Below are 72,089 nucleotides of genomic sequence, written 5' to 3'. Positions count from 1 at the left end.
AATGTCCAAAACCCCCTCAGTATTAGGCCCCACTACTAAAGGAACAGTATTGATGGTAGTAGGGCAATCTACCAAGGTGAACTGGATAGTACTAATGTAGTGGGAAGTGAATTAACTGTGGCCGGAGTGGCCACCATATTGGGAATAGAGGTCACAGAAACTGCAGGGTCAGCAAGATTCCCAGTCCCCTTGGAAACAAGTGAAGGGGTTGTAGAAGCTAAAGTGTTTGCCAGAAAAAGATTTTTAAAAAATGATTAGTATATGAATTGATTTTTTTCAAATTCTTCTGATTTTTAGTTTTCTTCATTTGCTGAATGTTTTTTTTTTCCTTCCTATACAAGGAAAACCTTTTTGAAGTATCATTTCTTTAGTGAGGTGATGTGTTCTCTACAGTCGGAATGGATACAGGGACCGCAGAAGAGGCGACGTGGACTCCCTTAGGTGGCTCGGCCGGTTCTACAGTCCTCCCTACACGGGGAAGAACTTGAACAATAGAACTAAGAGGATAGCCCGAGGACTCCACTTGGACTTTCTCCTCCATTAATTTCGTAATGACTTTGGTTTGAGGGGTAGGGAGTTTTACCTCCATACCAGAAACCTCTCGCACACCCTCAGATGTCATTGGAGGGATCATCGGAGGATGATCACAGATAACCTGATCCGAGCATCGGGGAACAATGATACCCAAACCCATATCTGAAGCTATCCCTTGTGTAGTCAACGTGTTCCCAATGAGCCCTTGATTTACCATTTGGGCATCAACAGTTAACTGGTTAGAGAGGAGGGGCTCAGAGCCATGTGTAGGCATTACAAAGTGGTCTTCCTTAATAATTTTAACTAACTCTTCAAATCTATCAAGGCCCTCTAAACTGGAATAAATTTCAGAGAGAAAAAGGGAATGTGATCTAACCTCTGACCAGATGTTGTCATACAGGCTCACAAAGGAGCTCAGAACCATGTTCAGAGCCGAAAGGGTAGGTTGAGAAAGTTTGATTCTGTCATCCGCCTCTTTAAGAGTATGATGCAGAATGGACTCGCTGCCATGATCCTTTTTAGAGTCAGGGAGTAGACCCCTTTTGTTTTTCTGTATACTCATCAATAAAATTGTTGAGATCAGAGGGAGAGCCCACATAGGAATCGTCACAAATTTGCTGGGTGACATTGTTTGTATTATTAGAGTTGAGACCCAGATGGCTATCAGCGATTGCCCTATCTGCACATTCCATTATGCTAATATAATCAATATCCTGAGCTTGAGGGCCTTCAATCACTAGTTTCTTAGCTACATCGACTAGATGAGAATGTTCCAATGTGGCCACTATAGGAAATGAGTGTAGAGATTTGACCAAGGTACTAGTTGCAGTCCTCTTTCCAAAAAAGTTAGAGATTTTTTTCCCTTGGATAGTTTTCCCTTGGGTACCCAAATTAGATTTTGTTTTAGGGGTGAGATTATGGGATTTGTTAAGTGGAGTTTTAAACACAATGGGTTTCACTGTAGGAGTATTGGGAGTTCCAGCTAGATTGGCAGAAAGATTAACATGAATAGAGGAGGTATGATTTACACCCCTAACAGAGGAATAAACCTCCGGCAAAAGTTTAGTGGAGGGAATAGCATCGTTCCCATTGACCACTGGAGGGGAAAGGCGGTCAATAGCCTCTTTTGTCACCACCGATGAGTCTGTAGCGTTAGCTACAGAGTCATCCACCATACCAGGCAGTGTAGGCGTCCTAGGATATAATTGAGCTGGGGTTGAAAGCACACTATTTACCATGTTGTTGTTAGAATGATCCATATGGCCCCTAGCCCTTGGTAAACTAAGGCCTTCCTCAAGATTAGAGGCTATAGTGGCTGCTAGGCGCTCTTCCTGTGTGTCCATGGAAATGTCTTGCTTCCCAATAAAAATGCAACTGTTATAGGCTGTTGTGCGTGGAATAATACCCATAGCATTAAATACCTCAGACCTATCCCTGGCATGACTTTGGACCTGAGCCAGGGTTTTTAGGGGAGAGGAGTCAGGGGGAACAACTACTGGTACATGATGTGAATTATCCAAAGCAGCAGGGATGGAAACATCTGAAGCAATAGTGACTGGCAAAGCAGAAAGGAGATTTTCTGTAGGCAAAGGAGTAGAGACAAAAGAAGCCTCCAAAGCTGTCTGACTTCGAAGTCCCTTACGTGTCATTCAGGCAAAACCAGAACCCACGGGTAAATAGGGGGAGTAGAGGGATGACAATAAGGAATTTAAACTATAAACTAGGTTTCAGTATATAACAGATCGAATAGAGATAATCAAAAAATAGCATATAAAGCAGTCAATAGAATAGTAAACACTAATATGTGGAATATTGCACTAAAACCAGAAGCAACATGAAACAAGTCTAAAACTGCCCCGAAACCACTCTTAAAATTAGAGATTGCAAATAGAAATGGATCTATGCGTGTCAAATAGAAAATTATTAATACAAATATAGTTTAAAATGTATTAGAGTTAAGAATGTCCTTTTATCAGAACAAGATCAAGTTAAATAATTTAGAAATAACTTCATTCAGCCATAGAAGCCGGTGAGACACACAGTCTCAGGGTAGGGAACGCCCGACAGCTTATGGAGCTGCCAGAGTCCGACTCTCCACCCCTAAGCCTGAAGACTGGAGAAGCTGGTATAAATGTGTTTACAGCTCTTGAGCCCGGACCAATTTACTCACAGGTCACAGCCAAACAGCACAACAGCAGCTCCAGCCCTTACTGCTTCCAGGGCTTAACGCCGCAAGGGTGGTTGGGCCGGCAATTTGTGGCACAGATCAGTTACCTGAAGCGTCACGTGTCCGTAGATGGCCCCGCCTCCTCCAGGAAGCAGGGGAAGCAGCAAGAGCTTGGCTCGCAGTGCTGCTCGGAGCGAAGTTATTGCAGGCAAGTTGGAACGTTAAGACGTTCAAAGCACCAAGCACAATGCGCTCTCACACAGGAATCAAAAGACACTGGCCCTCATTACGACCCTGGCGGAAATCGAAAAACGATGGCGGAAATGCAATACCGCCATCGAATAGCGCTCGGTGCGATTATGACCCGTCACCGTAAAGTACGATGCCATTAGCGACACCGTAGTGAACGCCAACGCTAACTGCACCAAGTACGCGCACGCGCGCCATGCCAAACCGTAATTACCACCATGGCGCAACGGTACGCGAATTCTGACCCTAGCGGACATGCACCTAACGCCATTAAGCACGGCGGAAAGTGCCATTCCGCCATGGTGAGAAGTACGGCATCGCGAATCAACCGTAAACGGCCCTACTGAGTGCCTGCACACCACTCCCTGGCCACATTGCACAACTCCTCGTAGGTGCAATGAAGTCACACAATGCAACCAGTGAAATGTACATCTCACCCATGCCTGCCAACGAACAAATGAACCTCAAGAGGGGCCAACGGGAGCTGCAGGGCACAGATGGCACGAATACAGAAGCTACACAAATGGACATGACCTCAGTCTCCCTCCAAGAAACGCACGCAAACACAGGCACCTGTGACCAGCCATATTCTGATAATCACATCATTCCACCAATCCACCTGGCTGACCGGCATCTGTCACACAAAAGCTAATCCCCCGCCCCTGAGCATGACATCATTAAAACAGTCATAATGGCAGCCCTAATCCCTGACCTCACTGGGCTCCGTAGGCAAACGCGCCCAGCACAGTACCACGCAACTATACTCCGAAGCTGGAACCCAATGCAGATCTCCTCACAATACATCGCTCCCCAAATAGGAATATGCCACATCACTTGCAAAGAAGAACGCTACACGGTTCATATCAGAATAGAAATTTAATGCACAACAAATTCACCAAGACCATACAGCCATTAGGCCATGAACCCCAAAATATAATTCACCATTGTGGGCTGCATCCGCAATAAATGACCAGCTACTTCTTGTGTGACGCCCTGTTCCCTCATGGTACACAGGGCCTACATTCTCGTACGAAAAGGCAACATGGAAGCGCCTCGAACCGCACTAGGGAGGCTCTAGTCCAGCTGAAAGGCCGAAATGTTGCTCCTAGCCACTAGTACTGCGTAAGGGCATGTGGCCCATTGGCGATCGTCCCATAAGATCGTAATGGTGCTCCACTGATTAACACGAAGCAGCAGGTGTCGGGAGTAAAATCCATCTGCAGGAGTGGCATACAGATGGCAGTGGCAAAAGGGGAGGAGATACCTGTCACCCAAATGAAATGAAAAAGAATAGTATGGGCATCAGAACTGCATTTGAATTACTCACTTCAATGATCACACAAAATCCACAGCCATATGCATGCTAGCCCACTCCAAGGGATCATCACCACCCAAAAACCACTTGCGAATCATAACTACCTATATCGAGGTGAAAACACTATTACAAACGAGTGTTACTGTGCATGCGTCTGTCAAAACAGAATCCATCAGATGGGATTAGTAACGTGCATAGACACAAGTGACTGAAGGCGCGTCGAGACAGGGAGGGTTCAACAAGGCCAGATAGACGATGGTCCCACTATGGCAGCCCTGCATCACATAGCGCAGGGGAGGTGGATAGATTCCAAGAAGCCCCGTACATAGGAAACTCTGTATGAAATCATCTGTCCATGCATCCATACATCATTCCCTCATCCCGTAATGAAAACGCCTGATTTCATACTCACATAACATGTGAAATTTCCATTGAGTCTGTGCGTTATGCAGCCTGCAAAATCCACTGTGCTCCAGCCCGTAATTCCAGTGTTGTGAAGTAACATGTATTTGGGAACGTCCGGCCTCATCGTCCACTACGTTATTGCGCATCCCATACTATTCATATCAATCATTGCATTCTCGCCATGGCCCCTGTCCCAAGGACATTGAACAATAGAACGTTATATTTGCAGCTAGACCTGTGGGCGTCTCCTCGCCGCTAGCTGAAAACCGAAAGCGCTGTCCTTCGAATTCCTCATTTGCAACATCACGTCGAAAAGGCATCTGTGGCCGCTTGAAATCACAAATTAATCCATCTAGTGCGGCTGTGTGTGAAAATGGCAACTGGCTTCACTCACAAATGGGACGCCCCGCCCGTCGGTGAACCTCGGTACAGTGCTGCATGAGGGTCCACCGTAACTCGAGTACTACGTTCCACTGACCCTTCACAAGTCTGTTCGCGACTGCAAAGATAGTATGTAAACCAATGGGACCATAGCAGAATGAACATATCAACCAATATTACACTGCCATCGGGAACAAATACATGATTGTAATAGCAGGATGCCATTCGTCGAATTGCAGCGTTGTGTGCGGGACGTGCTCGCCCAAAGGGGATTGCAGCTTGCACAGGTGGAATGAATCACCACAGGTGGAGGCTATACAGCCTGAAAACACATAAATTGCACACCCAACCCCCTCACACAACCACACCCACTCCGAAATGCTACCGGCAGGACTAGCGATGTTGGCCCTGGGGGACCTGATAGCACTGCAAGTACTCCAACTTCAAGAAGAAGACGAACCCCAACTACTACAACAACCGGCCGCACGGAGGAGACGCAGGAGGAGGAGGAGGGCAAGGCAGGGCCAGCAAGGGCCGCCAGCACAGCCACTACCACCACGCAGGCAGCCCGCAATCCCACGCCTCCGAGCACATCCGTTCGACCTCACTGATGAGCAGATCCACACCCTCTACCGTTTGGACTGGGACACCATAACCGCCATTGTGGACATGACACAGGCTGACCTTGCCAGCATGATAGATAGCCCAACCGCCATTCCACCCCTACTGAAGGTGGTGTCTGTACTCCACTTCCTGGCCACAGGCACCTACCAGCACACAGTCGGACAGTTGCATGGCATTTCACAGCCACTGTTCTCACGGACACTATTGCAAGTGCTCGATGCCCTCCTGAAGCACGCAGACGACTACATCTCTCTACCGCGCTCGGAGCAGGAAATTACGAACACAAAAGTGGGATTCCATGCACTTGGCGGCATACCGGGTTGCATTGGTGCCATCGACTGCACCCATGTGGAATTGGTCGTCCCACATGCCATGGAGGCCCAGTACCGCAACCGAAAACAATTTCATTCTCTGAATGTACAAATGGTGTGTGACTCCAACAGGATCATTACACATTGTTGTGCCCGATTCCCTGGATCAACCCATGATTCTATGGTCTTGAGGAACTCTACAATACCACGCTACATGGAGCGACACGCAGGGAACAGATCCTGGCTACTCGGTGAGTCTCATTTCAAGCATGATAATGTGGTGTATGTGATGCGCCAATGACCTAGCAGGAAGGGGGGGGGTGCGTACGTAGCAATGGCATTCCTCAAACATCCTTTATTGTCCACATACAGGTGATGCCGGGTATCCACTGAGGAGATGGCTCCTTACACCACTCCGGAACCCACGGGACCAGCATGAGGAGGACTACAACCATGCCCACTCACGTACCCGTGTAGTCATAGAACAGGCATTCGGCCTACTGAAGACTCGTTTCCGCTGCCTCAGCAGGTCTGGCGGGGCACTCCTGTACCGCCATGAGAAGGTTGCAAAGATGGTCATGGCATGTGTCATGCTACACAACATGTGCGTACGTAGAAATGTGCCCATGCCCCCTAACGCAGAACTGCAAGCACCTGAAGATGGCCATGATGAGGGTGGGGATGTGGCAGCACCTCAAGGAGTCTGCGAGGCACAGGAGGGCCGTGACATTCGTCAGCATATCATAGATGCATGCTTCTAGCACTCACGCCTGGTGGCTGATACATGGACACGGGACTTGTGGCACTGTGTGTGTCCGGAACATGCACAATATGGACCATACGCCTATAATGGCCTCGTACACAAAGATCAATGTCCACACATCTCATTGGATAATCGTGCATTGTTTATGGCATATGTGAAATCATGTTACACACCCCATCGACCCGCCACCCAAGTGAGCCCAACACACCCCCTCCACCCTCCTACCTCCCTCCCGAACACCAGTGTCCAGAGATGCTCATTGTCAGTGGCCAGTCGCTATTGCAAGCCCCCTCTCCGGGTATCAGGGGCACCCCTGCCTGTGGAGTGCAGGTTCCTCCCTGATCTACGTTGGGGGCTGCCCTGGACGGAACTTGCAACGGATGATGTCTCTGCCTGCTCACGTCCATGCATGTCCCTAAGGGTTTGTGAGAGCTCAGTGAGCACACGGCGCACAGCGGCAAGTTCGGCACATACGTCTTTGGACGTCGCATGCAGTTCCCCCCTCAGGCTCTCGGTGCTTCTCTCCATTTGTACTCTCAGGCTCTCGGTGCTTCTCTCCATTTCTACTCTCAGGCTCTCGGTGCTACTCTCCATTTGTGCCCTTAGTGTCTCTGTACTTCGCTCCATTTCTGCCCTAAGTGTGTCAGTTGATGTTGGCTGCCTTAGTGCCCCCACATTCATCGGCATGGTCCTTGAGGAGCGTGGCCAGTTGTTGCTGTTGCACGATTACCTGGTCGAGGGACTGTTGCCTCTGCTGTGCCATGGCCATTTGCGGTGGTGTCACAGAGGGGCTGGTCACCTCATGTTGCCTTGCCACAGGGCTTGTGGGGGATGGCCAGTCGTCGTCTTGTGGGTGCCCCTGCGTGGTATCCTCATGGTGTACGGGATGGAACAGACAGGGGGATTGAGACAGGTCATGGATGGATCTGACTTCGACATCCCCGTTTTCTGTGTCGGAGCATGCTGCCATTAATGCAGTGTCACCTATGGTGCTGCTGCCACCAGAAGCAGTGCCTACTGTGGCATCCATTGGGGGGACCTGTGGTGGTGCTGTTGTGGGCATGCTGGGTGCTGGGGTGCCTGTTGGAGTTCCCTCCTGTGTGCTGCCACTTGATTTGTCCTGCTGCCGTGTCTTGATGCGTGCAGCTGAGGTGGAGGGTCTTTGGCCGTTGGTCTTGGCCCTCTTTGCAGGTGTGCTGGTAGGGGTGTCCTGGAGCTCGTCGTTTGAATCGGACCCTGTGGTGGAGTAGAAGAGGGCGAGCGTTATTGATGGGTCTGTGGGAATTGGAATGGCAATGTATCACATGCATTGGGGTGGTACCTGAGGGTGATTTGGGTTGGGGCCTTGGAGGTGGTTTCTTTTTTGTGTGGAGTGAGGGTGCAGTTGTTTTGCAGCCTGCAGTTAGGGTGTGCCTGCTGCAGGTGTAGAGGGTGTTTTTAGGATTTTTAATTATTTATGTATTTAATGTGAGTTTTAAAGTGTGCTATCGGGCCTATGTATGTGGACGTTCTCCTGGACATGTGTTACTGTTGCACTATGTGGACACGTGGTACTTCACATGATTGGACATTGTGGTTTTAGCATTGTTTTATTTGGGACACCTACCTGATTCTTCGGATGTCTGCACTCCTTTCTCCATCCCTCCGACTCCCTCTATGCTCTCCATTCCAATGGTGGAGGCACAGATTTCTTCCCAGGGGGTCAGCTTGATGGGTGATTCCGATCCTCCCCCAGTAGCTGTGGCAATGTTGCGGTTGGCAGAAAGTATGCTACGGACGCGGATCCGCAGGTCGTCCCATCGCTTTCTGCATTGCTGTGGGTTGCGGGGTGCGGTCCCCACCGCACTTACCCGCTGTGCCACCAGGGCCCATATGGCCTTCTTGTTCGCAAGTGCCGTCCTGGTCATTTGCGTGGAGAAGACGACGGCAGCATTCTCCTGGAGGGTCTCTGTGAGCACGGTGAGTTCCTCACGGGAGAAGTGGACCTGCCGCTTGCGGTCGCACGCTTTCTTCGCTACTTTTCCCATTTCTCTTGGTTTCACTAGGGTGGATGTCGGGTTGGGATGTGTCTCAGGGTAGTATTTTTGATGGTTGTGTGGAAATAGTGTTTTTATAGGTGTACGGCGTGATGTTTCCCGTTCCGGGACCATGTTTTTACTTCCGTTTCCGTATATTTACGGTCACCGTACTTTCCGATTGCCGCTCATTGCGGTGACCGCTAAGAGGGGTGGCGGAATTGCACCTAGGGCGCCGTACGGCGGCGGTGTGGGCCGTTTTGGGGTCATTTCCGCCATCGCGGACTTTGCACTTCCGCCATGGCGTGGTGCTCGTGCCCGATGGGTCGGAATGAGCCGCACTTTGCTCCGTCGTGCAATGGCGGAAACGCTATTTACGCTATGGCGGTCCGGTCGGTTGCTTTCCGCCAGGGTCGTAATGAGGGCCACTATCTGAAGATTGTGAGGAAGATAGTTGCACACTAAAGAACTTTGAGACTGTGAGCAAAACTACTGCCAGTTGACCAGGCAAAAGTCCACACTGAAGCCGTTCAGTGAGCCTTTCTTTTGCCTTTAGTTAGATCTTTTCAAAAGTGGTTGGGCCAGTTAGAGATCAGTTTTCAGACAGAAGACTTTTACTTTAGACTTGACGTGTAGCCTTCATTTTCGGTTTGCTAGGTAGGGAACCTTCCTCATAGCGATAGGGCTAATTTCATCGTTTTTCTTTCAATTTGAATAAAACCCATTGAACATGTCAATAACTTGTCTGACTCATCTCAGAAAAGTAGGAGAAAGAGTTTTGTTAGAAAGACTCGGGGAAGGCAGACTGACCTCAAGATTACGAACTAAAATGGGGAAGAGCGGATATGGGGATAATGAAGAGCTGTTCAATTGTACAATTGTGTTTCATGATCTTTAACTCTAGTCTTATATCGTTCATTTAGGCACTTGCTTTCTTATGTCTGGGAAGGCATCTCCTGTACTGACTTATCTTCTGCAATGCATACACAGACGTTTCGCAGTACTAGGAACCGCTGACCAGCCGTCTCTTGGAAGAAAAAACACCCTTACACATTAAATCAATTGATTTAATGTCATGCAGCTACCAAATCCAAACCAAAATAACTCCAGCACAATTAATGCAACATATCATATAGCATCTGAGAACTGAGTGTATTCTGCATTTGTCCATAAAAAAGCAATACAACACAGAAACGTGACTGCAAATGTGCAATTCAGTACATATGTGATAGAATAAAAGCAGAAATATAGAGGGAAACATTGATCCACATGACAAAGTCATTGCACTTGAAACAATGGCTCACTCGTGGTAGTTCCAAACTGGTTAATGTTTTCGCCATCCACACCTAGATGCGGTTTTGTCTGCCTGGTTGAGCATTACAAATTTAAAATCAAAGTCATTATCCTGTGATAATGACCCCTCCCTCAGTCTACCAGGTTATATTATTAGCATTGTTTATGCTACCGATTTGATGATACTGCATCTATCGTAGTGAAGTGCAGGCTTATCCCCTTCACAAGTGAGAACTTGTACCAGAGTTTCCAACAATGCCTTTTGCTTTCTAAGTCCTGCCTATCTTGACTGCAGAGCTCTCACTGTTCTCTTGGCCATTCCTGAGAAGGCAATGCAGCCTTGTTTTCCCCTTTGGGTTATGGGACTTTCCAATTTGACATTTAAGGAAAACTACAAGTCCCAGAATTCTAAACAAAACTAGGTTGGATGGCCCTCTCACGAAAGGCCACATGAAACTTTAGAGTCTGCGACTCCAGTTGATTGACAAATGAGGACAAAAATAAAACTTTGTGAACTTCTGAGGGAACGTACTGTCCTCTTTTCTCAATGTTTTACCACGTTTTTTCATGTTATTCATTTCCCTCTTGTGATTGTTTGGCATTATGCACCTCTAAACTCATAGCTCTCAACTCACCCGCTTTTGGCGGGTGTCACCCGCCTTGCAAAGGGCTGCCTCACCCGCCAAGCCTCCTGCACGCCCATTCATTTCAATGGGCGTGTCACCCGCCAAAAACTAAATCTGGTGATTTCACCCGCCTTTGCGAGACAAATGGTTGAGAGCTATGTAAACTTCATCACGTGTAATGCAGGCCAAGTGCAACGCACATGTAAACCCCAGAAAGGACAAACAAGCACTTGTAATTGTTGAGCATCTTTGAGAGATGAGCAAGCGACGTTTAAAGGGCCCTCTGACTTCGAAATATGAAGCAGCGCAGACCTTTTCCCTGGGATTGTTGAACTTGAAAGGTGTCTATTCCTCAGTAAAAAAGGCATGATGCCCACATATTCTGCTTCCGAGTTCTTTGTGTGGTGCAGTCCTCTGATAAAAGGCTGCAGATGACTGTGGCATGCAGGCAGACGGTAATGGAAATGTTTGTAGCGCACACCGTAGAAGCTAAGTGCAACCTTACACATATGACCATTTTTAAATGCTAGTGCAGAATATGTCCACTAGATGTCAGGGTTTACTTAAAAGACAGCAACAAGCAATTCATGTCTATTTTCTGTCTGCTGTTAAATATGAACTATTCATTCTTTATTGTTGGGCATTTCTATTACTTAAGCAATATGCCCCGAGCGGCGGGGGCATTACAGACTCAGGTAATGCCCCTGCTGCGTGGGGCATATAGCTATTAGTACCCCGGCCTGCAATATCTGCATGAGCGGGGCACTAAAGGCATTTATTTCTGTCCCAAAACGCTGCAGCGTTTCGGGACAGAAACAAAAAAAAATAAACAAAGAAGAAAATGGCCGGCGGGAAAGGGAAAATGGAGTCCGTTTTCCCTTTCCATGGCGGCCATCAGGAGCAGACGCGCTGGGCACAAAAGTATTTCCAGCGCGTCCATTCCCGAAAGAAGACAGAGAAGAAGGTAAGTTAGGTTGGGAGGGCGGAAGGGAGGGGGGGGATAAAAAAAAGGAAACAAAAAACGTACCTTGGTTCCTGGTGGGGGAACGATGGAAGCCTCCAGCCGTGTGGAGGCACGGAGCGGAGATTGCCCTGCTCCGAGTCTCCTCACGGCTGCAGGATGCCATTATCCCCACCGGGGACAAAGTAGCTAGAAGGTAAGTGGGGCGGAGAGGGTAGGGAGGAGGGAGGAAAGGGGAAGGGGAAAAAAAAAGCCTTATCTGAGTCCCCGGCAAGGGACGAAGGCAGCCTCTCAGCCGCGGAGAGGCTCAGAGCGAGGATGGCCCCGCTTCGAGCCTCCTCATTGGCTGAGAGGCTGTCACACCCCCTGCCTGGGACAATGGCAGTGGAATCCTGACCGAGGGATTCCCGGCCGGGTAATGCCTCGGCAAGGGCCAATCAGAATGGTTCTTTCATTCTGATTGCACCCTCGCCGGGTACTAATTTCAGTTAGACCTTTCTATAGATGCAACATAATTATATTGAATTCTTTGGGCACATTTACAGTACAAATAGCAGAATGTATGTCACAGTTTTTCTCTGAAACAGTAATTAATAACACAAGCTAACTTCTTCCAAAACAAGAATTGTCAAAGACAATAGTTTTGGCGTTTGCTATTGCTCATTGCAGTTTGCATTCCTAGGACTTGGTAGCAAGGGGGAGAGAAGGGATGTAGATGAGAGAGAATCAGAGAGAGAGAGAGATGATGAGAGCAAGGGAGGATGCCAGATAGAGTGAGCAAGAGGAGGTTGGAGTGAGAGTGGCTGATAGCGGGATGGTAAGAAAAAGGGGGAGTTTTGGAGAGGAAGGATGGGAGATAAAGGGGTGCAAGGAAAGGGGAGAGCAAGTGAAGATGGGACATGGATGCAAGAGGGGATGCACAGATGGGGCAACTGGCACATGCTATTGTGAAGGTCTGTGAGTGTGAGGGTGCAAGAGAGAAGCGTGTGGGTGCAAGAGAGAAAATGTGAGAGTGCTTCATTGCAAGAGAGGGAGAGTGCAAGGGTTAGAGAGAGAGTGAGAGAGAATGTGTGACAGCAAGGGAAGGTGAGTCAAAGGGTGTGAGAGAGAGAGATAGACAGAGAGGGTGAGAAGGCAAAGTGTTAGGGTCGATAGACAGAGAGGGAGCAAGAGAGACCGCGAATGTGTTAGAACACCTACCTGTGCGGGGAGACGGAGCTCTGGGGGGCGTGCTGGTCCCTGGCAGTTGTACCCACGTCTCAGGTTGTGGAGACGACGCGCCGCTCTGGGCGCATTTCCCCGGCAGAGTTTCTCCGTCCTGACCCGTGTAGGGCACGGGTGTCGTTCGCGTAGCTGTTTGAGCGAGTTTGCGTTTCGAGACTCGTTCGCGCGGCGGCACCCATTAGCGCATGCGCATTGCAGCGCTGTTCAAGCCTCGGTTTCGCACAGGACCGCTACTTAAGCGATCCGATTTTGTTCTTCATCGCGTCTCAACGCGGTTGGTTCCCTTCCGCTTCGCTTCTCTGGTTCTGGGGTTATTGGGTCCTGATCCTGATCCTGGGCTGGTCCTTTCTGCTCCTCCTCTAGCCAGGCTGCCTTTCCTCCTGCCCTTACCTGTTCTCCTGTGTTCTCTGGTCTCTTCTCTCTGGTTCCCCTTCCTGCTCCTTTTCTATTGCCCGTGTTGCCCGCCTCCTGCTGGGGTTCCTGTGGTCCTGGTCCGCTTCTCCGGCTTCGGTGGATCCCTGTTCATCATCCTGCATTGGTACCTTGGACTCCCTGCTTACCTGCACCGGTACCTTAGACTCTCTGTTTACCTATATTGGTACCTTGGACTCCCTGCTTACCTGCACCGGTACCTTAGACTCTCTGTTTACCTACATTGGTACCTTGGACTCTCTGCTTACCCATACTGGCTACCTTGAACCTTCACCATCCTGGATAGCTGCTTGGGATACTTTGCCAGTATCTGCCAGTAACCTCTATGACCTTCCCAATCAGTGCTTGCACTGTTCTGATGCCACGTTAATATCGGGAAGTGTCATTCGTGGCGTCAGGAGCTGGCCCCTGTTCAATCCTGTATTACAGGACGGGTCCGGGGTTGGTTCTTTGCGTCACTTCTCTTCATCAGTTACCTGTCTACACCTACCACGACCTGGCTACCTCGGCATGCAAGACTCCTGGAGATACAGGTACGCCTCGTCCTCGGGACGCACACCTTAACAGAATGACAGAGAACATGAACAGGAACTCCAATAGATGCCAGGCCACCAACAGAAGCATTTTGAAATACATATTCAGACTTCTGAACAAGACACATTGGGAAATATTCTAAGTTTGCCGGCCCAGAACCAACAGTGCTGGTAAGATTACTGGCACCGTTGTTTCCGGACGGGCAAACTACAGGTTTGCCTGCCAAGCAGCTGCCCTCAACAGGTTTGACCCTGCTGGGCACAGCGGTCATGGTAGGTAAAGCCGCCACGGAAGCACTGGCACTGTTAACGGTGTAGGTGCTTCCGTGTACCCACTCCCATATGGGAATAGGAAGTAACGAAATTGACGGCGCCTGACTTGGAATAGCCTGGTGGCACCAGGAAGTCAGGCGCCAGTAATTTATTACGGGTTCGGCGGCAACCCGTCGTTAGCACCAGCACTGTTAACGTCAGACCTGTAATGAGGCCCACTATGTTAAAATAATACCCCAAAAGGCTTGCAATTGAGAAGCCTGGAAACTGAAGTCCTTAAGATGAACGGGTTCCCGAATGAATGAATGCATAATTAGTTAACACGAGTCTGCAAACTGAGGCCCCTTATGGTCCTCCCCTGTTATGAGGCAATGTTTTGGCCAAATAGGTGGCCCTAGGTATTTTTTAAGGGCCTGCCTATCTTCTTTTCCCCTAGACGCTTCCACTTACTGTCAGTTAAAGAGAAAATCACAAACATTTCTACACAACAAACACATTATTTTGAGGGTCTGCCTTCTGAAATATTTTTGATGGAAACTCCATCTTTAGGCACTCAGGCAAATTCTATTCCTTAGCACCCACCTCCTGTTCCAGATTCATGAGTAGGCGACTCCCACCTCGTGGTATGACGTGTGTGGCTGCTAGCCTGGCGCCAAGTATTCCTGCCATCACCTGCTTGCTCTGCGGCAAATCGTGTGCAGTACTTTACATCTGTTTTGGGGTGACAACGATGCAGGTGCTCAACTCTACAGGTGGAGTCCTGGGTTACTCTTGGCAGAACGATTTTGGAACCGCCATCTTGCAGGCACCATATTCCACTAAGAGCGATGTTAATAACACGCCAGCATGCCCTCCAGCAGAGTCTTGCATATGTGGCTCAGATGGCCTTAAAGAAAGAGACCAAACTAAAAGTAGGAAACAAGGCAACTGAGGAATCAAGGTTTTTATATTTATCTCTTCAGTCTTGGCAATAAGTACAGAAGACTGGGTTACCGTCATGGCATGGCATGGAATTGCATATTCTCAATTTAGGGCTCCCCAGATAATAGATACGATTTCTAATCCACTCTTCAAGTAAAAAGTTAGCAGACCACAAAAGAGTCCTGGAGTACAACAGGTCAGATGTAAAATTCTGCCTAGTGTTATGTTACCTTATGTCGATTTATACCGCACGCCATTACCACCCAAGGGCAGTCTCCTAGTGCGCAATGTGGGAGAAAAGAAGCGAAGCGACGGGTGTATTCAGGGGAGTAGGAGGACATGGGGAACTTTGGGTCAAGTCAGCGGCCACTATAGATAGGGTGCACTATTGGTGATTAACCTTGCAAATGAATCGCCTGTTAGTCTGTATAAATACAAAAGTAAAGCACACAATCAGCTTTTTGACTATGCATTGCCTTATACATATTCGAATAAAGAATATGGACTTCGCATAAAGCTCACGATCTGCACAAATACATAATGTAGTTGTTTTCAAACTCCCAAAGGATGTCCAGGGAGGGTGCAAGGCTCTTCAAAAAAGGAGTACAGTGATAGCTTTTATTAAGAACATACAAGCAGATATGGCATCTGCGGGGCCCAGGAAACAATATTTCTATTAAAGAGAGGTTCTGCACAAGAAAGTTTGAATACCACTGACATAGTGTAAATATTCATTTTATGGAGCTCAGTAGTCTGGTGCTTTTGAGAGTGGGTTGGAATCACACTCATCCCTAAGGGGTAGCAAAGAGGGTCAATTGGCCCCCTTATTGTTTTTTCTCCCTCCCCAATTGGTGCCTTGCCCCCTGGCAATGAACTCCTTTCAGGGGCTCTAACTAGCCGCGGGGAATCACACGCTTACGATATGCTTGCTTGCTGAGCCTGCTCTTTCCTCTGGCCTGAAGCAGATGCCATGGGAATCCATGGGCCATGCATAACATTGGCGTGGTAGCCAATGGCTCCCGCCTGTTACATGATATACGTAAAAGAGACGTGATGTATCCCCAGATCACACAAAATAATGCAGCAAGAGCAGTCATGGGATTGAAAAGGAGTGACCATGTCTCCGTAGCTAGGAAAGCATTACACTAGCTTCCCATGACCAGCAGGATACCTTTTCGACTAATGTGTATTACTCACAAATGTCTTTTTGGATTAAGCCGGCTTATCTATCTAGCCACATCTCCTGGCTACCCAGTCGAAGAACATTGAGATCTAATTATTTGGGTCTTCTTCAAACCCCTCGTGCCAAACTTGGCATAGTGGCACAGGGATCTTTTCGCTTCATGGCAGCAAGAATCTGGAATGCTCTTCCTCCAGACTTGAGATTGTGCCAATCCCTGGAAGCTTTCAAAGCTGGATTTAAGACACCTCTGTTCTGCTAAGGTGGGACTTTATCTCTGACTTGATGAGAATCTGCTTCTCGGTCTTCTATTTATCCTGATTTATGACTTTGTGTTCTATGTTTTTTGTATTGCCTGTTGTTGTTGGTGTCACTATGCCTCTGGGCCTGTCTTCAGTGCCTCATAAATGAATATAAATATAGAAATAAACTATTATGAAAGCAGGCTTCCCACATGCCGGGCACAATATTGTGTTCTAAAGATGCAGCTTACAATTTCATTGAAACAACAAAACAAGACCTTTCCAAGGTGAAATATTCTTCTTAAGCTTAAATCTACAAGTTTTCTTTAAACTGTTTTCTATAGGCTCTGTTTAGTTTTTTGTCAGACAACCTCCACAAGTACCCTTACACGTTTGTGCACCTTCATTTGACTTTCCTGGCAGCGTATACTTGTAGAGATGTTATTTTCTTGTCAAATTGCTCAATCGAAAGTACATTTGTCTATTGTCCTGACAGCAATTATTAGGAAACTGAGCTCTGGGCTTCATGGGTGCCAACCTTTGATTTTCACTATGGTGGAAGAGATTCCCCCACTCTGCCCTGAATATGACCAGCCTAAACCATCTCCTGGATTAACGGTGCATTTTACAGCACCCATATTTTAAAGGAACTGCAATAAGTCATAAGATTTACAGCCAGCTTTAAACTTAGATCATCTCAAGAAGTCGCTGAACCTGCTGAGCTACCTTGGTAACTTTCTACTACATGACGTGTCACTTACTCCACCTTCAAATAATTCAACATCAAATCTGGATTCCTGTTTTGTGCTCAAAATCACTATTACCAACAGTGCTGTTCATGTGCAGAACTTTAAAGATTTACAGCCAATGGTGTTTAATCTTCAGCCACACTGACACTGCACGCAGTCTCATCTAGGGTGTAGAGTGGAAAGTGAAAACCGTGAACAGCGCAATGGGCGAAAATGAAGGTCCTGCCATCATTGCTAATGACCAAAGGGGTGAATTTGCCCACTTTTGCCCCCCTGCACTCTGCACCTATTGCTGATATATAATCTGGTAGATTGGGGATGATAACATGTGTGGCAGTAGTGATAACACACGCGGAAGTTACTATTATCAGATGTTTTACCACTGCACAGAAATCCGTGTTTTGTTTTTGAAAGTCGGTCTACCGACTGCTTGTGTGTGATGGCAATTGCAACCACCCTAAAGCAGTACCGCATGGGGTAACTGCTGGGGCGGTAATTATGAGACTCCATGGAGTCCTATTGGACTCCAAAAAGGGAAATAATGAAACGGTCTGCCTGGCTTGTAGTCATCTATACCTTCAAAAGGCTGAGTCACGTTGCTCGACTCTGTGTACGTCTGTTTTTGGGGAAGCGCCCTAGAGGGAAGCTGGGCGAGACCATGGGGGCTGGTAGAGGTAAATGGGAGGTGGGCCGTGCAGCAGGACTGGTGGTGCTGTGGAGCAGTGGGTAACTCTGAAAAGGCCAGGGAAAGGCGAGAAGAGGCCTTGCGGGGGCGGCCTTCAGAGCTCTATTTAGCAACGTGAGTCATTTATTTGTGGAGTTAGGATCCCGAACCTATGATATCGTAGAGGGCAATGTGGCTTGTATGCATGAGACCCAGAAATTGCCACTGGGGAGAATTGAAAGGTGGAATGCTTTGAAAAACACATCATGTACACTTTGGATGTGCCATGTTAAAAGCTGTTTTGTCTGTTAATGGTAGTGATATCCTCAAGGTCACTCAACTCCAGGTCATTGAGAACAATAACAATGCTGTGATTAAATTGGCTTTAGCCAAGGGATCCTTATCACAGGGATTTCTATTTATAGAATTTAGAACCTTGCCCCCATTTATCTCAGCGATCCACTTAAAATGATCTTCAAACACTAGGAAGTTTGGTCCCATGCCAATCACCCCCTATATATTTCTGCAGCTTAATACAAATTACACCCACTTGAAGCAACACTAACATAACCACCTTTATCTTATGTAATTGCCCTAGACTGGCAACACAATCACCCTTCAAATAATCTAGAAATTAAGACAGAGAAGGGCATAGCAAAGATTATGATACCAACATTACATTTTTTAGGAAAATTGCATCATGGGACATTGTGGGTTTTATGAATAACTTGGTAGACACAGAGTAACAGGTTATTATGTCATTATTTTAAATAATGTAATGACTGGCATCCCGCAGGCTGTCTGAGTGGTGGGTTGTTTACCTTGGTTATGTTGGATCTTTATGCAAAGGTATCCATTGAGCGAGCTGGCTCTGTACCTACCCAAGAGTTCATAATAACTGCTCAATGCATCGGTACTATGTTTGATTAACATTTCTAACAATCCGGTTTGGTAACTATAAATGCATTAGAATCTTTGCTGAAAGGTTTTTCTGACGTCAGTGGCAATTACAATAAAGAACATAGTATTGTAGGTGGGGATTTCAACTCCCAATGTATGCCTTTTGGCTTCTTGGAGAGTGAGGCCAGGAAGAAGACAATGAGGCCTGGGTTGAGCTCATGATGACGTGTTTGCACAATACCGGCCTAAAAGCCTCCAGTGGGTGATTTCCAGGGCATATTTGATGATCACCTACCTTTTAGGGATCCAGGTGCATTCAGTATATTGTGTGTGGTATTATAAACAGAACATATCTGGAGGATACTAAGGTCATTCCTATGGAGGAGAGCAATCACAATCCATGGTCTCTTAATGGCTACATAACCCATGATTACAGCAGGGAGCCTCGACCTGTCATCTCTGCTATGGTGGCACCTATCAATCTTCATCTTTGGACCATGAAAGTGTTCTCCTTTCTAATGAGATATGGACAGTCTGTGGGAAGACATTTTGAATGCAGTAGTTAATGAAAAAAGTGTGATTTCTGGCACATAGTAACAGTGGCCGCCGGCCACTATTGGCAATGGGGTGCCGGCCCCTCGCCTGCATGACAGGCCGCCACTCCCCAATAGTGACAGGCAGTAGAGTACCCAGTGTGCTCTATTTGCATGGAAGACTGTGCTGCCTTCCTCTGCCTCTCAGCAGAGGCCCACCGCCCACCACGCATTTTGGTTTTTTTGTTGTTGCATAGCGGTAGTGCTATGGCAAGACATTTCACCTTCTAAAGTTTTCTTTGAAAAAGGCAGTCGCCATAATCCCCTTAAAAACATCACAGGCCCCGGCCTCTTCTTGAAAATACTGTCCCAAACATACATCTTCACAGAATGTTTTGCTGGAGTATATTCCTCTCCTCCTAAATGCCATTCAGTCAAACCATTCAGGGGCAAAAGTAGCGTCATCTGTAACTTACGCTTTCTAAATCCTCCCCTCTCTCCAGCAAGGCCTTAACGTGGGCAAGCCGCTTATGGATCATCGGTCAAATCTTATAGACAAAGAACAAAGCAGGTTTTGATCAGTGTCGCAGCATGAACCGAGCCAACCATTACTAAAGTGTAAACGTGGGAGAGACAGCACACAATGAACTATATGTGTATACCTGGTAGACACTGCCCTCTCTCTCTTTGTCAGTGGTCGAAGAGTACGAAAAGAAGTAGTGGAACTATGTTCCCTGCTGGCCTGCCTCCCACTCCCCACAAACCCCATCACCACGCCCCCTCCCACGCACAATACACACCCCCAGACACGTGCACCTGCTGTTTAAGGGAAGTGCAGTGCACTGAAAGGCCACGTTTCAACTTCTTCCTACACTTTTATTTTAAAACGAAACCATTCTAGAACGGTTTCTTTTTAAAATAAAAGTATAGGAGCTGTAAAAGGTAATTTAAAAAAGTAGAGGAGCACCACTCCTGACCGCTCCCGCTCACTTCACCCACTGCTCTTTGTCCCCTGAAAAAGAGACGGCTCACCTATTCATAATGTACCCACCGTTGAGTGGAACCCTCCCCCTGGACAAAACCTATTGTAAGTGCATATCTAAAAACTGCACATGCCACTATGTTCTGTATTATTATTATTATTATTTTTATTATTATTATTATTATTAGGGCATGTATTGAGCATGGACCTAGCTTTGGGAAGCAACAAGGCCAGTGGTCGAAATGGGCGGGAGCGATTGGGAGCGGTGCTTCTCTACTTTTCTTTTTTACGTTTTACTGTTCCTTTACTTTTATTTATAACAGAAACCATTCGGAATGGTTTCGTTTTAAATTGAAAGTGTAGGAAGAAGATGAAACTTGCCTTCAGTGCACTGCCCTGAACATTCCCTTAAACCGCAGGTGTGCTGGTTTGGGGGTTTGGATTGCACGTGGGAGGAGGCCTGGCGATGGGGTTTGTGGGGAGTGGGAGGCAGGCCAGCAGGGCACATAGTTCCACTACTTCTTTTTGTACACTTCGACCGCTGAACAAGGCACTTTACAATCATAGGGGGAAGAACAAGGTTAGGGAGCAGAGAAACAAATGAGTGGGGATCAAACAAGGGGGCGGGGTTAAGGTAATTGGCAGCAATGGATCCACAAGTAATCAGGGGCGGAAACAGTGGGGATCACATCACCCACTCTCAGGTGTGTTCTGGAGTGGGTGGTGTATGGACCTTCGTGTTACACAGGTGCATCAGTAGCACACAACTCACTGTAGACGCACATATGGGAGATACTATACTCTCTACCTTTTCCAGCGATGGCAGACCCACTCATATTTTCCTTTACAGTAACAGGAACCCTCAACTCGCACACAACTCAATGTAAGTGCATATCGGGCAGAGACTACACATCCCAGCATGCACTGTGTTACTAGCCCAAAACTCAATCTAAGTTCATATTTGACAGTGACTATATGCGCCAGCAATGACTGCTTTATTAGCGCAAAATTTACTGAAGGAGCATATCTGGCAGAGACTAAATAGCCCAGCATGCACAGCACTAATAACACACAATAATATCACACAACTCAGTGTGATGGCATATCTGCCAGATATCGCACATGTTAGAATGCACTGAGCATAAAATACACTGTAGTGCATATCTGGTGGGGACTACACTCTCTTTCTGTGCCCTGAAGAAGAGATGTTATACCAATGCATACTGTAGTCTGCATTAACAGGACACCTCAACTTGAACAAAACTTCACTGTAGGTGCATATCTGTCAGAGACTGCACGTCTGAGCAAGCACTTCAGTGAGAGCACAACACTCACTGTGGGAGCATATCTGGCAGTGAATAAACCTCTCACCATGTGCTACATTGGAACACAGAACTCACTGTAGGTAAGTAGCTGGCAAAGACTGCATATCCCAGCATGCACTGCAATAAAAGCACAAACTTCACTGTAGGTACATATCTGGCAGAGACTGCACGTCTGAGCAAGCACTTCAGTAAGAGCACAACACTCACTGTGGGAGCATATCTGGCAGTGAATAAACCTCTCACCATGTGCTACATTGGAACACAGAACTCACTGTAGGTAAGTAGCTGGCAGAGACTGTATATCCCAGCATGCACTGCAATAAAAGCACAAACTTCACTGTAGGTGCATATCTGTCAGAGACTGCACGTCTGAGCAAGCACTTCAGTAAGAGCACAACACTCACTGTGGGAGCATATCTGGCAGTGAATAAACCTCTCACCATGTGCTACATTGGAAACACAGAACTCACAGTAGGTAAGTAGCTGGCAAAGACTGCATATCCCAGCATGCACTGCAATAAAAGCACAAACTTCACTGTAGGTGCATATCTGTCAGAGACTGCACGTCTGAGCAAGCACTTCAGTAAGAGCACAACACTCACTGTGGGAGCATATCTGGCAGTGAATAAACCTTTCACCATGTGCTACATTGGAAACACAGAACTCACAGTAGGTAAGTAGCTGGCAGACACTGCATATCCCAGCATGCACTGCAATAAAAGCACAAACTTCACTGTAGGTGCATATCTGTCAGAGACTGCACGTCTGCGCAAGCACTTCAGTAAGAGCACAACACTCACTGTGGGAGCATATCTGGCAGTGAATAAACCTCTCACCATGTGCTACATTGGAAACACAGAACTCACAGTAGGTAAGTAGCTGGCAGACACTGCATATCCCAGCATGCACTGCAATAAAAGCACAAACTTCACTGTAGGTGCATATCTGTCAGAGACTGCACGTCTGCGCAAGCACTTCAGTAAGAGCACAACACTCACTGTGGGAGCATATCTGGCAGTGAATAAACCTCTCACCATGTGCTACATTGGAACACAGAACTCACTGTAGGTAAGTAGCTGGCAGAGACTGCATATCCCAGCATGCACTGCAATAAAAGCACAAACTTCACTGTAGGTGCATATCTGTCAGAGACTGCACGTCTGCGCAAGCACTTCAGTGAGAGCACAACACTCACTGTGGGAGCATATCTGGCAGTGAATAAACCTCTCACCATGTGCTACATTGGAAACACAGAACTCACTGTAGGTAAGTAGCTGGCAGAGACTGCATATTCCAGCATGCACTGCAATAAAAGCACAAACTTCACTGTAGGTACATATCTGGCAGAGACTGCACGTCTGAGCAAGCACTTCAGTAAGAGCACATCACTCACTGTGGGAGCATATCTGGCAGTGAATAAACCTCTCACCATGTGCTACATTGGAACACAGAACTCACTGTAGGTAAGTAGCTGGCAGAGACTGCATATCCCAGCATGCACTGCAATAAAAGCACAAACTTCACTGTAGGTGCATATCTGGCAGAGACAATAATCACTCTCTTTGCCCTGAACCAGAGATGGCTTGCCCAGGCATACTGTACTCTGCATTTACAGGAAGCCTTACCATGCACAAAACTCTGGGGCATTTCTGGCAGAGACTACATGTCATACCGGCTACTGGGCTAATAGCACATAACTATCTCTGGTTGTATATCTGGCAGACACTATGCATCCCAGCGTGCATTGCATTATGACAAAAGCAGAAAACTCACTGTAGGTGCATATTTGGCAGAGACTACACTCCCTCTGTGTCCTGAGCCAGAGACGTCCCATCGTTGCATACTGTATTCTGCATTCACATGAACCCTCACCATGCAGAAAACACACTGTATGTTCATTTCCGGAAGTGACTACACGTCCTAACTTGCAACGTGTCAATAGCACAAAACTCTATGTGCGTGCATATCTAGCATAGACTCAATGTCCCAGCATGCATTGCATTAAGAGCACAAAAGTCACTGTGGGCACATAGCTTGTAGAAACAACACATCCCAGCATACACCTACACCCTCTCTCGTGTGTGTGTGTGTGTGTGTGTGTGTGTGTGTGTGTATGTATGTTTAGAGTGGGTGCCTGTGTGAACAATACAGTGTAAATGTTCTGGGTGTACGAGTGAGGGAATGTGGGAGAAGGTGTATGGCTGAGTGACTGTTAGGTGAATGAGTATCAATGTGATTGTGTGAATGTTCTTTGTGGATAAGCATGTGGAGAATGCAGTGTGAGTGACTGTGAGAGATTGTGTATGAGTGAGTGACTGGTAGTTCAATGTGTATGAATGTTATTATGTGTGTTTGTTTGAATGTTCTGGGTATATGACCGTGTGTAGAATGCAGAGTGAATGTTCTCAGTGCGCGTGTGAGTGAATGTGAGATAAGGTCAATGGGTGGGTTAATGGGTTTGAATGTGATTATGTATGTGTGTTTGTAAATGTTCTGGGTGCAGAATGCAGTGTGAACTTTCTGGGTGCGCGTGTGAGTGAATGTGAAATAATGGGTATACATGCGATTATGTGTGCGTGTGTGTATGTCTGTGTGTGTGTGTGTCTGTGTGTGTGTGTGTGTGTGTGAATTTTCTGGGTGGGTGCCCATGTGGAGAATGCAGTGTAATAATCCTGGGTGAATGTGTGAGTGAATGTGTTTGGGCGAGTGATTGGTATGTGAATGGTGTTGAATGTGATTACGAATGTGTATCTTGTGGGTGGGTGCCTGTCTAGAGAATGCAGTGTGAATGTTCATGGCGCGCATGTGAGTGATCTGAGAGAAGGTGAATTGGTGGTAAATGGATTTGAATGTGATTGTGTGTGTGTGTCTGTGTGAGTGAATGTTTTGGGCGGTTGCCCCTTTGGGGAATGCACTGTGAATATTGTGAGTGGGCATTTGAGCAAATGTGAAAGAAGGTGTATAGGTGAGTGACTGTTGGGTGAATAGGTATAAATGCGTGTGTGTGTAAAAGTTCTAGGTGTGTTCCCATGTTGAGAATGCAGTGTTAATGTTCTGGGTGCGCTTTTGGGTGAATGTGAGAGATTGCTGGGTTTGGTGAAAGGATATGAATGTGATTATATGCGTGTGCGAGGTGCTAGGGACCCAGGAAACACTGAAGGATTGTTGATATGCCATGTTTTACTGCCATTTTTGGGCAAGGCCAACTTGATGAGTGTTGTGATGTAGCTAGAATGGCATTTTGGTGCAGCCAATCTAGGCATTTCTTATTGTGGCATGACATTGACTACTGGGTATCAATGATAAAGCAAGCCTGTTAAGTAGCATTACAGGGCTAGGCTGGCATTTTGATGCAGCCAGCCTAGTTATTCCTTACTGTGGCTTAACATTTGTTACCAAAAATCTATTATGAAGCAAGCATGAAAAGTGTTCTTACATAGCTAGTATGGCATTTTGGTGCAGCCAGTCTATCCATTTCTTACTGTGTCATGCCATTTTGTACTGGGCATCTATAACAAAGCAAGCCTGTTAAGTGTTATTGCATTTTCTAAAGTGTCAAAATGTACGTACAAAAAATTGTGATATAACTTTGGACGGATTTTCAGCAAACTTGTTCAAAGAGCATTGGCAAGGACCCGAAAGCATGCTTTTGCAAATCTGTCTGTGTTTTCTTTTTTTTAAAGTGTCATAATGTAGGTACAAAAAATAGTAATATACCTTTGGTGACTGAAGTGGCCATGGGCAGTGGCCAGATTATCCAATTCATGGCAACAATCTGGCTACTGGCCATGACCAGGATGGACCGGAATGGGGTTAAAATGGGCATGGCCACCAGGGACCGGCTATGTGGTAAAGTTTTTGGAAATCAGAATAAGTTTAAATGGGAAAAGAAATTCTGCTTGTGGCTGCAGCCTGAAGTGCTGGACAGGATCACAGCGAACATTCACGAGGAGCATTGGCAAGGACATCAAAGCATGGTTTTGCAAATCTGTACTGTGTTTTATTTTTTCTAAAGTGTCAAAATGTACGTACAAAAATTGTGATATAACTTTGGTGCCTGGGCAATGGGCCTGGCCCTGGGCAAGGACAAATGTGCACTCTGATTTGCTTATTGGGGCATGCGGCAAGGCCGAAGCCCTAGGTTTGAATGGGAAAAAATATTCTGCTTGTGGCTACGGCGGCTTTAAGTGCTGGACTGGATCACAACAAATCTGTGGAAGGAGCATCAACAAGGACCTGAAAGCTTGCTTTTTCAAATCTGTCTTCTGTTTTATTTTTTACAGCAAACCTGTCCGTGTTGTCCAATGGACCCAGATCTCCATGGATGAAACGGGTCACATCCTGCAAAAGGGAGAGCCAGGAAATACCAATAGACCTAGTATCACAGTGGCCAGTCACCCTCAAAGAAATGAAGAAGCCAATACCTATCCGCCTGTCTGAGTCAAAATGTAAGTACAAAACATAGTGATATGACTTTGGTGCATGGCCAGTGAGCCTGCCCCTCTGCAAGGACGAACGCCTACTCTGATTTCCTTATTGGAGCATGTGGCATGGCCGAAGCCCTAGGTTTAAATGGGAAAATAAATTCTGCTTGCGGCTGCAGCCCGAAGTGCTGGACGGGATTGCGGCAAACTGTCACGAGGGGCATCAGCAAGGACTTGAAAGCATTCTTTTGCAAATCTGCCCTGTGTTTTACTTTTTTTGAAAGTGTGTAAACGTAAGTGCAAAAAATAGTGATATAACTTTCTTGCCTGGGCAGTGGGTTTGGCCCTCGGCACAAATGAGTGTCTACTCTGATTTGCCTATTGGGGAATGCGGCATGTCCAAAGCCCATTCTCCATGGATTGTGGAGACGGGCCATGGCAGCAAGCCATGAGCACTGGCCATTGGTCACATTATGAGGTTATAGTGGAACATGAACTAGGATACAGGATAGGTGCAGTGGATGCCGGGGGTGGTTTGGTGGGGCTTGGGTCATGGTCGAGCCTCTTGCCCTAAGCAATTCAACCATGACTTGGATCTCCAGCATTTGCTGCTGTTAACGACACACATTAGTATGTGTTGCAAAAAATATGTTTGTTAAAGGAGGTTTACAGTTCTTTCATACGTGTTAAAAGAGTAATTATTTTCTAACTTAAATATAGTGATGTAACATCATGAACCATTTTCACTCATGAAAACCTATGGAAATCACAGATATATACATATCCTTTGCCGTGCATCATCAAAAGCTGGGGGTTTGACTGTCAGCTATATGCTGCTGACGATACAGTTTCTAGTAGATCTGCACAACAGTCATGAGACAGCTAAGCAAGTGGGAGAGTGCGTGAGTGCTAAACAGAGATGGATACAGGATAACATTCTTAGGCTTAATGGGGAAAACAAAGAAATATCATTAGAAGTGGCCAGAGGGAGAAACCCTGCCATTTAAGTGGCCTTTAGTTTAGACACCCCTCCTATTCCAGTTGAGGTAGTCACACATTTGGGAGTGCTGATGGACAGCAAGTTATCTTTCGCCTCCAGGTTGATTCTATAGTAAGGAGTGTCCACCTTCACCTATGCAAAATAAGCAGATGTGACTATTTCCTAGACCTAAACCATCGACAGACTGAGGGTCTCGTCAGAATCCAATATTGCACAACTATCTATCTGAGTGTAGCAAGGAAATGTATAGCAAAGTTGCAGGCTCTTCAAAATCGTGCAGCATGAATAATGTGTGGTCTCAAAATGTTTGAGCATATCTCTGATCCCCGCGCCTTACTGCATTGGCCGAAAATTGAAGTCCTCATCCAAATCAGAGTTCAAACATGGAGCCCACATATCTGGCACCATTTGTAAAGCCTTATGTCCCCGCTGGTGTGCTCCGATTGGGTGGGAAAGATCTATTTACAGGAGTCTTAATTCATGAATACAAGCTTCGGAGGTAAAATGATTGCCACTTTGGGCTGTCGTCTTTGGAATGGCCTACCAATCTCAATTCGTAACTGTACTACTGAGCAAAATGTATGGCTAGATTAAAAAAGCATCTGTACTGTTCCTTTTTTATTTCTTGAGTTTTAAGACTTAGGATATTGTGTGAGGACCGAACTGTTTTTATACATTTTAAATTAATTCCATGTTTTGATTTTATGTTTTATTTGTTATGTATGTGGTTGTATTTGTATTTGTGGAGTGCCTTGAAACTGCTCTGACCGGTAATACACTTGCGTTCAATACATATTTTTCTATTGCATTCTATTGGGATTTGGTATGTCTGCTGGTCCAATCATTCCCGGAGTGTGGCGCGTTCCATGCTTTGTTGAGGAGCTTGAGAGGGGCTCTGCAGCATGGCTCATGGGGGGGGGCACATTTTGTGTTACGCCAGTGCTGCTTCTGTAGCCAGACTAAACGCATCGAAAAGAGCAAGTCATGGGGCCTCATTACGACCCTGACGTTAACCAATGGCGCTATTAGCGCCATTGTTAACGCCGGTAACTTACCGAATCCGCCATGGTGAAATGGGGAATTACCACCCCATTCCAAGGTTGGCGGGGCGGTAATTCCCCATTTGCCATTGGCCCTCCCCATTCCCATTTTTGCCCCATAGGGCTCAATGGGAATGGGGAAGGCGGTAATTACGGTACCGAAAATTGCGGTACTGTAATTACCTTCAAGGTCCCTTTGCGGGTCCCTACCTTAACGGCTGGTACAGACCAGCCGTTAAGGTCGGGAGCCACAAAGGGACCTCGTAGTAAGGCGTTAAGGGGTTAACGGCGCTGCAACCTTTTACGGCGCCGTTAACCCCTTAACGCCTGGGTCGTAATGAGGCCCATGGTGTATCAGGCTCCCCAGCCATACTCATTGACTGACTGGGTGTGGATAAAGCTACGATGATTGACAAGAGGTTGTTCATTTTGCTGCAGAAGGACATTAGCTGCTGACAAAAATTGACGTTTGCGACCTGCTGATTCTGAGTCGATTTGTGGCCCCCCAATTCTCTGTCGCTTCTGAAGAGTCATTTTAAGATGTTCTCATCACCTGTGATGCAGGCCTGGAAGTACGCCCTTTTGGAAGATGGTGTAAGCTAGTTGATAGCCTCGGATGTGCTTTGCCATTGTGGGAAAGTAGCCGATGATCATTGTTGTACAATTGCACATGTTTCCTGTAATTATGTTTGGCTTTAAGAGATTACAAGGATGACAGTCACTTTAGTTTGTAGGCGTTTGAGAATGTATGAAATAGTCGCCATGGGTAAGTCCTATGTTGTGAGGCGAATTTGATTGAAGGCGTTGCGGGGATTTTGTTCCAGTTTCTTCAGCAATCAATGGCACGGCGTCAGGTTGTGTCTTGGCGGCCATTTTATTAAGAAAGCATAGATGTGATCCGACCATGAGAGAAGCTGGATGTATTGAGCAGAAAGTGTGGCTATCAGCGAGGAGACCATGTTGGGTGTCCTGACCCACGTTTGAGCTATCATGCTGCAACATTTGGTGCTGTGGGCTTAGAAAATCCAAGATGGCCAAAAAGCCCACATGTGCGCCAGAATCCAGGAGAACCACGCAGTTTGTGCGCACACCAAAATGGTTACCTAACTTGCCACCCACCAGTGTAAAGAAAGATCTTTGTTAACAAAATCCACTGTTACGGATGTCAAAAAGTTGCTGAAATCGTGGCTCATCGGACCACTTTAAAGATTCAACCCTTTTGTGGGGTTCCACATAACCATTTTACTGTAAGGAGCCCCATCAAAACAATGTTAAGCAAGGATTTACTACTATGTAATAACCATACCTTTTTAGAATGCATTAATCCAAGAAAGATCCCAAAATTGCATGCAGTACCCGCTTTTGACTGAGGGCGGCGCTAGCGGTCTAAACTCTGACAGGGAAACTGCATGTCAGGAGTTGCAGGAGAGGCCTTTACATCAAAGGCTGGGAGTTAATTAAAATCTTAACCACATGCTGTTCCCAGAAGACAATCTGATTTAATTAACAGGCCAAAGGCTGGGAAACCTCTCACCTCCAGAGATTCACACCAGGAGTTAGAATCTCACATGACCTCTTGATTGATAGAAGGCAGACTGGCTGGGAGCCTCCTGGAGACCACACAATAGGCTCTTGCACTTGAATAGGATATGTTGATTTTGACTGATTCCTGTCAACAAAGGCCTGCCTGCCAGAAGACACATGTGATCACTGACCCACCCAAGTCTTGGAGGCGGACTCCAACACTCTGAGAACTGAATTGAAAGCAAAATATATATTTTACAGAAACACTGATAACTCTTTGTAATCAAATGACAGGAATGTATAACTTTGAGAGCCTTCATTTAAAAAATGTACCTTCAATTCAAGCCCAAACTCCAATTTGTGTGAGGTTCTGGGGCAAAACCCTGCTATTTATGTATACTACAGACTCTGTGTTTAAGCTAGAGACATGGGAGTTTACTGGAGTATGTATGGACAGGCCGTGTATATGTGTATAATTTTTAATGAAGAACCAAGGTTGCATAACCCACTAAAATCGAAAATGTTGCCGTTTCTAAATGCAAGCCCTCAGGAAGAGCAGATTTGGGACAGAGACTACCTCATGTGATAGGTAATATGTACATGCAATGACAAACCACTATGTATTTGAGAAATGTGTATTTTGATCAAATATAGATTTGTGGGCAAACTGACCAGGGGAGGATCCTCTGACCCATAAAACCTACAGCCTCACTCTGACTCACAGTTCCTTCCCCAATCATGGGAGAGGGGAGAATTGGGCCAATGACAAGTTGAAAGAGGGGCTGGCTAGTGATGCTGCACACACACCCACTGCAAAACAGAACTACTTCTTGGCTCAGTGGGGTCAGGGGGATTCCAAGAGAGGGGTGTTATATAGGGGTAGTCATCCAGAACTCATGAACTCGACGTAAAGATATATCAATAAGGGTTTCCATTCAGTATCCCAGACTAGGCATTGACTTAGCTGTAGTGTTGAATTGAATCCTCTCACAACCAGTTCGAGGGTGGTGTTCAAGGGTGTTGGCATTCATTATTACTAGCGGTGCCGCCTAGGTTGTCCATTCCGCGCCTTTGATATTAGAGACATCCTTTGTGCAGCTTTTTTTAAGGATGATTTATCATTTTGAGATCGTAGGCATGCATTGTGTAATGTCGAAGATGTCAGCTAAGAATGAAGCATGGTGCTTTCTCGATAGGTGATACAGCAGGGCAGACGTTTAGGAAGGGGTCGGGCATGAAATGCATTTCAGCAGAAGGAGTTCTAGGATAAACAGCTTGGGCTTCACTTTCTTGCAGGAAATGGACTCTGACAGACAAATGGATCGCTCTGCTAAACCTCTGCTTTTGGAGATTATATTATAGTTACATGGGGGAAAGTCAATTATAGCAGGGGATAACTAGTCATTAAACCTGTTTTCTAAAATGGCCAGGAAGTGAGGCCAATTATCTGTGATCAAGTTGTGAATAGCTCATGCCACCAGTGCCCGACATGTACCAGGATTGCCAGAATCTGTGAAGGCAAGTGCATGATGGGAGGGGATACCTTGCAATACCCATTGAAGCTGCCCCTTACTGTCATTTTATGTTGACAGGCTTCATGATCTGCTTTGGTCACAGGCAGCATAAAAATGAGGTCCACAATGAACCCCTGAACTATTCGTGACCTGACATCTATTGCCAGTTTTTCATGTGTCAGACCACTGAAGTGATTTTAAATTGTACATGATTTTTCTGAAATTTATGCTGGAAAATGCTTAATTTCAAGTCATTATTTAAAATTGTTTCTTGGAGGAAAAACCCCTGAAAGGTTCAGGCTCACTAGCTGCATTTCCTCCGGTCAATTTGTGGAACACATATACATCCCTTCACTTTAAATGTTGACCAGCCTTCACCTATGACAGTACTGTCTCACCGCCAGGTTTCCAGCCCAGTGCACACGATGTATACCAGTATTTCCCAGTAAAAGAACATATTAAAGGTGGCTGCACACAAAGAAAATTCATAGTTCTTGTCACGACAACATATGTCAGCAGTGCACTTAAACACATGTCTGCATGCTGCCTGTGTCCAAAGGAGATCAGAAGGCCTGGTGACACAATGCAACCACACACACATGAGGTCTTCCCACTTAAATTATTCATAACGCAGGATCCGTGGGAACCTAACAAAGAAACACAGATAACCGATTCTGCGCAGCTATATTTAAAACATCATGGGATCATCGCAACATAGAAGCAATCAACACAAATTGGATTTGTGTATGAATTTTATAAACATATTTTCGATTACTTTATTTGGACCTGGAGGCATGATATAAACAAAGTAATAATAGCTGATACATAATACTATTAAATCAAACATATTTCATATAATATACATCTCAATATTACATGCATATATCCTCCCTCACAACACTCACACGTCACACAACACGAAATTGGCAACACAAAAACCATTCAAACAGTCATTCAACCAAACCCATCAAATGTGCAAAATATAGCAATCTGTGCAAACATTTCACATGCTGGCCCACAATCAATTATGGTCCAGCACTTTAAGTGTATCCAACTATGTGTCACTAATTCAAAATATACCCGGCTGCCCATAGCTTTGCACATAGGGCTAAATGTTCCCTGAACAATGTCTGATTTGTAGTGTAATAGATCAACAATTTCTTCATCGCCAGTCTACTCGAGTTTCGGCCTTGTGGGTAATCATTCCCAATGACCCAGCCTTCATCAGGGCTAAACAGTGATCATGGCAAGGGAGTATTTAAAAATGCCTGATTTATTTCTTGCAATTGAAAATCATTTGAAGATTCAGAACCTTGAAAATCAGTGTACCACATTTTTCCCCCGTAGATGCACTGCAATAGGAACTCCCCACTGCTGTGTACCAAAGTCAAGAATGGAACACCTCACATGGCTTCCAAGGAGCTATATCCGCTCCATGTAACTTTGCTGGTGCCGCAAGTCATCAGTTCCGCCAACATGGAACAACAGTGATATGAGGTCAACCCTTCATAGTCTGCTGTTGCAACTGGTATGGGTCGGCCTTCCTGGTGACACAAAATGTCAGTTCTGCATCACTTTCATTCTGCCAGTCCATTGCCTGGCAATGCATACAAGCATTTCCATGTAAAACTCATTGTTGCGGTACCTCTGTCCAATATTACCAAGAAAAACACATTTTCCTGTGGCGGGTGCCCAGTTTATGGAAGATTCCCTTGTAAAACATATTTTCATGTGGTCATTCAAAAATAAAGTGTATTTTCATGATTCCTGTATCCAACAGTATAATCCACGATTGTCACTGTACAATGCAGATCACAGTGTGTGTGCCAAAACATGATTATAGCCTTTCCACAGTAAAATATGTTGTAATGCTATCACTGTCCAACAGTATATGCTGGTGTCCACCCCCTGCCCTCCCACACACAAATACATACACATGCACAGATACACTCCCACACACACATGCACATAAACACATAAGATCAAATATTGACTGACACTCATGCCATCATGCACAAATTCACAAAACAATCCAGAACACCCATAGCTCTGTTGAGGAATAATACACGGACACAGGGGTTCATAATCTTGGCCATAAAAGTGTATTGAAACACAAAATGGTTGGACAATACCTCTATGTCCCTACTCTAAGAGGTATTTCCCTACCTAACATAAAACTAAGGGCCTGTCGGATGTCAAGATGTCCAACACTAACTGTCCTGTGTCCAAAGTACTATTCTGGAACAATTTGGCTGTTGGTTTTAAATCGTGGTAGGATACCTGGTGTACTTTCCTGCCTGGTTTCTTCTCCTCTTCATATGATTTCACAATAGTCTTTGGCTACTCCTGATATAAAGAAAGGAAAGGGGGGAAGGTGTGCTCTAGATGTGAACGCTCCTGTGCTAGGCTCGGTATTTGGTCTGATGGTCTTGATATCTCTGTGCAAGGTCACAGGTGGGAAAAGGTGAACCCACACCTCTTGTATTGGAATAGTGGAAAGTCATGGTTACCTTGCAAAGTAATGTTTTTGGTGAATCTTATGAATACAAAGATTCTCACGCTGGATGCAATGTTTCAAAGTGTGTTTCTTTATTCTGTGTAGTGTAAACACATAGTCTAGAAGTGGTCACCCGACACGTGTTTCGACCCCGGAGGGTCCTTCTCAAGGCAGGTTAAATATAGGTAATCAGGGGGTTTTGTTGCCCCAGAAGTTCTTCAATTGAAGCTGTGTGGCAAGTTAATCAAGGTCGGGTCTGTCAAAGTTCAAGTCTTGTGCTGTCATCCATCAGGTGTGCTGTAGGTGAAATGAGGGATCCCAACAAAAACCCCCAATTGCCACTATTTAACGTGCCTTGAGAATGAACCTCTGGGGGTCGAAACACGTGTCAGCTGACCACTTCTAGACCATGTGTCTACACTACGGAGAATAAAGAAACACACTTTGAAACACTGCATCCAGCGTGAGAATCTTTTTATTCATAAGATTCACCAAAAAAGTTAATTTGCAAGGTAACCAGGACTTTCCACTATTCCTGATATAGCCCAATCAGGACTTCCTTATAGGATTTACTTTATACATTGTTCAACTTGACTTTGCCTGATATACTCTCCTGACAGGACTTCCTCATATAAATACACTGCAAACTTGAATCTCTCTTTCCAGTGCTTTATCATATGAACACACTTGCAATTTGAATCTGCCCGGTACACTCTCCTGCCACGGATTTCTCATATAAACACACTTGTAACTTAAGTGTGCCTGGTAAACTCTCCTGCCAGGGCTTTCTCATATAAACTCACTTGCAATTTGAATCTGGTAGGTATACTCTCCTGCCAGGGCTTTCTTATATGAACACCCTTGCAAATTAAGTCTGTCTGGCATACTCTCCTCCCAGGTCTTTCTCGTATGAACACACTTGTATCTTGCATCTGCCTGGTAGACTTTCCTGCCAGGGGTTTCTCATAGTTACACAAGGCACACTTGTAAACTTGAAGGTCTCTTATATGTATTCTGTTCTTTCTTTTTAAGAAATATCGAGTCTCTCCTTCTTTCTCATATGCTTCATCCACTTCCATTTGTCTTTGGTATGTTTGCCGAATTGCCCCATGCCCCTGCTTCCCTTGAACTCACTGGCTTTCTGTAGCACACTTTGGGTCTCCCGCAGCAAGCCAGCCGCGGCTCTTCGGAATCCCGCATTTGCTGTTTAGGTTTGCTGCCTCTGCTCCATGGCTTCTGTGCCTTTGTTGGTTCCAGCTTGCTTGTCCTGGGCTTCTCTGGATTCAGTCATTGTGGAGGCTGTTGTTTGGTACCTACAAATGCCAGGGAGCCTTTCTTCTTTTTCTTCTTGTGGCGTCCCTACAGCATACCATATCCTGCAGTATGCTTTCCTGGTCCTCTTCGGTGAGCCAGTTGGCTCCAGAGACTTTGCACCAGCCTAGTGATCCCTCAGTCAGCCCTGAGTGGGTTCGAGTTCTCCAGCTAGCATCTCCCTGTCAGCTGGTTCAGTGGTTTAAATGTCCTGGCATCAAGCATGCACTCGCAACACCTAGAGCACAGCTTTTGTTCCTGGCTTCCATGTATCTTCATTCCTCAACTCAGCATCCTCATTACAGTACCTTTGTACTCAGGTAAAAGAAAATCAGTTCTTGATGACTTCTGTGCAGCATATGGAAAAGGATTCTCTGTAGTCTTAAAAGGGGAATCAGTTCTTGATGACTTGTATACAGAGGATGGAAAAGTGTTCTCAATAACCTTCAGAGGTGAATGAGGGGGTTATGATAATATTCAATATCCCATTAAGGCATGGGGAATGCAAGGGGTATCCCAAAAAGAAAAAGGGGATTCCATGTCTCGTCCAATGATGTTGTGTCACTCACTGGATGCTTGCCTCACCATGAAAACCTCCCTCATATAGCCACCCTAGGGTCGGGATCAGGGAGCATTTGCCATCCCCTGGCCACATGTGGAGAGGTCACTGGGAAAGGAGTGATGACACCATCGGATTCATCACATACCCTTCCCCTAATGCTGCTGGTTCTCTCTGTACCTATTGGGAAGCGGGAACAGAAGTCTACATTTCTGTGTTCTCTTCCTTTTCGGTTTGCTAACATATAACAATGGGGCTGCATGTCTAAGAACCAGCACATGACCCATCTATTGATGTCCTTGCAGAGGCTCACCAGTGTTAAAGGAGAGTGATCAGTGAGCAGTCTAAACATCCTGCCGGTGAGGTAATATTTGAGGTCTGACTATTCCCACTTTTTGAGTAGGACCTACAGCTCAATGGTGGCATTGCTTTTTCTTCCCGGGGATATAACTTTGTACTGATGTAAAGAATTGGGTGTTCAATGTCATCATGATGTTGTGAAAGAACAGCCCTCAACCTGACATGTGAATCATCTGTCTGGATGATTAACTCTTTGTTAAAATCAGCCACCTTTAACATTACCTCATTACACAGAATAGCTTTGAGTCTATCAAAACATTTTTGGTGTTCATCTCTCCACTTTATATTTTAGGGTTCTACATTCTCAGGTTTATCAGTGAGGCAAGACGTGATAGAAGAATAATTGGGGATGAATCGTCTATTATACCCCACTAGTCCCAAAAAGCCTCTCAGAACTTTCTTGGTTTTGAGCACTGGAGTTTCTTGGGCAGCTTTTACCTTTTCACTTTGGGTTTGAACAAGCCCATTACCTACAAAAATCCAAGATTCTCGACTGCTGACTGTGCCAAGTGACACTTCTTTGGATTTTCTGTGAGTCTGGTTTGCCTGAAGGCTCTGGAAACTAAGTATAGGTGGTGTAGGTGTCCTTCCCATGACCCACTACAAATGATTATATAATTGATATAAGCCCCACAGAAAAAGGAATAAGGGCAGAGGATTTGGTCCATTAACTTTAAAAAGGTGGGTGGGGCCCATGTAATCCAAAAGGTAATACCTTGAACTGGACTAGTCCAATAGTGGTGGAAAAAACAGTTTTCTCCTTGTCCTCTGGATTGACAGGCACCTGCCAGTACCCTTTCATCAGATCAATCGTGGAGAGGAAAATGGCGGTCTGCGATTGATCAAGCAGATTGCCTATCCTTGGCATAGGATTACTGTTGAATTGAGACACCACGATTACCTTTCTGAAGTCAATACAGAACCTCCACGAAATGATCTGGCTTGGCAACAAGTCCTATCAGAGAGGACCAAGGAATTTGACATGGTTCAATAATGTAATATAATAATAATTTATTGTGTTGTAGTCCAAATTCCTTGGTCCAAATTTTGAACTTTATACAAAATGTAACAAACATATCTGCACAAGTCCAACACAAATTACCTAACCAAATTCATTAAATCATTAAATCAACAAATATAACTATCAGAATACAAGTGATATGTCAAAATCCCATCAATTACAGTATAAAGTATAACAATAAAATGAAAATAAGGGGAAAATAAAACAGATCAGAAAATAAAAAGTAAAATATCATAACTTATCACAACCATACAACAATGGATCATAAATGAGATAAAAATCACATAAGATAATCACATAAAATATGTCACTTAAATAATAAACATAGACATAATCCGTAAACAATACTACCAAATGGAGGCCATTGCCACAAGAATAGAGGACATCAGCTCTGTGTAGATATTAAAACATTTCTAACATATGTCCACACTATGAACAGGGCAAGCTGAGATGATACTGTAAATGAGTTGAGACAATAATCCCAAAATGAATCTCCAAAAATACCCTCATATCTATGTACCAATGTTCCCAGCATGCTAGTGTATAATTGGTCCAACTTAGGACAAGAAGTGAGCACATGTCTGGCAGTCTCCAAGTGATCAGATCTGCCACAAATACGGCAGGACCTATCCCTTAATACCAAACCCTGCTGTGGACCCGTAATGGCAAGGACCTGCAATAGGCTGGTTCGCACATTAGCAAGAAGTCCCTCAAACCCGGTTCCGGGCAAAGGAGCAAATAAGGTTGTGTCTTCCTGTATCTATGAATTACGTGGGACACAGCCTCATACCCTTTCAGGTTTTCTAAATGTGAATAATTTTCACACCAGTCCCAGTGGTTTGACTTAAAGACAAATGATTTTTTCAAAACAACATATGGTCGCGTTCTCTTTGTGGCATGAATCCAACCAATCTCCAAAAAGAGGGATTCATTAAGATGTCTAAAATTATTCCCCCGCAGGACCTTCTCTGCATCATAATTATTTCCCACTACTGCAAGCAATGTACACACGGGTGAGAAGCATGATTTCAGATAAAAAGCACCTCGAGCATGCAGGGCCATTCCCCTCAATGTGGTTCAATAATATCAGATCTTAGCATATTCTCCACCTCCTCTGTGACTGTATCTTTTCTAGCTTCTGGGAACCTATAGGGTTTTAAATGGACCACCTTCCCTGGGAGTGTATAGATGCAGTGGAAAAAACCCTTTTACTCTTCCTGACTCAGATCGAAAGACATCAGGAAACTGTTCTACAATTCTAGTAAACATTCTCTCCGATTCTGGGGTAGGTTGGAAGGAATCAAGGTATTTTCTTCTGATTCTTTGGTTAATAGACTGGTTAACATCAGTCTGGTGTTCTCAACAGGATCCTCTCTCCTCTCCTTGAGTCGATTTACGTGATAGATATGGGTAATGTTTTTGTCTATCAGGTTGGGAAATTAAAAAAATCATATGGCCCTATTTGTTCTATCACCTCATGAGGAGTGTGCCATTTGGACAACATCTTGTCAGATGTTGAGTTGAGAATGAGGACCTTTTGTCAAATGGAAAAGGACCTGAGCAAAGCTTTCTTATCATGAGAGGTCTTTGGGTTTCTTACACTTTCACCAAGTGGGCATGGACTATCGTTCTCACCATAGCCATGTGTTAAATGTTGGATTGTTTGGGGAAGGGGCAAGATGGCTTCTTCCTGTCTTTTCAAGGCTCCCGCAACATGTCAAGGACATCCCTCAGCTCTCTGACATATAATTTCTTGAGAACATGTTTCAGAGTCTTATTGAACCGTTCTACTAATCCGTCAGTTTGCTGGTGGTACATGGAAGTGCCGAGAGTCTTTATATGTTATGTTATGCTATGTTATGTTATGTTTTTTGGCATTTATATAGTGCTCTATATATCATTGGTATGACCTCAAAGCGCTGGTAGGTTGAACACCCTCAGGGACCATAGTCCAGGTCAGTTGAAAGAGTAGGGTTTTGAAGGGTGCTTGGGTGCACCAGTTAAGTGTGCAGCTGGTGTAATTGCCATATGGTAGCTGCACCTAGCATTAGAGGTGGTGGTATTGATATTGGTTCAATGTGTGCAGTCTGGCGGGTGGACACCAGGACTGGGTTCTGGCTGCATTAGGCCTGTGGGACGCTTATGTGTGAAGCTAGACCGGTTTGTCATGTGTCGTGTGGTATAGTTGCATTTCATTAGAATGATGAGGTGTTCATGGGATAGTGTTCTTATGTGAGCAGATAGGCCGAATTGATCGAGGGGTGTAGCTGCGCTCTAATTATGTGATGGCGTAGAGTAGAGAGTAAGCATAGTGATATGATATATGATGGTTCGTCCATACAGCGCCCACACATAATGCACCTCAAAAGAGCTCAACGACAAAAGAATGCAAACATTAGTCTTTGCACTCGGTACAGTGACACCCCAGACAGTGCAAGTGCCAAGACACTGACAGGATGGGCACAGGAACACACAAGCAACCATTGCACTAGGCTTCCAGACACCTTAGGCTGTGCCAGGGGGGCTTGGGGCATACAGCGACAACACAGGGAGATAGAGGTGCTGGGGGCACAGTGGCAACACAGGGAACCAAAGGGTCTGGGGCACACAGTGACAACATGGGGGCCAGAGAGTTGGGGCACACAGTGACAACATGGGGGGCAGATGGGGCTTGGGGCCTACAGAGACATCACAGGGACCAGAGGGGCAGGGGGCACACAGCACCATCACAGGGGACCAGAGGGGTGCTGGGGGCAAACAGAAACAACACAGGGACCAGAGTGGGCTGGGGACACAAAGATACAGCACAGGAACCAGAGGGGCTGGGGCACACGGGGGTCCAGTGGGGGCTGGGACACACAGGGTACCAGAGGGGCTGGGGTACACGTGACAACGCAGGGAATCGGAGGGCATGGGGCACAAAGCAATGTCACTGGACCAGAGGGGCAAGGACCATACAGTAACAACAAGGGGCACCAGAGGGCATGGGGTACACAGAAACATCACAGGGATCAAGAGGGGCTGGGGGTACAGCAACACCATGGGGGAGCAGAAGGAGGGTGGGGGCACAGAGCACCATCACGGCAGAGTATGGGGGCTTGGGCATACAGCGACAGCATGGGAGACCAGAAGGTATACATCGCCATCACAGGGACCAGGTTGCTTTGGGTACACAGCAACAACACGGGGAACCAGAGGAGCTGCATGCACACATCATGGTGACAGAGGGGTCTTGGGTGCACACACCAGCAACATGGGAACCGGAGGGGCTGAGCACGGGAAGCGTACCGGAGGTAGCCATTGTGCATTATTCATCTGTTTGCTGGGGTTTCAATCGCTTCAGAAGTTCATGGTTGGTATTATGGAAAGAGCCACGTTTTAGAGCTTTACAGAATGTCATATAGTCTTGGGTTCCACAGGGTCAGGGCCAAAGTTGAGAAGGCGAATCCTCCGATCCTGACAGAGCTAGAGGTTGGAATTACTAGAAGGAGGGCAGTGCTTGATCTTAGGGTGTGGGTGGGAGGTATGGTTTTATCTTTTCTTGCAGGTATAATGGGCCAGTCTTGTGCACTGCATGGTGAGTGATTCACAGGGTCTTGAAAGTGGCCCTTCGTCCAACTGGGAGCCAGTGGGAGCCAGTGGAGGGTTCGGAGAACTGGAGAGATGCGGTCTCTCAGAAACCCAGGGCAAGGAGCAGTTTTGCAGCAGCGTTTTGGGCTCTTTGGAGTTTGTTAAAATGGTATGCCGGGGCTCCCAGGTATAGGGAGTTGCCATAGTCCAGTCTCAACATTACAATGGACATAACTGCGGCAAGTCTGCTTGGGAAGGAGAAGTAGGGAATGATGTGCCTGAGAAGTTTGAGATGGTAGTGACAATGTTTTGACACATTTTTGATCTGATGGGAGAGAGTTAGGCCAAAGTCCATAGTGCAGCCTATGTTTTTTACTGTGTCAGAAGGGGGGAAGGTGGGCCCAGGGTCGGGGGCCATGGGAGCGGGTGAGGTAGAAGGGTAATGTTGCCACACAGCATGATGTCGCTTTTATTGGGGTTCAAGAGGAGGTGGTTATAGTCATCCATTGATCAATATCAGGAAGACAGGCTTCAAGATCAGGGTGGGGATTGCTTCCAGAATTGTGGATTCTTAGGATGATTTGGGTGTCGTCAGCGTACTTGTAGCATGAGATGTTATGCATGCGGATGATTCCAGAAAGGGTGGTCAGATAGAGGTTGAACAGGAGAGCAGATAGGCATGCGCCTTGCAGCACTCCAGTGTTCACCGAGCGAGCAGCTGAGACAAAGGGGAGAGGAGGGTTATTTGTTTCCTGTTGCTGAGGAAGGAGGAGATCCACTTGAGAGCAGTGCCACGGATTCCAAGGGAGTGGAGGCGGTCAAGGAGGATTGATTGGTTAACCGTGTCAAAGGCTGCAGAGAGATCGAGGAGGATTAGAGCAGTGTATCGTTCGGAGTCTGCAGTGACCTTGAGATCATCCCAGATCGAGGTCAGAGTGTTTTCAGTTCCATGTCGTGGTCTGAAGCCTGATTGTGCGGGGTCGAGGAGACTGTTGGATTCTACAAAGGTGATTGAAATCGGAGTATGCTGGTCAGTCAATTCGTTTTGCAAGAAATCTGGTGTTCGAGATTGGGTCGGTAGTTTTTGGGGCCGAGGGATGCCTTTTTAAGAAGAGGCTTGACATGCACAATTTTGAAGGCACCAGGGAAGATGCCAGAGGTGAGGGAGCCATTTAGTATGGCTCTTGCATGTTCTCCTGCGCAGGTAGATTAGAATATTTCTTTAAGGGCAGAAGCGGGGCAACGGCCGAGGGGAGACCCGGACAGTTTGCTGGCATATAGTAGGTCAAGAAACTCATTTCTGGAAATGGGTTTGATTGAGTCGAACATAGGAGGATTGGGAGTGGGGGAAATAGGGTCAGGAGGGTCAGTGGTGGGAGGGGGGAGAGGAGGGCCAGTTTGTTGTTAAGGTAGGTCGTCCTGTCATGAGCGGTGGTGTAGAAGTGTAGGGAGAGGGAATCGCAGAGTGATTGAGAAGGGGAGGATTGGGTAGCGATGCAAGTGGTTTTGACGAATTTGATATGATCATGTGGAGTTCTTTGCTGTGGTTGCCACAGTTCAGAATTTGTTTATTGTAATAGGCTTTTTTACAGTGGTGCAGGGCAAACATGGATCTGCTGAGATCGGTTTTTGATGCTCACCATTTGTGTTCAAGAGAGTTATTTTGTTTTTTTGGCATTCCTCAGTTGGGGGATGGACCATTGCATGAGGAAGTGGGTCACGAGGGGGTGAGAGGAATTAGTGAGTCCTTAATCCAAGAGTCAAAGGGCTCGATGGTTAAGGCTCTATCTGGGGGTGGGGCGCTTTTCAGGTGGACGCAGAAGTAGGGTTTTGGCTATGTCAGGGAAGATCTTGACTTTGTTCCAGCATTTGAGATCCTGGGCTGGTTCAGGGGAGCTGTAGGAGGGGGGCAGCGGAGTAGATAGAGAAGGGGATGGCATAGTGGTCGGTCCATATTGGTGGTATGGGGGATTTATAAAGCAGGTCATGGGAGCTGAAAATTGCATAAAGAGTGTGTCCACTGAGTGCGTTGGACCAGTCGTATGATGGGAGAAGTTGAGCGCGTGAAGACTGTCAACCAGCGGATGAGTCATGAGGTTGTTATGGAATATCAAACCAGATAGTGAAGTCTCCAGGGAGTGTGAGAGATGGGAGATTTACTTGAATGGTAGCTACTGAATCACAGAGGTTGTTGGCGAAATGTCTGTCGTAACCAGGGGGTCTGTAGATGAGTAGGAAGCTGTCGGAGAAATTTGGTGGTAGCGAGTGTTTAACTTGGAGGGATTCGCAGGAGGGAATGCATGTCTGGGAGTGTAGTGGAAAGGCAGGTGCATTTTCGTGGGTGCATTAGCCTGCTGAGCTAACCATATTACATATTAGGTCCTTAGATGGCTGCATTAATAGCTAAGACTAATAGTTTATTCAAAGTGTGTGCTGAATGCTGAAACAGATCTTTATAGATGCATTAGTATTGTGTTAGTAGCACTTACATTAGTAGCATAAGGAACTACATTGAATGTGCAGGCCTCAAAGGGGTGGAAGGTTAAATTGTGCATAGTAAGGCAGGGCAGAGGCCCAAGTTTAGTAGGCAATAGAGGCATGTATTTGAGTGCTTGAAGCATTACAGCACCTATATAGCGCCTGCTTTGTAGCATTATGACAATAGCTAGTGAAGCGCATGGCCGGTAAAGCTTGCCCACTAGGGGTTAATGGCAAGCTTCTCCCGACATATTCTTTCTTTGCAACCGTGGTGCTACCAGGCTCCATAAATAGGCCCTCTTTCGCACGAGAAGGAAGCGGTACAGCCTTGCATGCACTGATAATAGACATTCCTGAAGTTGCAGATGGGCTCTGGGGAGAAGGAGCGTTTTGGAGAGATAGCAAGTTGGGTTTTTCCAGCAGTAAACATGTTTTGCACTGAGAGAGTTCTAGAATATTGAGTCACAATGACTGACAGCATGAAGGTACAAGAATGCATACACACATGACCCATGGGGGATTCTTCCGTGGACTGCTGTGTTACCAGAACTGGATGTTGCCCCTGCGGCTCCTTGAAGCACTGTCATCTAAGAGCTGATTGAAGGATATGAGGGAAGCCACCTGGTTGATGGGCAGCAGTTCATTTAAGATGACCAGGGTCCTCCAGTTCTAATTAGATCAAGGAATGTGCCACTGTGTTCTAATTATTTGTGATTTCTCTAACTTGCAATTCCATTATTTCCAAATTGCTGCTTCATTTACTGTTCTTTTATATTGTTCTTTCTGTCTAATAAATGCTACATTTATGCTGAAGTTGTTATCTCTCCAGTGGTGAGTTCATGGCCGTCGTGCAGTCGGACCTGTATGGAGAAGGATGATAGGGTGTTTTATTGCAAAAAGGGATGGTCCCAAGGGGTGCAAATACCCTTTTCACTACAGGGAGTCGAGTGAGATGGAGAAATGAGAGTTGAAAAGGACTGCCATTCTGCCTCCCCTGGAGGGTCTATTGTGGGTGATGAGCGAGTGTCTGGGGGGGAAGGCTTCATGTACAACTGGGGCAAAGTTGTCGGAGAACCAGGATTTGGTGATAAAGACTAGGTCGGGCTTGTCAGAGGATAGGATGATAAAGATGCTGTGTCTGTTACTTGTGATGGAGCAGGCATTAAAAAAGGATGCAGGTGACTTTGTGAGGGGATGTAATCTTCGTAGACATCATCGGAGTGTTAGCGTGGGTGCTTGGTAGGGTGGTGGTAGAGGGTGGAACATTCAGGAAGGGTGAGACAGGTTGAGGAGGGGTACGGGAGGGGCAGGGTGCCTGTGGAATTTGAGTAACGGGTGAGGGGCTACCTCAATTGAGGCTGGGAAGAGTATGCAGGTGGAGGTGGCTATGTGCAAGGCAGGGGGAGGGTCGAGGGCTGATGGGAGGGTGGTGAGTGGATCAGTTGGTGTGTGGGGGTTTATGAGGTTAGGTTTTGGATGGAGTCTGGAGGGCGGAGGGGGTTCTGGAGCACAGGGTGAGAAATCAAGAGAGAGGGGGTAGAAAATGGGCAAGGTGAGAGGGGAGTGTGGAGAAGGGGAGGGAGAGACTGGGCAGTAGGGTTTAGCCAGAAGTGATGAGGAGTAGAGGGTCGGGGAGAGAACCGGTTACTGTTTCTGCATTTTGTGGGTTTTGGTGCTATAGGGGTGTGAGAGAGGATAGGGGAGTAAGAGGGGGAGGGAGATGGAGCTATCATTCTAGAAAGGGCAAGATCCACTGCTTTCAGAGAGGGGAAAGGATATGACGGGGGTGGTTTGTTGGCTGGGATTGAGTATGGTTAAAGGAGAGGGAGAGTGAGGCAAGGGAGGATGGTCCAGAGGGAGGTGTGTTCCTCAGTGGGCTGAGGGGGAGGGACTGGAGGCTAAGGGAGGTTGGGATGGAGGGGAGGTCTTTGGAGGACGCAAGGATGGGGTGAAAGAAGGGGTGGAGATGCCCTGTTTGGAGTGCCAGAGGGCTCCCCTGGCTTGGGAGTTCAATAAGGGGCGTGGTGAGCGGGTGGGAGTATCAGGGTGTTCTCAATAGATGCCACAGGAGTTAGCACTTGGGGAGGTAGATGTTTGGCGCGCCAGAGTGCACCTCTGATTTTAGAATTGGGATGCAGGGTGAAGGTAGGGGAGAGGGCGGGCGGTGTCAGGGTGTAGTGGTGTACGGGGAGGGGTCATGGGTTGTGATCAAGGAGGGAATAAAGGGTGGGGTTGTGAAGGTGGGTGCTAGAGCATGTGCTATGCACCGCGAGGGATGAGCGATGTGGGGGGTGGTTGGAGAAGGGGGATTCATGTGATCTGGCATCTCCATTCCAGGGGTCAGGGCGGTAACTAGAGATTGAAAAACTAGTGGTAGAAGAAATGGGGTTCTAAATGTACACATGTGTCTAGGTTCAGGACACCAGGGCAGTGGGGAGGGTCAAAGAGGGTAGCAGTAGGGTGGAGCTCTAGATGGAGTAGCGGGGCCTAAATGTAGGCAAGTAAAATGTGGTACTATCTCATGGGCACTTTCTAGTTGTAAGGTGAATGAGGGAGAGCAATTATTCTGTAGTGTCGGCAACCAAATCACAGTGCTGTCTCAGGGGTACTTTCAAATGAGAATCAGAGTAGTTTTCTATTTGTTTTCTAGGTGTGATTCAGTTTAACAAGATAAAGAGCAAATCCAACAAGTGTGGGACAGGCAAATAAATCAGAGCATCATTACAGTGAGTGGGAGCAAGCAAATCACAGTGCTATCTCATGGGCTCTTTCGAGTTGTGAAACAAAGCAGCTTCCTACCAGTTTTCTAGGATTTATACGATCTGACAGAAACAATTTTTAGGTGAGCAGTACGGGTAACTGATCACAATACTAATGCGGTGGGTCGCATCGTGAAGTGAATTGGAAGAGCAAGGGTGATTCTGGGTAAGCAAAGCAGGCAATGCAGGGTTGTGGGACAGGCAGACAAAGTGGGCACCCGCAAGGAGCGAAACTGCAATAAGAGCAGTTTTCTAAGTGTGGGGTACAAATAAGGGGTACCAATCAATCAAAGGATTTTCACAGTGTCCCCTTTCTAAGTGAGTGGGACAGGCAAAATAAAGTTCATAGTACAGGCCACAGTGGGTACCCTCTGGATGCAAAACCTTCTAGATGCTGCAAAACCTTCTAGATGTTAATTCTGAGTGTTTGGGACAGGCTAAGTAAAATTCACAGTACCAATCTCAGTAGGCACTTTCTAGATGCAGAACAGTGCAACAAGAACAATTTCTAGGTGTGTGGGACAGGCAAAGTACAACACAGTACAAATCACAGTGGGCACTATCTAGATGCAAGACAGTGCAACATGAACAATTTCTAAGTGTGTGGGACAGGCTAGGTACCACACAGTACAAATATCAGTGGGCACCATCTAGATGCAAGACAGTGCAACAAGAACAATTTCTAAGTGTGTGAGACAGGCAAAGTAAACAGTACAGATCTCAGTGGGCACCCTCTAGATGAAAAACCCTCTAGAGGTTTATTCTGAGTGTGTGGGAAAGGCAAAGTACAACCACGTTACTGATCTCAGTCGGTACCTTCTTGATGCGAAAAGTGCAGCAATAACAATTTCTAATTGTGTGGGACAGGCAAAGTACAACACAGTACAAATCACAGTGGGCACCTTCTAGATGCGGAACAGTGCAACAAGGACGATTTCTAAGTATGTGAGACAGGCAAAGTAAAACACAGTACAGATCTCAGTGGGCACCTTCTAGATGCAAGACAGTGAAACAAGAACAATTTCTAAGTGCTTGGGATAGGTAAAGTACAACACAGTACAAATCTAAGTGGGCACCTTCTAGATGCAAGACAGTGAAACAAGAACAATTTCTAAGTGCTTGGGATAGGTAAAGTACAACACAGTACAAATCTAAGTGGGCACCTTCTAGATGCGGAACAGTGCAGCAAGAACAATTTCTAAGTGTGTTGGACAGGCAAAGTACAACACAGTGCAAATCTCAGTTGGCACCTTCTAGATGCGAAACAAGAATGATTTGCTAAGTGTGTGGTACCAGTAAATCAAGAGTTATCCCAGCTTGCTACTTCTGAGTGTGTGGAACTGGCAAAGTAAATTCACAGTACAAGTGTCAGTGGGCGCTTTCAAGATGCGAAACAGAGTACTAAGAACAATATTCTAAGAGTTTGGGACAGGCAAAATAGAGTTTGCTGTACAGAACTCAGTGGGTACCCTTTAGATGTGAGACAGTGCAACAAGAACAATTTTCTACGTGTGAGGTACTAATAAATCACTGTGTTATCCGGCGTGCTATTTCTGAGTGTGTGGGACAGGCAGAATAGATTACAATATTAATTATCTCTGGAGGCACTCCTGTGATGTGAGCCAGTGAGACAGGAATACATTCTCGCGGAGTGGAAGAGACAAGTTAGTCACAGTACTTGCAAGTGAGCAGCGTAAGCAAATAGATTGTGGTACTGTCTGAGATGCCAATCAAGGAGCTAGGAACAATTTCTGAGTCGCAGAGGGTACTTTCTAGGTGAGAATCAATGCAACAAGGGCGATTTCAAATTGTGAGTAACAAATAAATCACAGTGATATCACCCCTTTAGGACAATTTCTAGGTGTGTGGGACAGGTGAAGAACACAGTGATAATTCAGGCAGAATACAACAAATTAGTATGTTCTAGATGAGAAAGAGGATAGTGGGTACAATCACAAAATGAGGTCACAGCGGGCCTTTTTCAAGATGAGAACCAATGCAGAATGTCCTTTACCTCTGCCATTAACTGACTCATGAAGGTAGTTCCTTGGTCTGTTAGGACCTCCTTCGAACCCAAATCAGAAAAGAAATGGGACCAGGTGTTTCAGAATTTGTTAGGTCATATTATTTGCATAATGGGAATGCTTCGGGGTATCGAGTTGCATAATCCACAATTATCAATATAAAACAGCTCCCCAATATAGATGGCTCAAGGAGTCCAACGAGAGACCACAAGGATCCCTAAACATGTTTCGGCCTTATTGGGCCTCACCAGTTACGAGCAGCTTGGGTCTCTGGGCCCAGCAGGCAAGGGATTCACATTTGGGCATGCACGTTCCACTAGCTGTGACTAAAGCAAAACATACTGTAAAACCTGTAAACTCAGGTAAACTCAGCAGACACTGTACTAGATGAGAAATGTTGCCCAGTAGGGAGAAAATAACTTCAAAAATGAAAAACAATTAGGCACACTGTCAAAGATAGGTGACTGCCCCTCAATAACCTCTCCCCTATATCCTCGGAGATAACTGCAGAGACGGCATGCACAAAAATGCCTAAAAAGGAAATTTTTATCTGCATTCAAAATGGGCAGTCCAGAACTAGATGGTGTAACATTTCTAAACAATCTTGTTTACACAATCTACACGTATACCTATCTCTGGGCAATCCAATTCGAGGGCCAATCACTTTTTGAGTGTGAAGACAATTAAATTGGAATTTTAGGAACTCCATTCTGATGCTTCTAGACAGGAATGTATTTAAATAAGGCTTCAGAGAGTTTAAACAACTGGGAATTGCCATAATTTCTTTGTAGAGTTGTAATTTATAAAAATGAATTCACAGTTTGTTATGTTATCCCAGTCTCTCAGCCTGTTTCTCATATCTGCCATTGGGGAATACACGTCAATTCATCAACTCATTTGAAGAGGCATCCCTCTTTCACCAGAAAATATCTCCCAAGTTAGCAAAAAGAGAATCACCTTTCCCCGCTTTTATTTAAGGAAGAGACCCAATGTGTTGCTCTTATACACCATTGTACCACAAAGGAACGGTATCGGAAACAAACTTGACTACTTGTGACAGCAGAACATATATTGAGCAACGTACCACACTCATATAGACTATCCCTACTAAGAAGGACACCCTGTCCCTATCCTCATGGGAATCTCTCTCTAGGCAGCGGATGATGTACCGCCTATCTAACAGGGATACAGAGAAGAATATCCCTATCCAACCTTCATTCATACATGACAATAGTATACAGTAAAAATCAGGTTCAGGTCATTAAAATATTTGATGTAAGGAGACACAGTATCATATGCTTGTGTCTCGATCAAAGTGACAGGGACCTATCCTCCCGTCTGGAATTTCAATCTGAATGTAATCACTAGTTTACGCGGATGGCCCTGATCACTAAAAATACCTTTTTCTGATAGAGGCTTAAAAATAGCTCTAAACAAAGTGAGCATTACAAGCTAGAGGCTACTAAAGCTTACTAGCACTAAAAAGACTGTTTCTAAACGTGTCCAAATATTGTGATGGTGAACATTGTCTTCAGCATGAGCTCACACATGCCAGGCAGAGTCAATCAGTTTCAATGATAATGGCTGCTGTAATCATCTTCTTCAGGACCATGCCATTTACATAAAGTATGATTCTTATCTTGGATTCAATTTAGTAATTCGATGAATACCTCTGCTTCTTGCCGGAAAACATGAGGTAGAGAAAACAAGCGGTAAGTATCCCCCCTGTGGTATCTTGCAGCCTTCTGGCTGCAGGTTACTAGGGTGCAAATTATTTGTATTACGTCTAAGTAATAGTGATGGTGCAATAATTGAAACAGACCCTAGTCATGCTGGGATGGGGGAAGGGAAAAGGGCGAGAAGGTGGGGACGTTTTATATCAAAATTGTCCTTATATCCCCTCTATAAAGGTCAAGTGGTGTGCCAGTTATTTCTTGCACCTAGAGGCTAAATGGGCCGGTCTAATGTACCATACACAGCTTGCATGCATAAGATTGGTGAGATGTAGCTGCAAAGCACTTGCCCATCAACGTACCCGTAAGGCATATAGAAGCCGTACTAACAAGGTTATGGCAGTAGACACACGTGCAGGCTGGCCAGCTCAAAGCCCCTCTTCATATCATCTACAAATACATGTACACGATTACTCATTATGCAAATATGGTGCAGGGCTCTCTGCTTAAATGCGAGAGTTCATTTGTTTACCTTTTTGTGTCTGTCGACTGCATGGAAATGCAGAGAATATGGTTGATATTGCGTGTAGGCAGGAAACTCGTAAGGGGCCAGCGAGGTAAAAACTGTCTGTGTCTGCGTTTTAAGGGGATATTAAAGAGACTAAGTCAGAATCGTGTGACTCCCATCTCTCTGATCAGCATATTTCTAAAGTAAATTCACTCACCGCTTTAGATTTCCATTAGCCGCTCACCTGCTAACTTGTTAAGACGCAAGATCACTCGTATCTGCGTATACTGATTCCCGTGGTTGTCTCTATGGTTGTGGCGAGCTGTCCGTGCCTAAGTAAAGATGTTCTAGGGCTGCGTCATTGCTGGGCACCATATTGGATTGGGCTACACGCATATTTACTCGGCGTGTCTAGACCTTCAAAAAGGAGAGAGCGAAACAGGGACATACCTAATTCCTATTAGTATATTCCTGTGATAATGCGCAAATCACAGGGGTAAAAAAATGGATATACATAACTGCCTGCAAATGACACTATTTAATGAATCATCTCTGGAAGTGTGCCACCTATGGTTGGGCAAATAAAATAAAATAATAATATAAATGAAATAGAGCAACATGCCGGGTCAGGGAGCCGCAAATCTATCTGCTCCATGGTATGTTATTTTGGTGGATAAATCTCTCAGTGATAATTACTCAATGAATGTAAGCCGAGCAGGCAGTATTCGCTTCCGAGTAGTGATACAACCACATATCTATGAACTACATGGGAATACTATATTGGTGGATAGATCTCTAAGTAATTATGACCAGGTGAATGAGGGCCAAACAGGCCGAGTGTGCTTCCAAGTAAAGATATAGTTGATACAGGTTATGTGAGATGTCTTATGCAGGACTGGGATGGATATAGCCCTGCCTTGTTCATGTTTGGAGTACAGCTAAGTCATTCCACTGTATCGGTTCATCGAGTCCACTGGTGTGGGTCCCAAGTCTAAAGATCCAGTTTTGTTCTCTTTTTAGTAGGAGATTTTGAAAATTCCCTCCAAGTCTAGGTTGTTGTATTTTCTCAATGACTGTCCAACTGAAATCATTCGGCCCATGTCCTGCTTGAACAAAATGTGTTACTAAAAGGGCAATGAGTTTTTTGGTGCATTATCATTCTGGTCTTAACTTTTCTTACAGTCATGCCTACGTATCGTAAATTACATGGACAGGTAATCAGGTATATGACTCCACTTATGTTGCAATTGGTGAGGGATCACTGTATCCAGGGGGTCTTAAGTCCAATGTCTAGTTGTGTACTTTGTCTGGTTTGTGAGCACATCTTACAACTTATGGCACGTGTCCTGTAGGCTGATGTGTTGTCCACAAGGTGTGTTGTGTGGACTCACTGTCTTTTTGTTCTCGTAAGGTCTTCACAAGTTTGTCTCTCACATTTGATCTGTGTTCAAAATGGGCCAAAGTGACTTCATTTCTCGAGTTCACCAATGCAGAATAACTCATTACAGCTGTGATGCTATCTCGTGGTGGTGGCTTCTGCTGTTGCTGTAAAGTAATCTCTCTTGGGATGTTTCATGCTCGTTTATATGTGGTATTAATGATCTTTTTTGGATAACCCCTCCTGGTTAGTTGTACTTTCAATTCTTTGTCTTGGATGACATAGTCTGGTGTACTGGTGACAGTCTTCTGTTTCTTAAAAACTATCCAAATGGCAAATTTTCTCTCAATGCACTTGGATGGTAACTTGAGAAGGTCAGCAGAGAGTTCCTGTCTGTCTGTTTTTTATAGACTTTTGAAATGAGTCAACCATTCTCGATTGAAATGGAAAGATCTAGGAAATGTATTCCTTCTTTACTTGGTTCCATGGATTTCAGACTTATATTCTGTGTATTAATCCATTCAAGGAAGTCGCGCACATTTTGTTGCATGCCTTCAAAAATCAAGAACACATCGTCTATGTACCGACGCCAGATAATAATCTGTTTCAGGAAGGGTTTTGTCTCATGATAGATGCTGTCCTTTTCAAATGCATCCACGTTTAAGTTGGCCAAACTTGGGGCAAAAGTAGCCCCCATTGCCGTCCGAGAGATCTGTTTGTAAAACACCTCATTGCATGTGAAAAAGTTCTGCGTGAGTGCAATTTTCGCCAACTGTATAATGAAAGAGGCCGGTACATTGTGTAAATCGATGCCTGAATCAAGATGTTTGACCATAGCCAGTGTTGCTGCTTGCAGTATTTTAGTATAAAGTGAGTCTATGTCCATGGTGATTAGCCATTCTTTCTCTTCGTCAAAGGTTAAGGTGTCCAAAGGTTTTAACATCTCTGTGTTATCTTTTATGCATGACTTCATCTTCAGTACCTCATTATTGATAAAGAAATCCACAGGTTCTAGAAACGAGTGAATGCCTGAGACAATAGGACAACCTGCTGGAGGCTGAATAATTTTGGGTGTCGCATAAAAGGTTGGGATCCTCAGATGTTCAGGTGTCAGGAATGTAGCTTCTTTCACACTTATGTAGCCTTCTGCTTCATCTGCTAGTGTGTTGATCATATTTCTCAATGTAGGGGTGGGGTCACCTCGTAGGATGCAGTAACTTGTTCTATCTTGTAGTAACGCATCCACCATGTTGTTGTAGTCAATGGTATTCATAATTACAGTGGCACCACCTTTGTACGCAGGTTTTATGGTCAATGTTGCATTTTTGGCCAATGTGGTCAAAGCTTGTAACTGGGCTTTAATACAGTTGGCATGTATGAAGGGGATGTTGTCCTCCATTTTTGCTAATTTTTTCAGTAGGGCCTGTTCGAATGTGGCTGATTCTACTGTGTTGGTATGTGGAGGAGGAAGAAATCATGACTCAGGCTTAAAGCCTGTAGTGTCTTCTGTTACAGCTGGGCTGTCCTGGAAAAATAGCTTGAGACATATTTTTCTCATAAGTTAACATATCTCTATCCTAGTTTGGAATGGGTCATAATGTGCTGTGGGCACAAATGACAGCCCTTATTGTAGGATACCCTCTTCATCTTTTGTTAGTTGATGTGTAGACAGGTTGAGAATTAGGGATGTGTCAGCAATTGTGGTCCAGGTTCTCTGCTGTGGGGGATTCTTGGCAGCTGCATTTGCCATCATTGCTTCACTCTGTTGGCACCTCGTTGGCCTAAAAAAGGCACATTGGTCCCTGGTGGAATGTTTCCCTGGTAGACATTGAATTGTACTCGTCGGTTGTCTGATCTATTTGAGGATCCAGATGATGATTCAAATCTCTGTCTGCTATTACCTCTTGGGTTATTTTGAAACCTAATGAGTGCTGCATCTCTTCTGGCCTGCTTGGCTGTCTCCAAGAAGTAATCTGTGGCCACATATAGATATACTTTCTCGTGTGTGACTGTTGCTAGGTCTTTTTTTCAATTTGCTATGTTTTCTATTCAAATTTAAATCCTTAAAGTCTTTCAATGTAGTTTCCAAGCCTGTGAGTTTGATGTTATAGATATCTAAAGCTATTTTTAACTTCAAAGCCTCGTTCTTTTCATTGAGTTTCTTGAGGTGCTGTTCTGTGACTGTTTTGGCTGTATTTATTATCAGAATGATCCAGTGTCTAGTGCATTTATTTGCTATGTAGGACCAATCTTTTCTGAATTGTATGTTATCTAGAAAGATCCGGGGTTCAATTTAGATGATCAGTCCATTGGGTGCAGCATGAGCCCGGAGATATTCTGTCATCAGTGCTCCATGGAGCTCAGTGCAGATGATCTTTTTGCGCAAGATCTCTATTTCATTCTATTCATCCGGGTTGGAAGTGGTAAAGGTGTGGGTTAGCTAGCATTCCTTCTACTAGCTCTTCTGCAAATGCCAAGTAATTGCTGTCAGCCATAATATCTGTTATTGATGTCCAGGTTGTTCCAATCAATAATGGTATAAAATGCTGGGTAAAGGGGGAAGGGTAAAGGGGATTGGGAAAAGCTACTTTCTTTAATGTCGAACTTGTCTTTCCGGGCATCAAGGATGATGTATCCCTGCGTCCACTAACAAATGAATTATACTCAACAACCCAGTTGTGTTGTGAAGAACCGAACACACCTAGGGCTAATTTGACTAAAGACTATAAGTCTTACATCCTTTCCAACTGTTAAGAATAATGTCTCTACCATATGTTTCACGGAAGGAAGCGGACGTATTCATCAAATTTCTACATTGAATCCAAGATAAGAATCATACTTTATGTAAATGGCATGGTCCTGAAGAAGATGATTACAGCAGCCATTATCATCGAAACCGGTCTACGCTACCTGGCATGAGTGAGCTCATGTTGAAGACAATGTTCACCAGCACAATATTTGGACATGTTTAGAAACAGACTTTTTAGTGGTAGTAAGCTCTAGTAGCCTCTAGCTCATAAAGCTCTCTTTGTTTAGAGCTATTTTTAAGCCTCTATGAGAATAAGGTCTTTTTAGTGATCAGGGGCGTCCGTGTAATCTGGTGATCAAATTCAGATTGAAATTCCAGGCGGGAGGATAGGTCCCTGTCACTTCGATTGAGACACAAGCATATGATACTGTGTCTCCTTACATCAAATATTTCAGTGACCTGAACCTGAATTTTACTGTACACTATTGTCATGTATGAATGAAGGTTGGATAGGGATATTCTTCTCTGTATCCCTGTTAGATAGGCGGTACATCATCCGCTGCCTAGAGAGAGATTCCCATGAGGATAGGGACAGGGTGTCCTTCTTAGTAGGGATAGTCTATATGAGTGTGGTACGTTGCTCAATATATGTTCTCCTCTTGTAGACCAGCCAACATGAGTTAATAATCACATTTAGTCTGATAACACTTATAACCACTGACAATGCAAGGCTCAACATCGACTTCCATTTCCCCTCAAAAGTGTTGAGCCATGATTTTTCTTTGGGCACAAAGCGGGCACAGCTCGAATGACTGTGCGCTTAAAGGAACACATTGCCACATATAGCTGGGCTTTGGACTGGCATCATTAGTCTGGGGTAACACAGGCATATGTAGTTGGCAGGCCTCATGATCCTGAATTTTAAAAGGCTATTAGTAGATGAAGCTGTCCAACTCTAAAGGAAAGTGAAATATTTTAGGCTGCTTTTCAAGTCAGAATGTTTGGAATGAGGCCTATCCCAGAGATGATAAACAGCCTTCTGGGCATTCTGATTGGATGGGGGCCGCTCTATAATGACATTCATGTGCTAATGGGTGTTATGAAGAGCCTGTCACTAGATGTTCTGTCATGCACTGGGCTCCTGAAGAGCGACACACATTACAGAGAATTCATTTAGTTGCTGGCGGGGCAGAGGCACTGCAGGCCCTTGTGTCAGTCACCATCCCACATCGACATATTCAGTCACTATCATGAAAAAGTGATACATTCCTCATTGACAACACCTGCCAAACAGGGAAAGATAAGGTTACAGGGAAGCTGAGTAAACATGGGGGGCAAAGGGGAAAAAGGAAAAGGGTTTAGAAAGGGTACAATTCAAGCATTTGTGAAGAAATACTGTAGGAGGTAAGTGGGGCGAACTGCCCCTCCTTTCTGGAAGAAAAATCGAAACTAAAACGGATTGATAGAAAGGGAACCTTTTGCCAATGTTTCACACATAGAAATCCACATTGTGACATACATCTCCCATTCAAGGCTTTAGGATCTTTCTTAATGCAGATATTATGTGACACTAAACTTCATGGTCAATTGGAAACCATAAGGACACCTATTTAGATGCTCTACTCAAGACCTCCTATGAGCCCCATGTAGTTGGGACCCAGGAAAGGAAGTTTTCAATCAACTTCCCTGCCTCCTTCCTGTGCACTGGCAAAAGAGGAGCCAGAGCAGAGCCGGGACCAGGTGTGAAACATTATATGTGTAAAATAAAAGTGGTTGTACGCCTGTGTGAGTGTTATGTAAATGTGTGTGTCTTTGTAATATTAACGTGTGTGTGTATTTTACAGCAGCAATGTTGGCATATATCAGGTTTTCATAGTGTCAAAACATGGTTTAAAAGGCAATGCTGGCATCAGTTTGGGAATGTGAATGGAGGATAGAACAGGGGCAACGAGCTGGTCTTGGAAGCAAGACCACGCAGAGCAGCAGAGGTTCAATCCCGGATCTGTGCTTAGAAAACTAACTCAGGTATGGGATTCGGCGCGTTATGAAAAAATAAATAAATGGGCTGCATGATAACCTCTTTGACACAGGGGCAATGCTGCAATATTTTGGTGGGCAGCATGAAAATGTAGAACTACTGCCAGATTGAGTTGAAAGGCCACATGATCTTGTAGGCACCATCAGTCTGAATCTGTGTTACAAAATGTTCCTGTCTGCAGTAGATGACCTGGCATGTATTTGAGTTTTGTGTTTATTTCCCCTACAGAAACGCTTGCAAATTGTTTTGCTAATTGGTATCCATTTGAAATGAAATTTGCAAGGTAAAATGCCCCTTTTCAGCCCATTATCTACAAAGGACAACAGCCCCGAACATTCTATATGGCTCAGACTGGCTTGCATGCTCTGGCCAATTGACGAGAACTTTCATATCTGTACACTTTAACAATTCACCAGCTGCCACGAAATACAGCACCACAGTTCAGCCCTTTCATGGTCGCTTATAAGATTTTAAAAAGACAAATGGCAAATTATTAGCTAGGAAGTCAAAGACACATATTTCAGGGTGTTTAAAACACAACTTCCAAGTGTGTAGCCTTAGAAATATTCTTATTAAGGCAAATAATAATTACATTTTCTTTGAACATCTCCTGAATTTCCTTCCTACTCAAAGTGTGGGTTGATCAGGATTTACAAATACATTAACACCTTGACTTTCGGTTTTGCTCTCTGACTGCAACACAGTGGAAAGCATGAGAATGAGAACTTTCCTCTAACCTACAAATTAACTTCCATTTTAATTTTCTCCCAAAAGGATACGCATGGTAGGAAGTATTTTGACTTTTTTTAAAAAATGTACATACTTTAAAAAATTTAGACTTTATGGATCCTCTCCCAAAAGGTTTACTGAAGTGCTATTGTACTGTGTACTTTACTTTGAGTATCCCACTATGGAACCAAGTATTCACCTATGCCTCAAATTTCAAATTATGCAGACAAGTACAACATCCGACAACTTTGCCTGTACACAATGTGAACTACAGGCGTCTCAAGTTCCAAGGACGAATATTTTGGCCCTTTTTGCATAGACTTGCATAATAGCCTGCCACTTAAGGGGTTAATGTCCAAGCGAATCTTCTTCAAAGCACATCTCTTGAGATTTCAATAAATAACCAAGCCGAAGTCCACGTTAAGAACACTGCAACGCTTTGTTAAGTACTGAAATCGTTATTAATTAAGACACAGTGAACACAGTGCCCGAGGGATGGGCCATTTTGCATACTCTTGCTTTTGGTTGCATTGATAGCTGTACATGTTCTAGGAGGTCAAATCGTGATCCCAAGACACGCCATGAAAACAGAAAAGCCCTGTCTACAGGGCATGTTAGCGTTGTCAAATTGACTAAGCTGGAGTGACATTAGCTCTCAGGGCGCTAATTAGACATTGTTGCTAGGTCTATTTTCAAATAATTTCAATTATCATGCTTCTATTACTGCAAGAAATGCAAAAAAGGCAACAATCGAAATCTAATTTGCTCTTAATCCATCCCTGTGGTATGTTTGTGAGTTAAAATTATCAGTTTAGTATATTTTCAGCTCTTCAACTAAATGTGCTCCTACAAAATCCCCCAAAGTACAATTATTATAGTAATTTTTCCACAAGAAATAGTACTTTACCCACAGCAGTAAAACGTGTTATGCAGCTGGTTTCATAGATAGAGAAAGATTCTGTCCACACTTTCCTTGTTCAAAGATAAAAGATGCTTGGTGGTAATGCAATTATCACTACTTTATCTCCACTTTTCTTCTGCACCACAATCCGGGATTGGGAGCAAAGAGGATTTATCTCCAGCACATATCTAGAGGAATATAATCCACTTTACCTGTAAATCTCATCGCATTTACTGCAGCGGAATTACCACTGAAGTCCTGTGGGGCCCTAACAATGTCATTACCTCATTTGTAAATCTGCAATAAATGTGCGGGCTGATTGGAGGAATGACAAACCAAACTCGTAATGAGACTGTGTTTTGGAAGTATGGCATCACTTTGCCACATTTCTTAACATATATAATATTTACAGAAGTAGGTGAGATTTTGAAGGGATGGCTGGTTGCCAGCATGCAGTAGACAGACCTCTTGGAGGGGATTTTGGGGTTTGCTTGATATACTTGTACCACCCAAGCGTACACACCCCAGAAATCTGCTGGGAAGGAAGGGAACAGGGAAAGATAAGAAAGCTTGGGTAAAAAGGGGGACCAAAAGGCAAGCCAGTGAGAGAGGAAGCGAAAAAAGGGGCAATTTGAGAGAATAATGGAGGATGCGACTAAGTGGGAGGGAGAGCAAGAAAAGAGTAGAGTTTGAGAAATAAATGACAAATAGGATGAGTGGCCTAAGAGAGACAGACAGAGAGCCAGGCAGTCATTTTCTAAAGTCACGCGGATCGTAAACATGGAAGTAAAAATGGCTGCATGCTTTTACCACCATTTTTACAGAGCCGCAGGATTGTGTTTGATTTGGCAGGAGGAGTTGGAGAGCAGATTAGCATGTCCACTGTCTCTTCCAGAGTCCGCTTGGGTTTCCCAGAGCACGTATTTTCGTGAAGGCAGAAACAACAACAAATTCTTATATAATCTGCTTGAAATTACCACCTTGTAAACAAACAGGCAGATTCCATAGAGATCCATTGAAAATGTTTCCTGCAATATGTCCTCTTGCAGGTTTGATGATAAAGCCAGTGTCTGTTTAGAACTCCAGCTTGGACCAATGAGGAGTCAAAGCAGGATTGTTTGAGAAACTATTGTGTATTAGGATTCCTCTACATTTTCTTCAGTTTTCATTGAAAAAAATACAATTTCAACTTAATTTTCTTTAAAAAAAAATACTACAGATCAATATGCGGATTAAAACTGAAGATACATGTACTGGGAGCAGAAGGTACACTTTTCTTCAGAACCCAATCTTCACAGTCAGTCAGCTATCTTTGCAAAATACTATCCTCTTCACTTTTGCCAGAATCCTCATTTCATTATCTATTCATCTACAGCACAACTATTTTCTTTTACGGCACCTCTGTCTAAAACAACTGCACTTTGTATTTGTCATTTTGGATGTGACAAAGACACCGAATGATGTCTGCCCTCTCACATTTGCTTTCAGGAGATGTTCTCATCATTGTAGAAGAAGGGCTCACCGCATTTTACTGTGGTAAGTTTGGGATGGGTATGGAACATGGGGGTAAAATAGGGACTAGATATGGTGGCAGGGACAATGAATGGTAAGGAAATTGAAGATGGGGCATGAGGGTTGGCTCCTCAAAAAAACTCACTGCAGGCAACCAGATGCACCGGTTTGGGTCTATTTGACCTAAAATATTTGACCTAATCACATTTAATCAAATGTATTTCACTTCTTTTTGGTCTTAAATGCAGGGGAGGGGGGCACAACCTCCCCCACTTCCCCTCAACCTAATCTATACCCTTACCCACACCCATATATGTATTTATTAAAATTTGACCAAAAAAAGGTCAAATGAATTTGATCAAATATTTGAGGTCAAATGTTTTTGGGTCAATTATGCTAATATCGATGCACCAGCTCTGTGCTCTCACTTGTGGCAGTGAAGTACCCACGTCTAGTTCACTACCAGAGGCATGGAGAACCCGCTTGTGTATAGATCATTTTGATTAATTGTATTTTGTAACACTTTACCTGTATTCCTTCTGGGCAATGCTGTCTTAGATCATTAGCCACCACCCCGTTGACCCACTCTCAGCCCACTGAAGCCCTGTAAATGAAAGAGATTGGCATTCTAGTCGGCCTGGGTAGTCGTTGAGTATTAACTGCTGATGTGGGTATCTGCTCAGAGAGAGAACTGAGTAAGCATCTTCCTGTGACTTCTTCTCAAATATCCAGGTGCACCCAATCTACCTGTTAAACAACTGAACCTGCACCTGAATGCTGACCTTCCCTCCATTGCTGATCCTCTCAATGTTCTTAAGTGAACAGGTTGAGTCAGGTTTGGTCAAAGTAACTTTTAAAGATCCATGTGGTTAGTTCTCAAAGAGTGGCCATTACCACATTGTAGTTTCACCAAATAATGTCTATGGTCTCTCCATGCAGATTTGTTGTTAATTATCACTGCTTTGATAGCTCAACAGCACCTTTTTCCTTTCCTTGGTAGAGTCTGAAGAAACCGGGTTGTTTCACAGGATTTGGTTATTTTTTGTGGTATTTTCCATGGGATTGTGAAGCTTTCTGGGAGTTGTAGTAATAATTTCCCCTAATTCTCCAGAGTTTAAGTTAGCAGGCCCACTCGTGCTTTGAAGTTTCTAGGGCCTTGCTAATTTTAATTGTTAGATACAGTAAGTGGATCTATTGAAACTCTGACCTGGTTCCCTCTAAGCATGTGACTAGATTCTTGCCCTTAGTGAAAGTTGGTGTTGGCCCCTTTTCCTTGTAGTTATACTTTTCATTTAAGCTTGTACCCTGATAGGATGGTTTGTAGTCAGGATGGTGATATCATGAAAGTACCCCTCAAATGTCTACGTCCTACCAGTTTGTGTGGGTTTTACCTCTGAAATTGTGCTGTTAGTCTGGGTGCATTTACGTTGGTAGCTGGTTCCCAAGAAGGCTCTTCTGTCGTTGCCAATCTAATAGGTAATATGACCTAAGTGGGAGCAGTTTGGAATATAAAATCTGCATACATTTGAACTCTGTTTTACCATCAAGTTCAATTGAATCAGGAGGGGCAGATATAAGATGGATCTGTGTGTTACTGTTTTTTCTGGGAAATACATTACATTTAAAAAAAAAACTATACTATAATAGGTGATAAGTCTTGGCATGCGTCTATTAACTTACCTGGTGATATTACCTTGTACGGTACTATGAACTTGGGGATGACATTACAAGGACCTTTATAATGAAGGTTTCTGGTGGGTTACCACACTGGTCACTGATGTGATATAATGGGCATGTATTATTGGCTGCTCCTTAATTGTCTTGAGCTTGAATGAGTATGCTTTGTAGCGCAGGGTCATTTTCCTGTACTTATGTGATGTAAATTTCTCTGGATGTTTCTAAAGAGTTGAGATTAGGATGATGTTCTAAAATGCTGAAGAAGGGCATGAGTACCCCATGGAGGAATGTGAAACATTGTTGTAGGTGGTTTCTGTGGCCAAAGGTAGATCAGCCCATTCCTGATTCCATTGCAGTTAGGTGAATTATAAGTATTAACCAGGAACTGATTTACTTGCATAGTCAGTCTGTCAGATATGGCAGCTGGTTGACAAATGAACCTGTATCCCCAAGGCAGTACTGAAGACAGACCAAAAGCAAAAGTTAAAATGTGACCCGCGATCTGAAATTACTATAGAGGGTATCCTGTGTAAAAATAGTATGTGTTCAGTGAATCACGTGGCCAGACCTTGTGCCGTAACTTAATCCCTGAGGTCGAATGAAGTGAGCCCTTTTATTTAGGTTGTCGAACATTATAGGATTGTATTTTACCTGCTTGTTTGGTGGTCATTTTCCTGAGTGAAGTGTGGCAACTGGCAGCAGCAAAACTATAACATCCAAAACCCCTTTGCATCGACTGTGGGACTGTTGGCACCCTTTGATCTTCTGGCTCTGGGATAAAAATGTAAATTTTTCTTTTAGGTGAGATTTTGTGAAAAGTTCCTTGTGAACTACAACACAATAAAGAATAATAAAAGATCGCCTGAGCACTGAAGTGGTGCTTTAGCAGTGTGAGAGCACCGCACATGCTGTGCGTAAAAAGCTCAAAGCATGCCACCATCAGGCCAGATCCTGGAGCCATAGGGACTGGAAGCCGGAAAGAGGCGACATGGACTTCTTGTATCCAACCATCGGAGCACGATTAAAGCATTGATTTAAATGATCTGAAGCCTCTTAACCAGGTCAGTGATGCTGTACCTCCCCCTCCGATTATTAAAACAGGGGCAGTGCATATGTATGACCGAAGGAACATCAAGGGAGCTATAAAAACTTTAAAACAAAAAGAACATAGGGGTAGGAGAGGTGAGGTGACTGAAAGCACCATTGAACAGTTACCCATTAGCATGTTTGGGATCAAAGTTCATAGATTCCATAAACAATGAACCACACCAGGAGCTGCTGAAAAATCCACCGGAAATATGTATGACATCCAATAAGAAGGACCTCATACCACCTACAAAAGATAACCATGAGGAGCGAGTCGAAATCATTGTCCATATGAGCATGTTCGATGGCCTGGAAAAAATTCTATTATGTATGCCGGTGCTACCTGTATTAAATTCTACCATTATGGAATACGAGCTGAATGAACGTATGTAATGGGGGCAGATATCAAATAGTATGGATAAACCTAAAATAGCATACACAGTAAAGACAGGTGAAGATATCAACAGAAATTCAGCAAAACCTTCTAATTTGTGTCCTATTCATGAATCCATAGTAGCCCTATGATGCAGAATTAATTATCTTCTACTCTTAAACTGCAAGCATTGGATTTCTTGTTAAAATTGCTATTTAGACATAGTGAGAACATTTAGAAAGAAGATGTTCAACATACCGAAATTCTGATTATGATTACCAAACAACTAAACCAGTGATAAATAATGTGGCGTGCTCTGCTTGAGAACAAATTTGCTTAGAAGAAAAGGTAGTAGACCTGATATTGATTGATAAGAGTAGCAAAACTAACTCTGCAGAGCAGTTGCACACAAGGGCAGTACAAACAACTACCAATACAATAAAACAACAGTTAGAACAACGTGATATTGAGGAAGGACCTTTGAATGCATGAATGGACCTCTCATTGCCAAAAGAGCAATGCTAAATGAAGCCAATATGAAAAGACAAAAAAAGGGAATAAGAGAGAATTAGGGAATTCAAAGGGTAAATTGAAGTATTCCCAATTCCCTGATGAAAACTACAAAGAGCAATAGAGCACGCCATTATAGTATAATTGACTCTAGATCAAACAACATCAGCCTGGCCTATTTGGAGGGCCCGTATGATTATAGAAAATTCCAAATATTTGGGAATCTCTGAATGTAAATAAGCAGATGGCAGGTCAGTGAAACCCATCAGATAAAACAAGACAGCTAGACAAAAACGAGGACAGGAAAACAGGGACACCAGAATACTATAAACTATGAACTGGTAGTGTACCAAGCGATGATGCCTACGAATACAAGCGGTAAAGTCCTGAGACTTCGAGATATTGTTTTCTTTAACTATGGATACGCACTTGAAGATTGCTCAAGACGATTGCAATGACTCCTCCTTGATTGAAGGCATTAGCCTTCTTTTTAAAGGGGGTGATAACATCACTCCAAACAATTCTTGAATTGATGGGCCAAGGCTTGAACAGGAAAATAATAAGAGGACAGCAGCATTTCACCATTTTCCTAGGACTCAGTGTCCCAAAATCTATGTCACCACTCAAAGTGATGTTTTTGACAGGCTGAATAATGGTTTTGAGCAGTGCTACTACAATATGGAGGAGTATACTACTGGGATGAAACTCATACAGAGTTTGTTATGTTCAAAAAAAGAATGTATATTGAATAGAAGGGCAACAATGAACTCAACTCGTTTGACTTTTCCTCTGCGACTGATTGTGCTAGTGACATTGAGATTGTGGATCAACTAGGCAAAGAAGAGATGGCCACAGCGGTAGTGCATTTCTATTCAGAGTTATTAGTTTCTATGATCCTAACATTTCAGCATGAATTCTTAAAATTGGGATATGAATGTCGGACAGCCCACACATCATTAAGGAATAAGAAAAGGTCCTGTTATTAACCATCTAATGACTAGAAAAAAAATACACTTACCGGTGCGACCTTTTTCTGAAGGAACAGTTACGGTTGCTAAATCTAGGGATGGCGCAAGGAAAACCTTCATCAAACCAATTAATCCAACTACATTATCGAACACAGAAAAAGAGGATTGGTCTTAATTATCTGGTGCTCTTCAACCAAATAAAATTCAAAGATCCTAACATACAAACCCAATTATTCACTTGGAAAACCATGGGAAACTCCCACTGTATGTTGGAGGGAGGATTATGGTCAACTTTGGAAGATTCTGCGGTTGTAGCACTGCAGGAGAATTGGGTCATGAGTATCCTGGACTGTGATGGTAGAAATAGCATACAAACTCCTCCTAAGCAGGGGAGTAAGGGTAGATTTAAGGGTGGCCTTATGGTTAGCGTTAAAAACGTACATTTAATTATATAAATTGAGTTGGACACTGACTACATGCTGGTCAGACACATCAGAGGGAAATGGATAGGAAGCCTCACTGACACAATTATAATGAACATATATGATCCTCCTGTCACAGCTTGTGCTACAGATATATTTTAACATTTAGACAGTCTGCTCGAATTGTTTTCTTCATATGGTTAAATACCAATGGTTATAATAGGAGATCTGAATGCCAAAATTCCTTGCCCTGAATTGGACAAACAGGAAATGGCATTGAATATCTCTCCAGCTCAATTAAATCAGGATATGAGCAATGCCAAGTGAATGATATGGCTTAATTGTCTCTGGGGTTATGGATTTGCAATGCTCAATGGCAGATGTGAAGGTGATATTGCGGGTGGATACACTAGAACTTATAATCATGCTGCATCCACTGTGGAATATTGCTTCATTCGGGCAGGTTTCTTCACATCTATAACCACTCTAAATATTGAATATGTTTGAATATTGGAAATCAATGAGGGAACCAATCTAATTAGCTGGTAACCTGGGAAGCTAGATTATGCGACTAGCTCATTTTCTAATTTTGCCTTAGAATTTATGGTAACCGGAGAGGCAGTAAAAATAAATCTCATTACAAAAGAAGGCGTGGCAGAGCTAAATACTAATGTAAAAGGAATTAATAGAATCTGTACAAAACTTAACAAGCACTACAAATAAAAATGGCCACTTTGACCATGGCTACTTCCCCAATAATCTGCCCATACATAGAGGGATTCTCTCTAATGATCAGATTCACAACCCGAATCATAGTAATTTGTATGATAGGCACATTAGAGACAAAAAAGGGAGCTAAGAAGAAATCTTAGAAAAGCAGCGCAGATGAACAGAGAGCCAGTAGCACTTGCTGAAAGTTGTAAACAACTGAGGATAGAGGGCCTCATTATAAGTGTACTGGTCTGGAAACAACAGTGGCGGTAAGCTTACCACCACTGTTGTTACCAGACCAGCGCACTACAACTCTGCCAGGCGTGTGCCCTCTCGCCCGGCAGGTCAGACCTGTCGGGCAGGACGGCACCCGTCTGCAGAATTTTCACGGAAGCACTGGCACTGTTAACAATGGTGCCGGTGCTTCCATGGTCCCCATTCCCATAGAGTCCCATAGGACTCTATGGGAATGGGGACTTACAATTTGCCGGCACCTGACTTCCCGGTCCGCTGGGTTGTAATCCCCCAGTATTACCGAGAAGTCAGGCTCCAGTAAATATTTAGGGTCTGGCAGCAACCAGCCGGTATCGCCGGCATGATTACTGGCGGACCCGTAATGAAGCCCAGAGTCCCATAGTTGGTTACGTAAATACAAATGTGATACGAAACTTCAATGCAGAAGGGAATTAATACAGATCTGCAAGGGCAATGATGTCAGGACCTCTTGGAGGCTACTGAATGGAAACGGTTCCAGGTCCAAGCTTGCAGATGGAGTGTCAGAAGATTTGTGGGCTGTGAACATTAAAAGTACACTAGTTCAGAGCATTGCAGAACCCAGTAAAAACCTGTGGAAAGCTGAACAATGGGAACAGTGCAGAAGAGATCTCAGCACCTTATTAAAAACAGCAAAATCTCGAAATCCTCAGGACCAGATGGAACATGTAACAGCCTAATGAACATAGAAGTATGGGAAAGGATGCTTACACTTTTATTCCAAACCATATGCTGTACAGGAGAATTACTGGGTTCCTAAACTAAGAGTATTGGAGTTTCTCTTTATAAAGGAGCCCTTACAATGACCCTAAAAGTTAAGGTATATTGGCTTTGATCGATGCGCCGAACAAGATCTTTGCAAGGATGCTGTCCTCTGAGATCCACAAGTGAGCTAATTAAGTAGCGATCTTACCCTTTAATCAGACTGGGTTTAGAAAATCACACCCAACTATGGATAACATCTTAGCACTTACCACTATTGTTGAAAGTGCATAGAATTTTTCCAATCGACTGGCACATGTGGCCTATGGGGATTTTGCTGCTGCTTTTGACATGGTCAACAGAAATAAACTCTGGTTAGTTGAATGACTGGGGTATTCTGAGAGGTTTACTGAATGTGATCAGCTCCTTATATGTAAATAGTCCAATGAGGATTAAGCTTTATAATAAGGGTCATTGACTGTTCCCTTAACGACATCTCAAGGGCTGAAACAAGGTTGTATTTTGGCCCTGTTACTATTTAATCTATATATGGCAGATCTGACTGCACATATGGCCATGGTTAAATCCTAAGAACCTAAGCTTAGAACCACTTAAATCCTGTTGCTTGAATATTCTGATATGATATTTATTTATTTATTTATTTATTTATTGATGATGTATTGCTTATAAATCTAACCCCCAGGGGATTGCAAACCCTATTAGATCAGTTGCAAATTGACAAAAGCATCTGTTAGACTTGTGTAAGTTTCAAATTTTATCCATTTTAAATGCTCCACAAATCAATTCTTTTCTTGTAGCTACTGTTAAGTAACTTGAAAACGTATTTCCCAAAATGTCAATATATATTAATTGTTCCCAAAAACCTTTCTTCAAAGTTCAAATTGCATCATGTTAAATATGATCCAACCTAAAATGTCTGAATTGGTACATCCATTTGCAAGATTTAACACCTATACACGTGTTTGTTTCGCCACACCATAGTGGCTTTTCAGGATGATTTGAGGACTTACTTAGTAATCACATGATCAATTAAGTTGAGGGACAATGTATGCCATATTTTTGGTGGCACTGGTGGTGGCTGTAAACGTCTGTAAGGGGCCTGTCTAGAAGTGTGTAGCTGTTATACTTATGAACATGTGTCTTGTCTTCCTCCCACAGGATAGGAAACCAAAAATGATGTTGCTTCAGTTGACTGGTCTCTGTTTATCAAGAATGTCCGGAGAGCAAAGAACAATGGTAATCCTGCATAACTTCAAGGTCCCGCCTGAGTAGTTATTTGGTCACCTCGAATGACCATTCCCAAATGTCAAGCATTTTCTACAGATTCCTTTCCCCTTAGCTATAGAGTTTTGGGAGTGACACGGTGCAATATGTGCTGATGAGAGTCTGTGCTGTGGTTTTGGTGAGCTCCTAGTATGTGTACTGCCGGTATGATGTCAGCCTAAAGATTTATGTGATTCATTTTTTCTCATACATTCCATGTCTGTATATTGCATTACCTTTTCCATTGTGAGGTCCTGGGCAACAAGTAATAATAAAGCCATAATCAGCAAAGAAAGTTGTCCAGCGGAGATGCCAAACTGAAAGCACATTCACTGATTTCAAAAATTGAAGTTTACGTTGATCAGTAAAAATGGTGATTGTTTGACGTGACTCAAAGATGTAATGCCTCCATTCTTCAAATAAAGATGTGCTTGCTATGAGTACTTTCCCATTATCTGCATAATTCAGTTCTTCAGAATGTAACTTTTTAGACCAGTAACTACATGGAGGGAGACGTCGGGACATCACTTTGGGAAAGCACCTCTCCTCTAGTGAGGTGGTGCATATGCTTCTGATATGGATCGAGGAGCTGGATTTGGATGAAGCAGAATGGAGCGATAGTAAAACTTTCTTTCTGGATCTGGATAATCTGCTTCAGTGCAATTCTATTCCAATTTCTGCCCCTTTTTAAGAAAAATGATATTGAGATGTAATAGCTCTGAGATCTTATGGATCAAGAGATTGGCGGTGGCCATTGGGGGGCTGTCAAATCATTTACTGTCCATGGAAACTCAATTTAGCTGACATGGGTTGCAAACCTTGCTAATTTTTCAAATAAACTATCTCTCTAGAGGTATTTTAGGGCATCTTGTATGTGTTGCGACAAGGTTTTGGAAAATATCAGAATGTTATCAATATAAGAAACTCCACACACACAAATCTGGGCATAACACCTCATTCCTGAAATACTGAAAGACAGCAGGGCGGGCTTAGGGCATTATTTGAAACCTAACCAGTTTGCATATGCTCAACCGGTTCTGACAGTCAAGCGGTCTTAGTTAGCACTATAAGTGGGCAGAACTCCATAGTATGGTCTCCTTTTCTCTTTGACAACCTGCAATATAATTGGATATCAGATCAATATAACCCACCCTTTTTCATGGGTGTTCACAACCTTTGCCAAAACATCTTTTAGTTCCTCCAATAAACTTGGGTAAAACAGGGATCCACTTTTTCCCTCGGATAGTTAGGATCCGAAGGTAGTGTGCTTATGGTCATTATATGAGTTATCAAATGCTGGTTGTCTTGCCTTAAACCCAATGACTCGTGTAATGAGTGGGATCCTGTAGATCACTAGCTCAGCTTCCCTTGAGCTTTGTGAACACGCTGCACTGCAAATGAAACAATGCTGGAAATGGAAGAGATTGGCATTCTGGTCTGCTGGTCTTCACTGGCTAGTCAGTGAGTAAGAACTGCTGATGTGGATATCCTCTCAGAAATAAGAGTGTGCGAAGAAAATAGACTCCTCCCCCATATTTTACATAGACTCCTCCCCCATATTTTCCATGACATGTGGTCCACCCATGTACTTTCTAATCCGGTGAATGTGCTCCTCATTGGGAACCTTCCCAACCTTGAGGATCTTCACACTCTTCTTAATTGGGCACATTGAGTCACATATGTGCAAGGAAATGTCTCACTCTTCATGGCATTAGCTCTCAAAGAAACCATTTTGACCACAGTCTCTGGCTCATTCAGCATCCTGTAGTCGCTCCTTGTAGTTTTCGTTGGGGAAAGCTATTCCTGAGCAAGTGAAACAGCACTTGCTTCGTTTCCTTGTTAAATTGTTATTGTCACTTTATAAGTTTCTTCTATTGGCATGAAAATATCACTTGCACAGTAGTGCTTTGTTTGAGTTTATTCGAAATTAGACCATTACTGCGCCATCATTACTGCGACCTCCGAAATTGCTGACTTTTTTTTTTATTTTGACCGCCTTTACACCACATATATATGTGGGTGGGTAATGGTATACAATGCAAGTAGGAGGTGCTGCCGCACCTACATATGTGGTGTAAAGGGGGTCAAAATAAGAAAATAAAGTCAGCAATTTTGGGGTCGCAGTGATGGGGGTCGCAGTAATCACATAGATTTGTTTATTCTTGCATGCAGTTACTTCCTGCACGACAGTGCCCTGCTCACATGTCCTATTTGATCCAGAGCACAAGCACTGCTTTTCTTTTCTACGATTTTTGCTTCAGGTGCTGAGGGCAATGTTTCAGGGGAGTACTGGATCTGGGGTAAATTGGAATCTGGAGTGAAATCTAGATGCAGTTGTGACAGTGCCTTGCCTGGCCAATGGTACCCACATGCAGAGGGAGTGACTATATATATAAAAAGTTCCAGGATGCCCACCAGAACCTCTACATGTTTCCACAAGATTGGCTTAATTCTCACGTGATTTCCTGCAGAATTGTGAAGACCTCTATGAGTTGTGGTCTTGTTCTTCCTTACTCCGCTAGAGTTAAAGTAAGCAAACCCACTGGCTCTGGGAAGTTTTTCGGCCATGTTAAGTTTAAATGTAATTACTGGGTACAGTGAGTGGACCCATAGAAGCTCTCAGCTAGCCCCGTCTCAGCATGCAGCTAGGTTCTTTACTGAGTGAACATCAGTGTTGGCTTTTTGGGGTACTGCATATAGATCTTTTCCATTTATGCTTGCACCCTGCTGGGATGACCAGCAGTCAGGGGTTTATAATATGACATACTGGAACATATAATGTTGTTGTATTCCATTACTAGTATTTCTCTGTCTTTTAGCTTGAGTGTTTTACATTTCGTGTGGATTGTTTCAAAAGGCAAAGTTTTGAGTGTATTCCATCATGATGTGCACATAAACAACAACATGAGGGTGTAACTATAAACATTCGTATGCTGATTGGCAATTATTTAAAGCCTATTATGTTCTTTTAAAAGAATAATAGCATACATTTATTTTCATTTTTTGTTGTCATAGCACCCACTAAGGGGATAGTGTTTCCTCCAAAAAATATTATACATTCTTTACATGGATGCTGTTAGAGAATGTATCAGATAAAGAGTTTGTGCAGTAGGTGCATTCACTTCCCCCCCTTTTCTGTGGAGCACACGGATCAAAACATGGGGACTCTGCAGACTGATAACTTCTATAGCTAGAACTCATGTGCCAAATGTACAAGTATTTTCTTTTTTGCTATGACTGTCAGTCTAGCTGCATTGTCATGTTTCTTTACTCTAAGTGTCATTAACCATGTTATAATAATACATATAGACACGCCTACAATGATCAATCCCTTCTCTGGCCACTGCAACTCCTTCCATGCATTTAAATCTTAATTTGCCAAATTCAGGTCGCTCACTGTTATATTATCCTTTGGTATATTCAAGTTGATTAATGTGCTTCCGTACGTATCAAGAGAGACTCTATATAAGGATCCACAGGAAATGTGTTTCTTTTCAATAACTCTATTGTTTCCACTCTTACTTCCAATACAACACCATCTACATAGAACAATAATAGTACTCCAACCATTATCACTGTGCCCTTAGGTACTGTTATAAAGAACACACTGTATTACAGTGACCGTACTACAAATGATCCATGATTGAGGTTTGTGACTGTATAATTCTCTACATATGTTCTGACCAACCACATATGCTTGATTAATTTGGCATTCGCTAGTGTCTCAGGTTTTGGATTTCTTATTGACAACTCAGATGCTTCCCTACCCACTTGATCTACCTGTAATCCACATAGAGCATTTGTTGCATCAGGTATGAATGGATTTCCAGGCCATATGTAATTTTGCTCCTTGAACTTCACACAAGTATCGAATTTTTTAATTAGGTACAAAACCATCACCCATGTCAGAAATGCGCCCATTTCAGGATTCACAATCTATATGTACTTATCATTCTTCCAGAAGCCTACATTATGTACAATTATAGTTTGATATATCAGTTCTGGGGTGAAATATGGAATGCACAATAAAAACCCAATCTCCATTCACTCTATATTCTAAGTACAGGGGAATCGCACTTCCCATCTTAAATGCTATTTCTTCTTGTATTGGTTCCATTTCTCGCTATGTTATCTATGCCATTATTTGTCGGATGATGTTGCATGATAAAAAATACAAGGGAATGTGACCCTGTATCAACTGAGACCCCATCTTGAATTTCTCTAAGCATTTTGTTAATACTACTTCCATTGGATTCACAAAATTCATCATGTCCTGCAACAGCTCATCCTGCCTGACCATTACATTTATAAAATATCAGTTCTGATTGATCATTCCGGGTTACAATGATTTAATTCAATAATGAACCAATTCTTTCTGTTCTATTTTAACATTGTCTGATATTTTCTGTATCATCCTTAAGTCTTGGCGTTATACCAGTTGGCCAAACAATAGCCCTGATTATCGTGACTACATTTGCTGCTGTCTGGAATCCTGCCATTCTATGTTCCCTTTTTCTCTCAGCACTTGATTTATTTATTCATGTCTTTTCCAATTCAGCCAATATCTCTTTCAGTGCTCTTTGAGCTCCTTCCCTACGTACCTGAGCCCGCTGTTTCACTTGAATGGATTTAATCTCTGTAAAATTAAAATGTCTGTCTAAAATCATGTTTGGATCCACGTTAGTATAAATATTTTCATGTACCAACTGTCTGTTCCCTAAAATGAATCTGGGTGCATCTTCCATTACAATGCCTGATGCTGGCCCCAGCTGGAGCTTGACTTGCCCTTCTGCTGGCATGGATTGTGTCCATGTTGTTAGCAACATTATAACTAACACATGTTTTAACAATTTAGTTGAGTCTTTAATTCTCTTCTTCCTTCCATGTAACATGGACTGCCAAGTAGTCATCT

General features: G+C 44.2%; 1 long non-coding RNA gene across 1 annotated transcript; it reads left to right on the top strand.

Annotated features, from left to right (window-relative positions):
* The first annotated feature begins 25,891 nt into the window (after positions 1–25,891).
* On the top strand, positions 25,892–67,620 carry LOC138525585 (uncharacterized). Its single transcript, XR_011283371.1, has 3 exons — positions 25,892–26,050; positions 59,148–59,195; positions 67,073–67,620. It is a non-coding gene; the product is annotated as an uncharacterized lncRNA (long non-coding RNA).
* The last annotated feature ends 4,469 nt before the right edge of the window (positions 67,621–72,089 follow it).

This window comes from Ambystoma mexicanum, chromosome 7p (genome assembly GCF_040938575.1).
Source record: "Ambystoma mexicanum isolate Mex_15411 chromosome 7p, UKY_AmexF1_1, whole genome shotgun sequence".
NCBI classification, from domain to species: Eukaryota; Metazoa; Chordata; class Amphibia; order Caudata; family Ambystomatidae; genus Ambystoma; species Ambystoma mexicanum.
The sequence above is the reverse complement of the archived record's forward strand: the minus strand, read 5'-3'. Positions and strand labels throughout refer to the sequence as shown.